General features: G+C 44.7%; 1 protein-coding gene and 1 pseudogene across 1 annotated transcript; one reads left to right on the forward strand and one right to left on the reverse strand.

Moving 5' to 3' along the window:
• Window positions 1-11,843: 11,843 nt before the first annotated feature.
• LOC147981222 (uncharacterized) lies at window positions 11,844-13,027 on the forward strand. The gene is made up of 3 exons (XM_087517057.1): window positions 11,844-11,903; window positions 12,032-12,181; window positions 12,458-13,027. The coding sequence occupies exons 1-3, from the start codon at window positions 11,844-11,846 to the stop codon at window positions 13,025-13,027; spliced, it is 780 nt and encodes a 259-aa protein (XP_087373183.1).
• A 3,516-nt stretch (window positions 13,028-16,543) lies between these two features.
• Window positions 16,544-20,635, reverse strand: LOC147981223 (uncharacterized; annotated as a pseudogene).
• Window positions 20,636-72,089: the final 51,454 nt, after the last annotated feature.

Genomic DNA, 72,089 nt, shown 5'->3' on the forward strand with positions numbered 1-72,089 from the left:
AATTTAGGTTGAATTTTCTCTATAAGCGCATCTATGCTCATTTTTTTGCTAAGTTAATCCCAAACTTGTGATTCACACAAATTTCAAACAATTCAAATTTTAACTATTCAAATTTGAAAACTAATGGCACTAACAGAAAGTTTATAATTTTTCTAAAACTAATGCCACTAACAGAAAGTTTATAATGTTGCTAACCTAAAAGCAAAAAGAATTAAAAATTAAAGCAAAAAACAAAAGAAAATAAATAATGCAAAAAACAAAACAAAAAACTGGAAAAAACTATTTTTATAGTAAAGTTAATCACAAACTTGTGATTCACACAAATTTCAAACAATTCAAATTTTGACTATTCAAATTTGAAAACTAATGGCACTAACAGAAAGTTTATAATTTTACTAAAACTAACGGCACAAACAGAAATTTTATAATTTTGCTAACCTAAAAGCAAAAAAGAATTAAAAATTAAAGCAAAAAACAAAAGAAAATAAATAATGCAAAAAACAAAACAAAAAAACTGGGAAAAAACTATTTTTATAGTAAAGTTAATCACAAACTTGTGATTCACACAAATTTCAAACAATTCAAATTTGAAAACTAATGGCACTAAAAGAAAGTTTATAATTTTTCTAAAACTAATGGCACTAACAGAAAGTTTATAATTTTGCTGACCTAAAAGCAAAAAGAATAAAAAACAAAAAAACAAAAGAAAATAAATAATGCAAAAAACAAAACAAAAAAATGGAAAAAAAACTATTTTATACTAAAGTTAATCACAAACTTGTGATTCACACAAATTTCAAAGAATTGAAATTTTAACTATTCAAATTTGAAAACTAATGGCACTAACAGAAAGTTTATAATTTTTCTGACCTAAAAGCAAAGAGAATTAAAAAATAAAGCAAGAAACAAAAGAAAATAAATAATGCAAAAAACAAAACAAAAAAACTGGAAAAAAAAATAAAAATAGCAACATTAAGTATTTTGTTGTAAGTAGAAACAAAATAAAATAAATAAAGCAACAAAGAAACAAAAAAACAAAAAAAGTGCCACCTACTGGGCCCCCACGACCTGAATACTACTAGAAACCCTAGCATGGGCCAGGATTCAGGCCCGCAGGAGGCCCAGTAGGCCCACAGGCAGATAAAGTGACTTTAGGCCTGTAAGCCTGCATTTGAGAGGAGCTCGAAGTGGTCAGCGCAGCAGCGCTTATACACCACTGTCGAAGCCTCTCGGCTAGCGAGGTGGGACTAAACATCCCACCGCACCGCGCCAGTTCTAGCATAAGGCCTTTGGTCCCGGTTGGTGCCACCAACCGGGACTAAAGGGGTGCATTGGTACCGGTTCGTGGCATCAACCGGGACCAATGCCACCCTTTAGTTCCGGTTGGTGCCACCAACCGGGACCAAAGGCCGCCGCTTCCCGCCCTTTGGGCTGCTGAAAAGAGGCCTTTGGTCCCGGTTGGTGGCACCAACCGGGACTAAAGGGGGGCATTGGTCCCAATTGATGCCACAAACCGGGACCAAAGCCTTTTCTATATAACCAAACACTTAGGAAATTTCCCCCCACCCGCCATCCTTCTCTCCAACGCCGCCAGGCTGCTGCGCTGCTCCTCGACGCCGGCCCCTGCCCCGACGTCGCCGTCGCCTCCCCTAGCCGCCCGAGGTCGCCGTCGCCGCCCGCTCGCCGTCGCCCGTGCCCTCGCCTGACGCCGTCGGCGATCGCCGCCCTGCCCCGACGCGCGTCGCGTGCCCCGGCCCGCGTGCCCCCGTCGTCGCCGTCGCCCTGCCCCGCCCCCTTCCTCGCCGGCCGTCGCCCCTGCCCCGTCGCCGTCCTCGCCGCCGAACGCGCGCCCCCTGCCCCGTCGCCGTCCTCGCCGCCGAACGCGCGCCCCCTGCTCCGTCGCCGTCCTCGCCGCCGAACCCGCTCCCCTGCCCCTCCCTTGGTCTGGCCGGCGCCGCCCCTCCCCTGTTCCTTTTTTTCATATATTATATGCTTGTTTTTTTCAGATTATATGTATATATGTGAGTATATGTATTGTGTATGTTGCTTCTTTTTAGATTTTTTTCATATATATGATGATTTGTATTTTGCTTTTTTATAAAAATGTATATATGTTTGTATGTTCTCTGTGTATATATGTTCATATATACAAAAAAGTTAGATTTATATATTTAGAAAAGGATTATCTATATATGTTCTCTGATTTAGTACATTTAGGTTAGTTTCATTTTTAGAAAAGTTTTATATATTTAGGAGAGTAAAAAGGAAAATAAGAAGAGGAAAAAGGAGAAGAAGAGGAGAGGAAGAAAAGGAAGAGGAGAAGAAGAGGAGAGGAAGAAAAGGAAGAGGAGAAGAAGAAAGGAATAGAGAAGAAGAAAAAATAGAAAAAATTTCTATTTTTTCTTCTTCTCCTCTATTCCTTTCTTCTTCTCCTCTTTTTTTCTTCTTTTTTTTCTTCAATCTTCTCCTCTATTCCTTTCTTCTTCTCCTCTTTTTATTTCTTCTTTGTCTTCTTATTTTTTATCGGGCCTGTCGTCGTCGATATACCCCGTGTCCCGATAACTTCAACACGAGGGGGTCGACCTACCCCCTCCCCGATAATATTATTTTCCCATGTATGTATGAAAAAGTTACATTTTTAGAAAAAGTTTTATATATCTAGCTAGGAAAGAAAGAAGAAGAAAAAGAATGAGAGGAAAAGGGAAAATAAGAAGAGGAGAAATAAATAAGAAGAAGAAAAAAGAAGAAAAAGAAGAGGAGAAGAAGAAAGGAATAGAGGAGAAGAAGAAGAAAGGAATAGAGGAGAAGAAGATAAAATATATTCTATTTTCTCTTCTTCTCCTCTATTTCTTTCTTCTTCTCCTCTTTTTTTTCTTCTTTTTTTCTTCAATCTTCTCCTCTATTAATATCTTCTTCTCCTCTTTTTATTTCTTCTTCGTCTTCTTATTTTTTATCGGATATGTCATTGTCGATATACCCCGTGTCCCGATAACTTCAACACGAGGGGGGGTCGACCTACCCCCTCCCCGATAACATTATTTTCCCATGTATGTATGACATCGTTGTCGATATAACCCCCTCCCGGATAACTTCGACCGTGATAACTTATACCACGGGAGCACCCCCCGGCCCTCTCGCTCGACGAAAACTCTCGAGGACACCCAAACCCTAGAAAAAACGATGTCGGTCTCCTACCCCCTCCTGCCATGCCCCTACCCTTGAAGCGTTGCCGAGGTCACCCCCAACCTGGAATAAGCTAGGTCTACGTTTGCCACTAATATATCCACATGTTGTCATGTTTGTGTAATAATTGCCATGTTGTAATATTTGCAGAAACAATGGAGTTCGGACGACACGAGGAACAAGAACAGGTGTTGGGGGACATAATCTTAGCCGGAGGTGATGTCATGTCGTATCTTAACGACAATGATGGTCTGGAAGCAGAAGAGGGTGAAGAAGAAGCAGGCTACGGTGATCGAAGAGTGGAGGAGGAAAGAAATGATTATGATGGCTCCGGTGACCCAATGCTGGTGCAAGACGGAGCCCGTGGTGACGGCTTCGGTGACCGAACAGAGTCCGGCCAGGTAAATATATTAGTTAAGCCTGTGATGACTAGCTAATTGACGCATTCATTTTTTTGGTATGTACACATATTAATTAACTCTTGACTAATTCTTTTTTTTCTAGCCCTCTAGATCGAGCACAACTTCGGTAAAGAGACGAGGCCCGAAGAAAAAGTTGCACTCAGATGAAAGGTTTGAGATCACAGAAATCGCGCGCGATGGCATGCCGATTGAACCCATCCGGACAAAGGAAGCATTTGCTGCTCAGTGCGGGGTTCTTGTTAGGGACAAGATCCCGATCAGCATCCAGCAATGGTGTAAGCCTAAGAACGAAGACCCTGAGGTGTCTTATATCAATGATATGCAGAAAGATGATCTTTGGACTGAGCTGAAGGCAAATTTCACCCTACCGCCAGAGGAGGATCCAGAGAAGCCAGTTAAAGAGCAATTAATCAAGTCTCATGCTCTTAAGAAGATGGCGGGCCTATTCAAGAGGTGGAAGAATGAGCTGAAAATGTTTGTCGACAAAGAAGAGACACCCGAATTCATCGGCAGATATGAGAAGATCAGAGATCACTGGCCCACATTTGTGGCCTACAAGACATCGGAAAAGAGTAAGAAGATGTCGGTGACAAACAAGAAAAATGCTGCAAAGAAGAAGCTTCACCATCGCACGGGGTCAGGTGGCTACCTCAAAGCCCGGCCTAAGTGGGCCAAGGCTGAGAATGATCTACTTGATAAAGGGATCGAACCAGAGACAATGAACTGTCCAGACCGTTGCCAGACTTGGTTCTTCGGGGCTGGCGGAACCTTGGACCCTGTATCAGGGAAATGCGTTTGGACGAACGAGAAAATGAACATCAGTCAAGAAGCTAAAGCACTATATCGATACAGCGCAGCAAGGGACGTTCGTTCCAGACAGAGAGAACGACGAGCTCACAATGGCCCTCGGGAATCCTGAGCACCCTAGACGGACACGAGGCACGCCAGGCTCCGTTCCATGGAAGGCTGGTTTTCCGGACGCAGGCGGTTACAAATGCCAGGAGAGGAGGAAAAAAGTGGAGCATGCCCAAATTCAGACGCTGCACGAATGGGTTCAAGCGCAAGAGGAACGAGAAGTAGCTCGCAGCAAGCGACCTGCCGAAACTACCCCCGAAGCTACCCCGCCATCTCAGTGGAGAAGCAGCGTGGCTTCCACCGAGCTGCTTCAGCCGGAGCATGTCTTGACGGCTCCTGCTAGCTACCCCTGGATGCTATCACGGAGTCTCAACATTGTCACCTTATGACGCAATGGCAGAACTTCAAAGTCAAGGCGGATGTCGGCTCTGTTCGACCTACTGAACCCGACGCAACTTTTCACTGTAGTCCGATTCCAGAAGGATATGCCAGGGTGACGGTGGACGAAATAACGGAGGGACTTGAGGACCTCCAGCTTGACTACCCTACCGGTGAAGGGGAGACCCAGTTGGGTTCTTGTCTATTGACTCCATGCCTATGGAGAAGGAGCTCATCAAGCTTCTGAACAGGACGCCTCCGCCTCCCCCTCCTCCTCCGGCGAGTCAGGGCACTCCGCCTCCTCCTCCGCCTCCTCCTCCGGCGAGTCAGGGCACTCCGCCTCCTCCTCCGCCTCCTCCTCCGGCGAGTGATCAGGGCACTCAGCCTCCTTCTCTGGCGCTGGCGGCACTCCGCCTCCTTCTTCGCCTGCGCCGTTGCGCCCGAGCAGCCAGCCTCCTCCTTCTCCGCCTCGTCAGCAAGGGCGGAAGAGACCCGACGCCGCTCCGGCTGCTCCGGCGCGTCGTAGTCCTTCTCCTCCGCCTCGTAAGCAAAGAAAGAAGACAGTCGCGGCCGCTCCGTCTGCTCTGCTGGCGTCTAGTAGTACAGCCAGAGGCGGGAGGCAATACAGATTCGGTCCTTCTCTGAAGACTCCAGAGAAGTTACCATACGAGAGGACCCCGGAGGAGCACGCCAAGATCGCGCGAGCCGAAGTGAGGAACTTCTTTGAAGGGGTGAAAGCAAAGAAAAATAAAAATCCACCTCCGAAGGAGAAGGTAGATCCGGTGAAAGCGAAACGCACTCTGGCTGCCCTGAAAAAACCAGCAAAGTCTCCGCCGAAAGGCAACTATGACCGCATTATTGCAAAGTCATTTGTCGAAGCGGAGCGGTCGGGAAGTACTGTCAGTGATCAAAGGTTGAAAGAACGACGAGCTGGGAAAAAAATTCCCCAACTCGGCGAACAAGCGAACCAATCGTGCCCCCCACTCAAGGTGCCTACTAATGATCCGAGGATGGTGCCCGGTTATAGAAATATTGGATATTACCTGCCCGACAATGTACATTATGAGTTCTTGGAGGTGGAGGAACACAAATACGAGTACGGGAAGCCTCTCGTCAAAGATGAAAGATCTCTAACAACGATGATGCGAAGATTCCATGATTGGTACATGAAAACCTGCAGAGAGTCTAGGGGAGGAATACTTTGACGCTGAGAGTTAGAGAGGAGCATGACCTCGTTGGAATTGAACTGTTGAATGTTCCATTTGAGGAGTTCTTCCAGTTTTTCAATTAAAAGGCCCTCGATAAAGCAACGTCACTTGCTACTGTCTGTAAGTAGTACTAGCAAATATGTCTGTGCCCTGCAATGGGAGAAAAGATTCGCATGCTTCCAACACAATAAGCACAACTCAAGACCCCTTCACAGGTCCAAATTATCTATTTCAACATAGCATGTTAACGGCGTTGTTGCTTATGCTCCTTCCCGCTATCACCGACCATGGTCGCGGTGTCCACATGAACGCATTGCGTCCGGACATGGTGAATCCCAATGTGATGATCTCAACCACACACACATGTCATTGAACATGCCATTGCAAGTGCGTGTTTAATACTCGTCGAGCTGGATATGACGTCAGCATTTCCTGAGCTACGACTTACATCATCCCTCATACACCTATTAAATTTTAAATTGTATACTTATTATTTTAGATGCATCAAAATTATGTTTATAATACATAAATAATTTGTAAATCACATGGACTTTAAAAAAGCATGATTTTTTATTAAGTTATGAATGTATCTTTAAGCACTTGAAAACTTTTTATAATTACATGATTTTTATTTAGAAAAGGGTGAGCATATTTTTTAATTGTATGGACATTATTCTAATACGTGAACACTTTTCTTAAAGCTGCACACACAACTGGAAATGCATGGACAATTTTTCAAAAGGAACAAAAAAACATGTGAACACTTTTCATTAGTTTGTGTATTCTATTTGAAGTGATTAGGTTACACGTACGCTCGGCCAAATATTTTTCTGGATCGGTTCAATTTTTTTTAGGGACAATTTTTTTTCTTGATATAGTGATTAGGTTAGATTTTTCCTTCCTTCTTTTTAAAAGCCCGCAATCCTTCCTCCATTATCCCACCTAATTATTAACAAATCAATACTTCCTTTTAATTAGTAGCCCCACACAATCCTTCCTTAATTATCCCACCTATTTACAACAATTCCTCCTATAAATTAGAAGCATCCGAATCGGAGCCCACAATCTTTCCTTCAATTATCCAACCTGCTTATTATAACAATCTTTTCTTTTATCCCACAATTCTTTCTTTAATTTGACCATCAATTTAATTACCTCGCCCCTATTTTCTATGCATGTTTGTTAATTCCCGAAGCCTGGTATATTAGAGAGCTCCTATGCGCCGCTCACTGCGGCGAATTGTCGAGCGGACGCACATGCGCGTCTCCAGCTGGGCCGGTCCATTCGCGCAACACAGTGAAAAAATCCCAATAAATTATGCTGGAGAGAGGGATCGAAACAGGGACCTCCATCTTTATATGCACGAGCTAACCATCGCGATAGACAAGTTTTCTTGGTTTGCTATGGCGTGCCGAGCTAAATGTAATGGAGACCCAAACATTTTCTCAAATTCCTAACGCGAAAATTATTTTGAAAAGGTGTTTCTTAAAAAGAGAACACTTTCCAAATTTTAGAAGAAAAACTAAAAGGCATGAAGAAATTTTTGATAAACTGAACACTTTTTAAAATCCCGAACATTTTTTGAATTTAGGGAACAAAATTTTGAAATCGAGAACAAAATTTGAACATGAATTATTTTTAAAGCACGAACATTTTTTTAATCTTGAGAACAAATTTTGAAACAGAGAACAAATTTGTAAGCGCGGAAATTTGAGAACAAAATTTGAACATGAACATTTTTTAAAGCACGAACATTTTTTTAATCTTGAGAAGAAAATTTGAAACAGAGAACAAATTTGGAAGCACGGATTTTTTTAAAGCATGAACATTTTTTTGAATCTTGAGAAGAAATTTTGAAACATAGAATAAATTTGGAAGCGCGAACAATTTCTTACAGCATGAACATTTTTTGAATATTGAGAACAAATTTTTAAACAGAGAACAAATTTGAAAAATCCCGAATAATTTGGAAGCGCAAACATTTTTTGAAGACCTGAACAAAAAAGTTGAAGTCTGGTACATTATATGAATTTCGAAAATTTTGCACTTTTTTGTGTAACGAGAACAATTTTTGAATTTTGAGAACAATTTTTAAAAAACTGACCATTTTACGGAAAGGCAAACAAAATTTGAATATTTTTAAAAAAGGAGAGAAAAGAAAAAGGAAATGAAATAATAAACCAAAGAAAGATAACAAACAGAAAAAACGAAAAAGAAAAAAAGGAAACAGAAAGTAATTTGAAAATCTGAAGAACAAAAAGGAAATAGAAAGAGAAGAAAAGGAATTGAAAAAATGAAATAAAGAAAGAAGAAAAAAAGAGAAAGAAAAAAAACAGAAAAAAAACCCAGTGAAAAACCGGTTCAAGAACCTTCTGGAAGGTTCCCAAAACCGGTCGGGAACCTTCCAGAAAGTACCTACTGTAGCGCGCGTAGTTGGGCCGGCCCATCTGGATCGCTAGGTCGCTCGGCTCTGTGCGTTCGCTCGACAATCTGCCGCAATGAGCGTCCGCTAGGATATTCCGGTATATTAACCAGTGCGAGTTGGTTTAGAAACGCGATGTGGGCCAATTGAAGATGAAATGTTAGTCGTTTAGTTGGTTGTGCGAGCTAGACCCTTACGCAAGGTCATCAGTTCGACTCCCAGAGCCCACTTATTTTCACGGTGTCGCTTCGTGGCCTGATTTTTTCACTTTCTAGAAAGCCCACCCATGGGCCTGTTTGGCCTAGTACAGGCTGGTTATGTGCGGGGAGGAGAAAAAATGGTCTTGAGGCCGGATGGGCTGAGGCCCAGGCGCGGAAGATGTGTTCCTTAATTGCCCGGCAAAACAACACAAAATTTTAGTACCACATAGTAAAAATTATAATATGGGTGAACGGATGAAAAAATTGAAGAAACACACCTTACTTTATTAGTAGGTATAGACTACTTCTGTCATTAAGTCACTCTATATAAGTCAGCTCTTTCATTGCATGTATTTATAAGTATCCTCACTATATTATGCAGATTAAAGATCGCCGAATTGAAGAAAAGACAAATCGGTGATATTGGGTTCATTAACACAAATCTCATAGATGCAACTGAGGTTAAATATCGTGCCGAAGATACCGAGGCCAACTTGCTACGATCGTTGATAATAAATGAAAACAAAGATATAATACTCTTTCCTTACAATTTCAAGTGAGTGTTACTGTCTTGTGCATATTCGGTTTCCCTTATTAGTCCAGGTTATAGTAATGTAATTGATGAGTTATGCATGCGTGCGCAGGTTCCACTATATTCTCCTAGAGATTAAGCTTGAGCAGGGACTAGTAACCGTCTTAGACTCGAGACGAAAAGATCGCCAGGACTATGCGGACATGACTCAAGTGCTCGAGAAGTAAGTTAAATCTATCATTATCCACCATATCAGCAACTTTGTTCATTTCCTGATATCAAGTAATTGTTTTCTTTGTCTGGCGAGGTTTGGAGAAAATTCACCAAAAAAGCTCCGGCACTGCCGAAGAAGCTGCAATTTAGACACCCGAAAGTAAGTACTATAGTAACATGTTCCGCGCATCTCCTGGTGATTCAAGCGCTAGTTTCATCAATACCATTTGGCATGCTTGCTTATCAGTTTGATTGACCTCTATTTCTTGTAAAGTGGTTGTGGCAGGAACAAGGGAATGATTTCTGTGGATACTACGTTTGCGAGTCCATCCGCCACACGACCTGTGAGCGAGGATACTCTGACGAACAATATGAAGTGCGTAAGCAATAATATTCACAATTTTATTTTATTACCATCATTTGTGTTGAGTTTCATTTATTCATATATATATATATATATATATATGTTCAAATTAGATGTTTCGGATGCGGGATGAACTCCTAGCACCAGATCATGTGCGAGCAATTCAAGAGGAATTGGCGGCATTCTTTCTTGACCACGTGATCGCTGAAGACAGAGAATACTATGTGGACCCTGTGTTCATATATAATTAGGAGATTATATTGTAAGAGATAATTATTGTATATATGTAGCCGATAGTGTCGGATAGATATATGAGAACTTGTTGTTCGACCAATCTCTCGAAGAAGGAGAGGTGGTCGATATCACTTCTCTCTGTATGCATATGTTCATGACGATCTTCTATTTCCTTTATTTGCTTACTAGCTAGCGTGTCTAGTCCTCTCTATATACACGTATATATAGCTTCGTCCAAGCACGGACATAAGAGAGGACACTTCTCTCTATTAATTAGCTAGCTAACACAATATATGAAACACCTAAATTAAATCCCCAAAAACCCCAACCCCCCCCCTTTCAAAAAAAAACAAAAACTCCAGCCCCTGAAATGCTGACGCGTGGATGCCTATTGGTCCCGGTTGGTGCCACCAACCGGGACCAAAGGCCCTCCTGCCCGGGCTCGGCGCACCGGCCACGTGGAGGCCCATCTGTCTCGGTTCGTGTAAGAACCGGGACTAAAGGGTTAGGGCATTAGTAACAACCCTTTAGTCCCGGTTCACAAACCGGGACAAAAGGCCCTTATCAACTGGGACGAATGATTTTTTTTCTACTAGTGCCAGGGCATATGCACATCTAAGTGATTCAATGAAACATAAAAAAGCAATAGAAAATAGTTGCACGAATCTCCACATAGAATCAATAACATAGGACTTGAATGTGCAATACTTAGGGCACATCTAGATTTTTTTTGCCACACACAGAACAATGTTAACCACACATGCAAAGAATATCATGAACTACTCTATCTTCTTCCTATAATTAGGTGCATTGTTGCTAAGATCATTCATTTTTTATTAGTAGGCTGATCAAGTTAAACTGTAGTCAAGAAGAACAATATCTCAATTCATGATGATCCAATGCAAATATCTGCAAAATAGAAATATCTCTTTCGAATAGTTTATATTGTGCTTATTTATTACCCTTTTTAAGCAAAAAATTATACCGAAATCAGAAGGACACAGGCACTATACCATCCAGCCACTCTCCATTTAGTACTAGATCCGCCACATGGTGAAGCTACATTTGGACTTGGGTATGCATTTATGGGCTAAGCTACGTAGGTACTTGGTTGTATAAATGTACATTTTTTTTGCAAAACTTTGGAGTACCTATGTAAGATGTGCATGTATAGAACAATATACATAAAGGCAAATAGAAACATGAGTAAAATTGTAAATCTTAGGTACCATACAATATTGTTTGTATGTTGGATCCGCTACCATTCCTATATGATGAGACTGTGGAGATCTATTGCTCGCATGTATTCTAATTTTATTCTTGATAACTTTATCACTGTAAATTCCCGGAGCAACACGCGGGATATTGTCTAGTTTCCCATACTTTTATGTCCACCAAAATACAAACCGTACAGTTGTGCCAATCTGCACATAAATCCGCCTTTTTAGGTAATAGCACCCCAGGTACCCTAACTTGCACCCAATGTGATGATCTAGTCCCAAAGTTGCAAAACTAGACCAAACCATACCTCAACTTGCATCCAATGTGATGTTTTAGTCCCAGGCCAATGAGAACTCGCCAATTGGCTGCCAAGTGGCTTGGCCGGTTAGCACGCGCATATTTTCACAAAACCCCCCTACCGTTTCCCTGAATCAACCCGCACTCACCCCCCCCCCCCACCTGAATTAAATCTGTCGGATACGAGTTCACGTCCGTTCCAGTTGCAGCACGACTCGTTCCCCATCTGCCCCCCTCAACCCCAGCAGCTTCTCCGTGCCGCCAGCAAGCTCGCCGCCGCCGTTCAGCTCACTGTCGCCCTTCAGCTCGCCCCGATGGTATCTTGGAGTGAAGGATCGAGCTCGTCGTCCGACGTCTACTCTGTGACTAGTGAGGTTAGTTGTTGACGGTGCCTATGCCAGTTAGGGATTGAGCAAAAAAGGGGAAGGAGGTAGAAGTTAGGGATGTAGTAGTTAGGTATTCGATGCCTTCCTCTTTGCTGAGCATTTTGCGCATGTTGTAGGCTCCTGCTCCTGCCACCATTTTCTGCTCTGAGTGGAGAGGCCTTGCTACAAATCTTGCAGCTAGATGTGAACATGAAGATGTCTGTGAGAAGTTTGTGTCTTTTGAATTAGTTGACAGTGGGAGGAGGTATCTTGCTTGTGCACAAAAGGTTAGTAGATCTCCAGTTAATTTTTCATACTTGCAATGTGTCATCTTACCGTGATCTGTATAAGAGTGTGGAGGAGTGCATCTTCAGTTAACAGCTTGTTGTTTTCTGAACTTAACTAAATTTAAATAAACTTAACTGAATTGAAATGAAGTTAAGTGAACCTAAATGAATTTAAATGAGTTAAGTGAACCTAACTTCATTTAAATGAATTTAACTGAATCAATAGTGCTCCAAGATTTTCATTTATCTAAAGTTGTTTTCTTTGTTATTTGGTAGGGATCACCTAAATGCAACTTTGTGGAGTGGATTGACCCTGAATGGTCTGCCACTCCGAAGATGAGTTTAGCCAGGGTTTGGGGCATGTATGATGATGAGAACAAGTTAAGGATCAGTGATAATTTACATCTTGCTGAAGAAAATCTTAGGGTTGTGAGAGAGAAAGAAAAGATGGAAAAAGATCTGAGGTTTTTTAAACTAGATTTTGCTAAGATGGTGGCTGAGAAGGAGCAGGCAATTACTGAGTTGGGCAATGCAAGACTTGCTGTTTCTGACCTAAAGCAAGAGCTTGAGAAGAAGAAGCTGTCTGATAAATCTAGCACTAGCATTCATCAGGTTGTGAGGGCTAAGGCAGAGAAAGATAGGGATGAGATGAAGCAACAGATGGACATCATGAAGGAACAGATGGACAACATGAAGGAAGAGTTGGACAAAGTTGTGTCACAGAGGGATGACCTGAAGAAGGAGATGAAGAAATTAGAGTACATGATTGGTGATTTATTCAGGCACAAGGAGGAGACCAAGAGCAAGATAAGGAGGGTGAAGGAGATCTTAGATGAATTTGAGTAATTCCTTGTTGGTGTAATGCTGCCTTAAGTTGGAGCTATTAATTAGTTGTACTTCTTTAGTGAACTTTGTTGATTTGTATGCCAGTATCATCTAAGGCACTGAATTTGTATGACTGCTTTTGGTTAACTGAATTTGTATGACTGCCCAAGTTATGTTGTTGCAAGGTGTTACTAGATAACTGAAATTTTGACAGTGTTACTGAAGATTCAGTTTCACTGAATTACCAGTTCACTGAATTTGTCTCTCTCTGTTTGCATGTCCAGTTAACTGAATTTGTAGTTAAATGGATTATGAGTTTAACTAAAGACTACTTAACTGTATCAGTTAACTATACAGTTAACTAACTGTATTTGTTTCAGTTAACATGACTTTAACTGAAGATATGTTATTTAACAGTATTTGTCTCAGTTAACATGAGTTTAACTGAAGACTAGTTAGCTGAGTTAAAATGTTCAGAACTGGAACTAAACAGAGAATAAGTAGTATAGATTTAGTAAAATACAGTAAGAGTTAACTGAAGAAAAAGCACTGACTCATACATAGATAAAGCACTGACATGCAGTGCACTCATACATAGGTAAATAAAACACTCACTCATACATAGATAAATAAAAGAGTCACTCATACATAGATAGACTTGCATTGACATGCATTCATACATAGATAGAAGATCTAGGAGCAATGGGGTGTTTCATAGCTTAATCATCTGGGTAAAGAATCCTGGCCCACCTCATCCTAGTGACCTGAAAGGGATGGAGATTAGCCCTCCTCTCCTTGCCCAGTAGATGATCTCATCATCACTAGGGTTTGATCCAGGTGGGAATGCCTCTAGGAACTGCTAAACATCCTTGCGGTTGCGTGCTGCAAGGATTCTCTCAGCCAGTTGCCTTCTCTGCATCCTTCTTGCCTCTCTACGCCTAGCTACATTGGGTACCTCTTCTGCATCTACTACCTCTCCAGGATCCATGTCCTCCTAGGGTTCTCTCTGGCATCTGGGGGAGGAGAAGAGAGGAATTGTCCTTTGACTGCTGGTTGTGCCATTTGGGTTTGGGTGTGCTTTATATAGCAGTAAGAGGGTGGGTGGTAGGTAAATCTTGGTGGTGGGTGGCTGGTATGTCATTATTCTGGGCTAATATTAGGCAGTAAATTAAAAACAAGCCAATTTTTACAGGCTAATATTAGGCACAAAAGTCAAAAACCCATACCATTGTCCTAGGCTAATATTAGTCAAAAACCCAACCTAACCCATTATTGTGGGCCAGCTAATTTGTATTCAGTAAACTCCTTTTAACTGAATTTGTATTTGTATTCACTAAGTTTAACTGTAGTTGCTTAACTGAATTTGTATTTGTATTCAGTAAGTTTAACTGAATTTGTATTCAAGTTAATGGCCAGCTAATTTGTATTCAGTAAGTTTAACTAAATTTGTATTTGTATTCAGTAAGTTTCATTGAATTTGAATTTGTTTTAGTAAACTCACTTTAACTAAACAACAGCATTTTGTAGCAGCATATACAACTAACAACAGCAGCAACAACATATGAAAGCAACATATACCAAAAGCAGCATATACAACTAACAACAGGAACAACAACATATGAAAGCAACATACATATAACTTAGGTAGTTGCAGCATAAGTTCAACCCACATGCAGTTGTAGCGGTAGTTCAACACAGACCAAAAGTAGCTCAAACTAAGATCTCCTTCACCCTCCACATGCAGCAAAAGTTGCCCATTCGAAACTACAGATAACTTATGTGCTCAGAACTAAGTGAAGCACACCTAAATACTAACTGATATGCTAACTTATATGCTACTGAGCGTACCTAACTACATTCAGCAGTCTTCAGTTCTTCAGCCGCTTCAGGCGCTGGGAGCGGCGCACCTCCCCTGAAACTTGAATCTTCGTCGACTTCTTCCTCTTCTTTGATCCTTCCCGTGCTTGCCCGTCCACCACCTTCGCTAGCACCTCCTCCACCACCTCTTGCTTCACAATGTCAGAGACCTCTGGCAGCAGGTCCACGTCAATGGGGAGCTCCCTGTCGCCCTCGTTGCCGGCGATGACGGGAGCCAGCATCACGACGTCGTCCGGCTCGTCGTCAGATAGCACGACCACCTCTATGTACTCCTCGCCTGAAGACTCGCTATCCGGCATGTAGCCAGAGTCAGAGTCGGAGTCGTCGGAGTAGGATTCATCGTCGGAGGAGGATTGGATGTCGGAGACGTCGTCGTGGACGAGCAAGTCGGGGTTGAAGCGGTTCCAGTAGGCTGTGTTGACTGGCGCGGGGAGGGCGAGGACGACGTCGTCGACACGCTGCATCCTAGAGGCAACGCAGAACGGATCCGGGTGCGGTAATGGCGTGGTGGCGGAGCGGTACATCCACCACCACGCGCGCTGCCTCGGATCATCCGACCGCGTCTCGGCCATTGCGAAGCGCAAGACCAGGACCGGAGAGATGCCAGGTGCGGGCATGGCGCGACGCTTCTCGTCGTCAGTCATGACCTTTACGAGGCCGCGCGCGTGGTGGAGGAGCATCTCGCCAGAGGGGAACCATCTTGCTATCTCTTTCAGGTCCGCGCGGAGCGCGTCGTTGTCGCCGGCCAGATCCTCGATGGCCCTCTGCCATGCGGGGGTGTTGTCCATGGCGCCGACGGCGGCGTGGAGCTCGGCGGTGGGGGTTTTCTTGGTGGAGCGGGGTAGCGGGGAGACCGAGGAGCGAGGTGCGACGTGGGTGGACTGGGAGCGAGGTGGAGTTGAGCTAGTGGAGTGAGGTGGTTGGCTTTAAAGGCCTAGGAAACCGAATCGGCGGAGCGACCGAGCTAGTGGAACGGTGGGTCTACTTAACTATAGTGCGTGGCATTACCTAAACAAATCACTACTACTATCACACTGGCAATGCAGTTAGGTTTGCTATCCACAGGTCCTGGGTTCGATGCCCAGGACAAACATTTAAAAAAAAATTCTTTTTAATTAACAAGAGCAGTATTCACTCCAGAATAGATAAGTATTAAGTTAACATAAGCAGTATTCACTCGAAAACAATTTATAAAGTTTATTTTCAGTCAAAAGCAGCAAAATTCACTTCTGTTAACACAACAAAATTCAGCTAAATTCGGAACTCGTGGCTCTGCTTATCTACAGTGCATGGCACCATCTAAACAAATCACTATTACTATCACACTGGCAATGCAGTTAGGTTAGCTATCCACAGGTCCTGGGTACGATGCCCAGGACAAACAATTGTTTTCTAAAATTCTTTTTAATTAATAGCAGCAATATTCACTCCAAAACAGATAAGTATTCACTCCAAAACAATTTTTCAAGTTTTTTTCAGTCAATAGCAACAAAATTCACTTCAGCAAAATTCAATGAACAACAACATTCAAATATGCCACATTTTGCCACCAAAAATGAGGCAACTTATGCCACAGTTTGACATAACAAAAAAGGCCAGTTTATGAGTTACATAAGTATAGGCCTTGTCAAAAAATGGTGGCTGACAACTGCCACTAGATCAGGCAGCAGGAAAATCATCAGGAGGAGCATTTAGGTCAGGAATATGACTGGCAATGTCATCTCCAAACATCAGCCACCATGCCCTCTCACCTGCTTGGCCTCCTCTTCCTCTCCCAGCTTCTGGATTTGCTCCTCTCCCTCTCCCAGCTTCTGGATTTGCTCCTCTCCCTCTCCCAGCACCTGCATTTGCTCCTCTCCCTCTCCCAGCACCTGCACTTGCTCCCTCTCCTGACCCTGCATCTGCCCTTGCACCTCTTCCTGGAGCTGAGACTGCACTTGCTCCCCTTCCTCTTCTTGCATTTGGATGTACCTCTCCTCTGCCTCTCCTTTTCTTTCCTCTTGCAATGTCAGCTACAGTTCTTGCCCTTGTCTGCCTAGCAATATTCATTTCTGTAGTCACCCTGGGTTGTGGTATTTCAGCCCCAGCAGCAGCAACAAATGAAGAGAGCTCAAGCAGTGGGCCATGGACCCTTTGAGGAGGTCTTCTTGCTCTTTCCCTGGTGGCCATGTTAAAAACCATACTAGTTGGTGACTCAGTAGGATCCAACCTAGGATCTGGCCTGTTTGGAAAGATGTTCTGCAAAGAAAGATGTTCAAATAAGCTCATTTTAGGGAGTTCATGCATTAGAGCCAACTGTGCAAAATGATATGCAACAGAAGCATACCTGAAGAAATGTTGGATCATCATAGTTATCATCAACAAGCTCTACTCCTTCTGCAATTAGTGCTTCCTGCCACCTGTAGTGCCCTTTCCTGTTGTGGTCAGCTCTGCCACAAATTGAGCAGTGCATTGTCACACCTTTTTTGTTCAGATATCTAACACCATTCCTGCTTCTCTTCTCTTCTGATGTTTTCTTCCTGTTTTTCTTTGGCCTTCCCAACTGTTTAGTGAAAACTGGTGGATATACTTTGTCTCCATTATGTTTCTCCCAATGTTTTGGATCTCTAAGTGGAACCAGAGTGTATCCATATGCTTTCAGATAATTCTCCACACTGTAGCAGTCATGAACCATTGTATCTGGGTCAATTCTCTCCTCCCTGCAGCATGCTATACTATGGCCACATGGTACTCCAGAGAGCTGCCATCTCCTGCAGTCACAAGTGTGCAAGCACAAGTCAACTGTATAACTAGAGTTACCAGACTGAACTCTGAACAATTGTTGGCCAGCTTCAGAGACATGGCAATTAGTAGCAAACTCAGTGTTCTTGTCTAGTCTCTTCTTGATCTTTGGGCATATTCTCCGCCCTGCCCACTTCTCTATGGCCTCTCTCTGTTTACTCACTAGCCTTTGCATGATCTTATAAAAGATGTATTCCAGCATGGACAACACTGGCATCTCTCTGCCCTCCAGAATGTAGTTGTTAAATACTTCAGAATTATTGTTCAGCAGAATATCACACTTGGGAAAGACACTAAAAATGATTTACACCATGTCTTTGGATCAAGTCTTTCAGTCCAGTGGAAAGCAGCTGCACTGTGTCCATCCATTTTCTCACAGTTTTGGCTCCACTTAACCCTATTTGGTGCTCTTGCAATGGCCCACAGATCTTGATTCAGTTGCTCTCCTTTGTGCTTCTCATTGAAATTCTGATAAATATGCCTAACACAAAACCTATGCTCAGCATCTGGCTAGATTTTTTGCACAACATTGATCAAACCTTTCTGCTTGTCACTCATAATAGTGAAAGGAGCAGTATTTGTGATGTTAAGGTCATCTCTCAATGTAGTGAGAAACCACTCCCAAGAACTAGTGCACTCTACTTCTACCCAACCCATTGCAATGGGGAAAATGCAGTCATTAGGATCAATACCCACTGCACTAAGCAACACTCCTTTAACCTATTTTTCATGTGACAGCCATCAATGAAAATAATGGGCCTGCATCCCTTGAGCCAACCCCTTTTGCATGCATCATAAGACCAATATAGAGTTTTCAGACATTTCCTGCCCTGTGGGAAGTCTTTGTCTCTAACAACCTCAGTTGACAGAAGAAATGTAGACCCAGGGTTGGTATTCCTCAATTCATGACCATAGTCCCTAAGCCTACTGAACTGCTCTACTTCATCACCATGGATCTCCTTAAGTGCTGCAGTTCTTACCCTAGCTAGCTTCCATCTGTTAGGGGTGGCATGAAATTGATTGGTGATTTTTCTTGAAAATGTACCTAGTGACATCTTCTGGTCATCTCTGAACTCATTTATGAAATACTTGCACAGGAATTTTGTTGTCAGTGACCTTATCTTCCATTTCTTCTGACACATATGTTCTCCATAGTAAGTCTTGATGACAAAACCCCCTGTCGTGTTGTCATTGCGAGCATACAGATACCATGGGCAACCATCTTCACAAACTGCTTCAAGTCTCCTCTTATCATTCTTTATCTTCTTGATCTACACTCTGTTTCTAACTGAATATGCAGCCAGTGCATGTCTTAGATCAACCACATCAGCAAATACCATCCCTACTTTAAACACAGGGGAAATCATGTCCACCTTTGCATTGAAAGCTTTAAACTTGTACCTAAGTTCATCTTCTTGCTTAGTTGATAGGTTGAGATCTTCATCCTCAAGCAAGTATTCAGGCTCCACATCATCCTCATCCTGATCAGCTTCTTCATCAACATCAAAGTCAATGTTGTCATCATAAAGATCATCATCACCATCATCTATGTCATAGTCACTGTCACTGAAATCAGAATCTGAAACAACTACATCTTCAATAACTGTTTCTCCATCTTCAGTTAGCATATTGTGCTCAGCACCCTCAATAAGCAAACTCTGTGGGTCTGTTCCAATTGGTGCAATCTCTAACAAGGGATCTTCAGTTAGCAAGTTCTGCTCAGCACCATCAATAAGCAAAATCTCTGGGCCTGTTCCATTTGCTGCAATATCTGACAAAGGATCTTCTACAAAGACTGAAACTAGGCTATGGGAAGGGGATGCATTTGCTGTTGCAGAACTTGTTGTTGATGTTATGAAAGATAGGGGCAATGTGCACATCAAGTCAGACCTGAAGTTGCTGATGAAATCTGTATGGTCAACCATGACTACAAGCATCTTATGCTCAGCACTAGCTCTTATCATATGCTGCACATCCTCATCACTGCTAATTCTGATCAAACCATCTGAGATTGGTTTATTTGGTTTGCTCAAGTAAATGATGTGCTCACTCAAAGGATATCCCAACCAAACCAAGTGTTGTTCAAGCAATGAATAAGAGAAAGTGCCACAGTCAACAAAGTCTAGCACCTCAACAGAAGGGTTCCAGTACTCCAGGTTTCTGATTGGGCCACAGAAAATTCCACCATGCTCAAGTTCCAGTGTAAAAAATGGACTGTCCATATTTTCTCCATTTGCTGCATCACACACTGTATTCAAAACAAAGATGCATCAGTTGAAAAACAAATATTCAGTTAACTGAATAAACAAAGATTTAACATACTTGAACAATAGCTTAAGGTTCAGTTAACTGAACCTTTCAGTTACCTACAGTAAGCTGAAAAAAATTCTGATAACTGCAGTACTTGACAAAATTCTGATAACTACAGTAACTGCAAATATTTAGTTAACTATAGTAACTAAACATATTCAGTTAAATACAGTAACTGAACATATTCACTATACTACAGATAACTGAACATGTTCAACAGCAAAAACTAGTTAAGTTTCACAACACGAACAAATGCTTGAGTAGAGTACAGGCTAAAGCAGAACAAAAAGGCGACTACAAAGACATTAACATCTAATTTGCCCCCCATAAACCCTAGCTATCGTGTCGAACCCAAACCTAATTTCATCGGCCGAAAACCTAGCTCCACTTCGCCATACATGACCCTACTCAAAAAACACAACTAGACGACCCCGATTCAAGCACAAATGGACGCGATTCGAGCTGCAAACGGCGGGGCGACGAGCTCAGAGGAGCAAAGCAGAGGAGAGGAGAGGGAGGAAAAGAAAGCAGAGACGGGGCACCGAGCTCACAGTAATCAGGAGGGAATGCGCCCAACGGCCGGACGAGATGAGCAGATGCCGGCGTCTCCACGCCGCCGGCGAACGGCGGCGACGACGCCTCAGTCGCTGACGTCACCATCGCCTCGCCAGCCCGTGAGCTCTGTCGCCCCGACAGCGACCAACCTCTCCCTCTCGAACGGACGTGAACTCGTATCCGACATATTTAATTCAGGTGGGAGGGGGTGAGTGCGGGTTGATTCATGAAAACGGTAGGGGGTTTTGTGCAAATATGCACGTGCTGACCGGCCCAGCCACTTGGCAGCCAATTGGCGAGTTCTCATTGGCCTAGGACTAAAACATCACATTGGATGCAAGTTGAGGTATGGTTTGGTCTAGTTTTGCAACTTTAGGACTAGATCATCACATTGGGTGCAAGTTAGGGTACCTGGGGTGCTATTACCTCTTTTTTTCAAATTTCTGCACCTTGGGTTTGGAGCGACACAGCAGAGTCCTCCTTTTTTTTGAGAAATGTTTCATTCAAATCACGAATCAGTACAAAGTAGTTGATCCCTACAAGCACACTGAAACGCAAACACAAAGGACCATGAACACCTAGAGTACCCTAAGACAACCATAACACAAGATCTCCGAAGCCTGGTGTCATCATCCCTGAATCTTGAGAGAAGACCCCTGCAGCAGAAGGATCTGCAACCAGTCACAAACAGGTCATCATCTTCGAGCACGGTACAATTGCCGCCACGCTGCTTCCTCCTTTCTTGACACCAGCGCTGAGAGGGCATGGACATCAATCCAACACACCTGCAACAGTCGTCGCCATCTTTGGCTTTGAGTACCGCGAAAAGTATCCCTTCCGAAGGAAGAGAACTCGAGTCATCCGACTGGTGTAGCACCGCGGCCGGGCCATCCGCCCGGACAAAGCAGGATCTCCCACCAACATCAGCGCAGAGGAAGGAGAAGAACAGCAGCAGCAAATCATACCAACAAGGAAGAAGAAAGGTCTTCGTCTCCCTGCCTCCATCGCCCATCTGAGGATCCAAAAGGCAAGTGCCGATGGACCTCCAACCACCATAGCCCGCGGCCTCGACGAGATCCGGGGATCCCCAACACCGCTGGCTCCTAGACGAATGCAAAAGCCTCGCCTGACCGCGAACGGAGCCTGGAGAAACTTATTCCAACGCGACACCACCACAACGGCCTCGGCAGCGTCTCCCTCAACCCTAACCCTGCCACACAGCCACCTAGCGAACAGACCCGAGGTTCCCCCTCCCTCCTGCCGCCGGAGCAGCCGACGGAGAGAGAGGGAACCGGCGGCGTCGCTGGCGGCGCGCAAGGGATCCCTCGCCTCCTTGATCGCCTAGATCCTACTTTTCTGGGCGCGAGCCGGTAGTTTGTTTTGGATTCCACAGCAGAGTCCTCCTAGCGTACGTGACTTGATACAATCCCTTGCACGCACGCGTGACCTCAAAGTCTGATATAATCTACGATCTCCCTTTTTTCCTTCTTTTTTTGATACTTTCCGTTTTTTGTCAATCTGATCCGATCCCTTGCCAAACGCGCGGCCGGAACTCAGATAGTAACAAGATCCGCGTCTCGCCCTCGAGGCAGAAGCATTTTGTTTTTGTATGATGTGGACCAAACCGATCTGATTCCAATCAGGACTCGATAATGTCCTCCACCTTCCTTGTAAACTCGTCGAGATCGACGGAAATCAACGATTTGTGTCTTCCCTTTCCTTCTACCAACTCGCGGTCGCGCCCACCACTAGATTACATCCAATCGAAGCAAAGTCAATTTCCTATTAGGTAATATTTGGATATACCTGTCTATTTTTAATGAAGAAGTTGGTAGAGGTACTCCGGTTTTATTTTCGTCTAGTTTTAATCCTCCCATCTTCCACCACCCGGTAACATTGGTTATTTTATCCATTGGTTTATCTTTCATTCAAAAAAAAAATCAGCACTTTCCTAACGTGCCAATGATCACGGATCTAGCTTTCCTAACTTATTCGAATCAATTGATCTTTTTTATTAATAAAGTTTGCTTTAGGAAACAAATAATATATTTTCAGAAAAGAAATAACGAATTTTAAGAAAACTAACAAGTAAACCATGACAAACAAATCGTATTGTAAGATTATTATATCTTTGCTCCTAAAACGGGAGCCGTTCGTTTGTACCCAAGCTCGTCGATCAAAGGAATCCATCGATTTTTTTCACGATCAAACCCCACGTCCACACCTTTCATTCTGTTTTTTTGTCTCCCGTCACGGTTCCTCTTCCGGTCTCCTGAAGGCAAACATGCTCCCACGAGGCCACGACCACACATGGTCCTTGATCCTTTCACCACCACAATCAACGTACGGACAGAGTGGCGGTGCCCGCTCGGCTCCGCCGCAGCGACCGCACCCGGCGCGAGGCATCGCTCTAGGTGGCGTGGCGGTGACGTAACACTCGCGACCGCGGCCACCCGCGGTGTAGCTGCTGATGGCGACGGCGGTGCACGCTTCCTCGCAGCCACCGGTGGTTGCTCCCCATCTCCGGATGGTCCCGGCATAGTCGCAAGCGGCACGGCGACACCCTTCACTACTACCCCTTCGAGCGTCCGCAGCTGCAGCGGGTGGTCCTCCGACGAATAGCAGCGGCGACGCCGGCGGTTACTTTTCTTCTCATCTTGGCGTCCTCCGGATCCGCCATCACCGATGCCGCGCGCTTCCCATTCGCGACCTCTCGGTGTTATCTGATCCTTGATGTTGTCTCCGTCCATGAAACCTCCTCCTCGACCCCTTGTGCTGCCCTCTCGCACGACTTCTTCTCACGCCCTTCTTTTGTGCCATAAAGGCCCTCGGTTAAATCTGCGACTCAATTGCAAATCGAAATTGCCGACCCAGCCAATCTCACCGAAACGACGCCTAGCTCGCCATGCTGCACTGACTGTAAGTACCTTGACCTCTACTTCCTATATACACTTGCAGTATTTGAGGGTTCATGAATGGAATGGCGAGAAGCCTTTTTGGATGCTTAGATTCTTGATGTGTGTTCTATAGTTTCCTTGACGCATGATCTGGGAGCAGGAAGGCAAGGAGCCAATTTGTGCTTTATTACTTTATAAGAGACAGTCTGGTGCAAAAAGACGCCAGTGCGGAGCGAAGGTTCTATTTTCACAGGCTTGCTTGGCTACTGAGGAGATGGGCATTTATTCAGTGGCGTTGTCGATTGGCTGAATATGCTTCGAGTTGGACACTTTCAGTATGTACAGGATACAATTAGGTAAGAGAGCAACCTTGGTTTTTGGCTTCGGTGTAACTAGCCATTATGTCATATCTTATTCGGGTTCAGGTTATGGAAATGATGTAACAAAAAAGTAAATAGCTATATATTGACTTAACTGGCAGAGTACAATGTGGTAGATTCATGCTTTAGGGATTTGGTTAGGAGATAATTACGAATTTGATTAGGAATGGTCTAAGATTTGGGTAGGAAGTGGTGACGTTTTTGTGTGTTTTTTTTTGAATGAAAGAGGTTTCCCTCCGATTTCATTAACGAAACCAAAAGTAGAGTTTAGTAGTCTCAAACAACGCACCCCAGGAACACCACACAGTTTCATCGATTACATTTTTTGTCCCTACCCGCCCCTATAACCAGGGCAAGGGGCCGATCCTAACATCCATCACCAACAACTAACCGAGTCACCAGACATGAAGAAGCACAAATCGACAAAAAGGGAAAAGAAGCTGGTCTTCATTGGAACTCCAAGCGACGAACCCCCAGCCTCCATCCTTGCGTCGCCTTGTAGATTTCATTTCCCACCCGCTCGATTAGTCTTGCTCCCAGCTGCATTATTCTTTCCTCCGGCTTTTTTTCTGCAAAATTGACCAATCCACAATCCAGTTACACATCAACCGGACAAAAATCATTGGATCATATATCTTTTTCGACCTGAAGATTATATCATTTCTACACTTCCAAAGAGCCCAGAAAATAGCTGCGCTCCCCACTAAAACCATTCCTTTTTCTGGGTTTTTAAAGGATTTTAACCATCTCCCCAGAAAATCATCCAGGTCAGCGGGGCATCGCCTGAGATCGAAGGCGCATTTGATCAAATTCCAAACTAGTCTAGCCGCAAAGCAGTCAAAGAATAAGTGGTCGATAGTTTCTATTTTACCACAATATACACATTCCTTCGCACCTTTCCACCCTTTTCTAAGTAGATTATCTTTTGTCAATATACTTTTTTTGGTTATCAACCAAAGAAACATTTTGATTTTCGACGGCACCTTAGTTTTCCACAGAAATTTATGTGGAAACCCCACACCATGATTTATCAGAAAGGAATATAAAGATTTAACTGAGAATTGTCTATTTCTAGTCAGCATCCACATAGGTCGATCTGTTCCTCCATACATCCTGACAGATTCTCATCTTTGCTTAAGGCTAGTCCAGAGTTCATTAGCTTCTGTATTTAGATTCCTTCTGAAGCTAAAAGCCTGCCACCCTTTGTCTATTGCTTCTGCCACAGAGATATTGTGGTCGAAGCTAATGTTATATAGTCTGGGGTATAGGTCTTTCAAAGGTCTAGCCCCAACCCACCAGTCCTCCCAAAACCCGGTTTCTTTTCCCTCACCAAGTCTTTTTTTACATGTTGAAAATATATTCTCTTAACATCCATTAGACTGCACCAAAATTGGGAGTCTCCTGGTTTTTTTCCAGCCCCGCCAAGCATTTGTTTTGGATATATTTAGATTTCAAAATGTTTACCCAGGTTCCAGATTCAGTTTCAATTTTCCATAACCACTTAGCCAAGAGGGATTTGTTCATAATATCCAAATTAATGATACCCAGCCCCCCCAAATCTTTTGGCATACAGCAGGTCTTCCATTTAACCAGGTGATATTTCTTTTTATTATCATCTTCCTGCCACACTAATCTGGCTCTGAAAAAGTCAGCTTTCTTCCTCACTCCTATAGGTAAAGGATAGAAAGACATCATGAATAAAGGTATATTGGTCAGGCAAGCCTGCACTAGGGTTACTCTCCCAGCCATGTTGAGAAGTCTCCCCTGCCAGCATGCACATCTTTTCTCAATTTTTTTAGTAACCCCTTCCAAAATTTGTTACCCAACCTGACATCTGCTACTGGTAAGCCTAGATATTTTATAGGCATCCCCCAACTTCACATGTGAAAATGTCTTGGTATATTCTGGTTTTTTTAGTTGCTTCCCCAAATAGGAAAATCTCACTCTTGTGGAAGTTTATAGTCAATCCTGACATCTGCTCAAAAGCAATTAAAATGGATTTCAAGTTTCTTGCACTGTTCTCATCATCTTGTAATAGAAAAATTGTATCATCTGCATATTGGAGCATGTTTATCTCACAATCATTTAATTCAGAAAGGACTCCCTTCACAAACCCTCCTCTTTTTGCATTTTCTAAGATAATAGCTAAGGCATCCGCAGCAATATCAAATAGTAATGGTGACAGGGAATCCCCTTGTCTCAACCCTTTAAATGTTTTAAAGTAAGGTCCTATTTCATCATTGACCTTTACTCCCACATGTCCCCCCACCATGGTTTGCATAACCATATCACACCATTTATCAGGGAATCCCTTAAGTTTCAGGATTTTGTATACAAAGGGCCATTTTATCTTATCATATACTTTTTCCAAATCTACTTTGAACAAGAGACCAGTCTGTTTCTTTTTGTGAACGAATTTAAGTGCTTCATGCAGCACCACAACTCCTTCCATAATATATCTTCCTTTTATAAAGGCTGTTTGATTTGGGGAGATAATTGGTCTGATCACTTTGCTCAATCTGTTCATCAGCACTTTAGTAATAATTTTAAAGCTCACATTTAGCAAGCAAATAGGTCTAAATTTTTGGATTTGTCTAGCATCTTTTATTTTTGGCACCAAAGTTATAATACCATAATTCAGCCTAGAGATGTCTAGATTGCCAGAGTGGAATTCATCTAATAATTCTTTTAACTCCCACTTCACCAGGTCCCAAAATTCTTGATAAAATTCCATTGGCAGGCCATCAGGTCCAGGACTTTTGTTTCTCTCCATGGCAAAAACCACCTCATGAATTTCTTGCATACTAAAAGGTTCAATCAGAGTTTTACTTTGTTCCCCTGTAATGCCGGGGGCCTCTTGTATGTTTAAGTTCACATTAGAAATCTCAGGCTGGCCAAACAATTCTTTGTAAAAATTAGTAATGTATTTGGTCAGTTCATCATCTCCCTCAATCACCCCTTCTTCCTGGTTTAAGGAAAAAATTCTATTTTTTCTTCTTCTTCCATTTACCTTGGCATGATAATACCTAGAGTTATTATCTCCATCTTTAATTTCCTTGTCTTTATATCTCTGTAACCATTTAATTTCCTCCTGTTTCAGCAACCTCCCCAGTTGTTTCCTTAGTTCCTTCTGTTCAATCCTGTCTGTAGCTGATAAACCCATAATCTCTACCTTTTTGTCTATATCATCCAATCTACTCATTATATCTTTTTTGATTTTTCTATCTACTGCATCTGAGTTTAGTATCCATCCTCTCACTTTTTGTCTAAAAACTCTTAGTTTCTTTTGCCATCTATCCAATATACTCCCCCAACCTGCATATTCCATACCTTATGGACATAATCCTTAAATCCATCTTTGAGCATCCAAGCATTTTCAAATCTAAAAATGGCATTACTATTCTTTTTGTCACCAGAGTCCACAATCAGTGGTGTATGATCTGACAGCTCCCTTTCTAAAGCTTGAACAGTGGTTAAAGGATACTTCTCTTCCCAATCAGGATAGATGAGCACCCTATCTAGTTTTTCATAAGTGGGGTCTTCTTGGTTATTGGCCCAAGTATATTTTCTCCCCCCTAAAGGTATTTCCCTCAATCCAGCCTGCTCAATAATAGCATTAAACACAAAACTCCAATGGTCAGTGCCAGTGGGTTTGTTTTTTTCAGTGCTGTTTCTGATAATATTAAAATCTCCCCCAATCATCATGGGGACTGAGGAACAACCCTGATATAGTCTGGACATCTCTGCCAAATAGGCAGTTTTGCCAGCAGGCTATGCATACCCATATACTACTATAAGGTTCCATTCAAATTTACTTTTTTTTGTCAAAAACCAATATCCTAATAAAATAAGTCCCCATTTCTGTGTTAATAATATCAAAATTGTCACAATTAACACCTACTAGGATCCCTCCAGATTTTCCCCTTGGTTTGGACCATTTCCATTCAAAGTTTCTCCCCCCACACAAATTGTGTAGTTCATTCTTTGAAAAGTCCCTTTAATAGTTTCCTGGATCCCCACAAAATCCAGTCTCTTGTTAATAATGCTCTCCTTAATAAAAATTTTCTTGCTGTCCTTTCCAATTCCCCTAACATTCCAAAACATCCCTATCATTGTTACCCTATTCTAAACTATTTTATGTTTCTTCTTCCCTTTTCCAAATCTACTAGCTGTCTTCCCACAGGAAAATCCTGGTGAGTTCAAGCTATTTCTTTTTGTTTTAGCAAAGAATTTTTTGAGATGAGTGAAATGATCCATTTCTAGCTCAGCATCAGAATTGTCCTCATTAGAACATATTTCTACTATGTCTGTATCTCCAATATCAATAAGGTTAGGTTCATCAGAATGACCTTCCTTTTTTTCTGTTTGCAAATATGCTGTAAGTAGAAATCTCTTCTACATTGTTCCATTTTATCTATCATATCCAGATTGGATTCAATCATGTTAATGGAGCACCCCAGATCAATCCCAATCTGGTCTGCCATATCCAGCAATGATGTTTTGTGACAATTTAAATTCTGATACTTACCATAGTTGTCCTTAGCAGCAGCTCTTTCTTTGGCCAACTCTTCAATCTTGGCATCTTGTTTGCCAGCTAGTCTCCCACATCTCCTTAGATGTTCTTCTTCTGTCTCATTGTTGTCTGTGTCTTTATCCCCTGTCTTCACACCCACCTTAGTGCCAAAGGACACAGATTCCTGACTAGCATTGTAATCCACTGGCTCATTGTAGTTGTTGTGATCATCTTCTCCCTTTTTTTCTGAGTCCAAAATCCTCAGATCAGCATCAGTGATCTCCTCCATTTCTTTTTCTCTAGCTTCCCACATTTCTATTCTATCCACACACTTATCAATCACTCCCTGTTGTTTGTTAATAAGATCCATAAGAGTTTTTTTGTCCTGTTCTAATTCCATAATCTTCTTCTCCTATTTCATTCTAAGAGCTTTTTGTCTTGCCTTGTCTTCTTCTAGGTCAACCACCTTTTTCATGATTATTTCCATGCAGTTTTCCACTTTCTTTCTTGCCTCCATCTCCAGCATTTGTTCTTTTTGAATCCTTACAATCTCCTCATTCTTCTTTTTCATCTCCTCAAACTGATCTAATCCCAAGCTTCCCAAAGATATCATCTCCTTATTTCCAAGTCCTTCCTCATCTCCTCCCTTGTGTCTTTTTCTCAGAGTCTCCTCATCATTGTCTCCATCTGAACTCTCCTTCCCCTGTCTTTTATGTTCTCCATACCATCCCATTTCCACCACACTCTCCAGCTCAGGAACAATCTTGTATATCATCAAATCTTTGTCAGTGATTTCGGTGAATGCTGGTATTTTGTCATAGTCTCTTATTCCAACCTTAGCTCTGATCTTCTCCTTGGCAATAGTGTTCATATCAATTTCTAGCACCGGCCCCAGGGTTGCAGCCACTTCACACATCCCAAAGAAGTGCCTAAAGCATTCTGGGACCTTCCCAAACAAAGCCCATATGGTGTGAAGCTTACCTACTGCCTGAGAATCAAAGCTCCATCCCTTCACATTTATAACTGCTCCAGAGCCTAACAATGTGAAATCATTGCACTTACTCAGCTCCACCAATCTTCCTTTATTTGGGAATCTGACCAAGAAGGCATTTTCTCCTTGTTTCTTGCACCTCCACTGCCAATTCCAGTTAAACATATAATGCAGTCTGTCAACCAACTGTGTTTCATTGATTGTCCCCGAAACCACTGTGATTATGGCCATAGGGTTGGGGTTTTCCATTACCAAGACTTCCTTAGCGCTCTGAACCAGTAGCACGCCCAGCCCCCTTGCAGCATATCCAACAAATTTGGGTACAGGTTTGATTTGTTTCAACCAGTTGCACTCGTCTGTGACATGGTTTTTCTTGCCACATATCACACAGTGTCCCAGAGGGCAATCTTTAGTCAAGTGATTGATTTCCTTGCATTTGTTGCAAAACATTTTGTTCTGCCCCCCTATTCCTGTCCTTCCTCCATCCCGCTGGCTTCTGTTAGTGTAGGTATCTCCATCCCCAGCACCAAAGTTCCTCTGCCTTTGAGTCCCACCTGTGTTGTAGCTCATCAGGGCTTCTCTTCCTTGAATCCCTACGCTCCTGGGGTCAGGCACCCCTCTGTTCATCCCACTGTCTCTGATTTCACTTCCCCCGCTGCCTTGAGCAGTACCACCACCAGATCTGATATTTGCCTCACCACCAGCAAGATTTTTCCCTTGCGATATTTGCGCTAGAAGGGCATTGAGCAGTACCTGTTGTTGTTGAAGTAGCTCTTGTCCACCTTTCTCCAAAGCTCCAGACATGGTCCCCTGCTCAATCCTCTGCCCTTCCTCTTTCCTTTTGTCCTTATTCTTCACACTTTCCTCATCTTCGCCTCTCCCTCCTGATGCTACTTCTTGCCGGACCTCTTGTCTCTCTTGGCTCCGTCCTGACTCTCTTCCTCTAGCAGGATCTCTTCTTTCCTCCCAAGGTGGCAGGTTCCTGTAGTGATTTTCACCCTCTTCTTTCCTTTTGCACTTCCATCCCTCTCTCTCCCCTCTATTTAATCTCCCTCTTCCTCCATCAAATCTTCCCCCAAACCTATTCATCTCCACTCTCCCTTTGTTCTGCGGCGGCCCGATGAACCCTAATTTCAGGTCTCCCCCTTCCCCGTCTTTTATACAAGTCGTGGGGTAGAGATAAGAAAAGGACCCTGAAAGCGTATTCTCATAGTCCGCTTTCACTTGAATTGGGCCGGGCTGACCATCATCCCAGTCTAGATCCGCGGCCCAGCTTTCTAGTTGGGCATTAACTTCAATTTTTCTACTTCGACACTTTTTCCCTGTGTTTCTACTGTAATGATCAGTTTTAATTCCACAGGTAGATATAACCATAATATCTTCCTCTAATCCTATCTCAGACCAGAAATCTGGTATATCTCTTTTTTGTTTCATCTTATTCATAACTGAAATTCCATCCATATTGTTTCGCTGCTTATTAGCAGCTTCTATATTCAGATTCACCCTCCCATCTATCTCTCTGACCTTACTAGAGTCACAATGAACTTCTATCTTTTCTGTTTTACTTTTCACTTTTTTACTTGTCTTCCCAATGCCTTTACTATGACAAAAAGTCATTTTGTTTTGACATTTATCTAACAGATATCTCTGGTATCCTAAAATCTCACCTTGGCTGTCTGATGAGTCGCCGCCTTCCTCACCAGACTCCTCCCCAGCCAGCAACCAAAAGCGGTTGCCGGCGGGGGAGAAGCCTAGCCCTCCGCCGTGAATCTGGCCGCCTCCCGGAGTCTTGGTGAGCGGCGCAGGAAGCGTGGAGATCGGCGCGGAGTGACATTCTTCTCCTTCGTCTTCTTTCTCTCTTCCTTCTCCTTCATCAGCTGGCTCGTCCCCTCTCCCAGATCTGGTTCCTCCTCCTCCGTCTCTGTCTCGCTGTCTTCGATCTGGATGGGTACCCAGCGAGTTCCAGGAGTGGGCATGGCCATCACAGCCCCCATCACGAACTCCTCTGGGCCAACGGGGAAGCGGCGTCGAGATCTGAACGCCCACCACTTCCTCCTCTACGCCTGATTTTCTCCCTCCGTTTCCACCATGGCCCACACCAGCGCCGCCAGCGAGCTCACCAGCGCACCAGTCGGAGTGGTCATCCCATTCGGGGTGAGCCGCTCGTCCTCCTCCACTGTCAGATTTCTGAAGACTCTCTTGGCCGCTCTCCTCATCTCCTCCCAGGTGGCGAACCAGGACACCACCTCTCTCGCCCTCTCCAACTTCGCTTTGTGTCCACTTGCAAGCTCCATCATCGCTCTCTCCATCTTCATCCGCCAGTCGGCCATGGTCTCCGAGGTCACCTCTCTCACCCTCTGGATCTGGATATGACGAGTCAGTGGTGTTGGGGATTTTTTGGTTCGGGTGGGTCGTCTCGCCTCCGGGGGTGGGGGATTTATTTCCCACCTTCCCCCCACATTCATGGCGTCCGCCTCCCTCGGAATCCCCCCCGCCGCTCTTAATCCCCAATTTAGCCTCCTCGCTCATCCGAGCCACGTGGCATGGGAACCAAATCTCCGACCTCCATGAAAATTTCTCCCGATCTCTCATACCCCGGCTATCGATGATTCTCCCCTCCTCATCAATTAACAAAATTCGTCGAATCATACCTTGAACGAGCACGATTCCTCTCTTGTATCTCAAAAGCTCCGCATGAAGCAGGTTAGGGATGTACTGAACTCGCCAAGCTTCGTCCTCGACTGCGTCGCCACCCCGTGGAGCGGAAACGCGGTCGTCGTAGACATGGCCGTCGTCGGAGCGGACGTCATCCAGTTGAAGGTCGTTGCTGTCCCCTCGAGATACGCCGCCGAATTGGAGATCTCCTCTCCCCTTGCTTCGAATATCTTCGGCACGAGATTTGTCTCCCGCTTGAGGCTCGTCGTCGATGAGATTTGTTTGAAAGAAGAGAGCGGGTTCTCAACTACAACAAGATTTCTGGGAGATGTTGGTTGGTTTAGGTAACGCGCAGTCCGCGTGTAGTATCAGAACTGAATAGATGAGATGAGCTCTTGTCTGATTATAAACATCAATGTTACACATTTGTTTCTCCGAGTGCTATTAAAATAACACATGTACATTTCGATTTACCTTGAGCTACCTCTGCGCATTGTATATGTTCACCAGTGCGAATTTTGGCATCGGCCAAATCATCAAAAAAATGGTATTGCCTTTCCAGAAGCCTACTGCACCCTGTACAAAAGGTTTAGTTACCTTAACATCCTGGAATACAATCGTAGCAGGTAGTTAAGTGTAATCTGGCAAAAGATGAGTGTCTGGAAACAGATTTGGTACACGTTTTAAATTTGAATCCGCAAAAACAGAGAGGAGTCAGGTGCGTGCCTGCTACATATTTAGATATTTGCGTAGCCAAGAAATCAGATGCACTATGCACACTTTAGTGATGGGTTAGTTATTCTACTTCTTTTGGCTAAATGTCCATTAGTAATACTTTCATTGCTCATGTGCTTTCCCCAATAATATTAGTATTACTATTGGAATAGTTTCTTGGTTGAATATCCCATATCTTTCTTTATGGTAGTTAATTCATTATACTACTGTTATATATGTCCATAATCATATGTGTGATTGCATCAGGCGGGAAGAAACTCAAATTTGGAAGTCAGTGTTGTGTTTGTATGCAGGATTCACTTAGCAAATTCAGAAGTCCTCCCACTTCATGCTTTTGAGTTATGGTGGAGACATGTGGAGTGGTCTCAGAAGACGAGGTTGGCGGCGCAGCTACACTAACATTGTTACACGCGAACAAGATGTGTTCTTTAGCCCTCCACTTCTTCCTTCGAGGCGCCAGGCCCAGATTGGCTGGCCTAACCTTCTGGTCAGCTCCTTCCTCCACCTAGGTTCCACTAGCTCATTTCCACTAAATATTCCTTATTATGTTTTACTTTTTTATGCTTTCGTTGATCCTGCTTTCTCAGGCTGATTTGGTAATCCCGTCATCGCTTATCTTCTAATTTCTCTTTACTTATCTATAACCATTGCCCTAATCACAAGGACTTATTTATTGTTATGCACCAATTTGGATTGTACCAGATTGATTGATTAGGAAATTCATATATTAGCATAGTTATTTCTCTTCATCAAGTACCATTCGTTATGATGCCTACACATGCATTCAATTTTTCTGCAGATCCATTGAATGAATTATTAATTATAATAAAGGAATTCGTTCTTGTTAGTACTTCAAGCTTCTCCATTAATTTTTTTGTATTGTATAGACAACAGGACATGGGCTTCTTTCAGAGTCAGCAAAAGAACAACTTTACGTTCAGAGCAATTTTCAACGGACTATGTGTGACTTTTGATGTTTGGGTCAAGGATTTCAAGATTTCTTGCTTATTATTGATTATGAAAAATGGAGAAAATGTATTCATATTCCAAACCATTTATTCTCTGTTTGGGTTGTAATTTGTAAGTTGCACTCTTAGTGAAGAACTGAATAAAACTTTGTTGTTGATGACTATTTTCTTGGGTAAGATTATATTCTTTAGACGTCGAGCTGATCTATTTGTTACCTCAGCTGGCCGGATATCTCATAACTGAAGCCATGAACAAGAAGTGCTTCAGTTCTGCTGGTGGCAGTCCATTGCTTGAGGTGACATTGCTACCTCTTGAGCATGCGTTGGTTTTCCCTTAAAGAGGAAAGGGTGATGCAGCAAAGTAGCGTAAGTGTTTCCCTCGGTTTTTGAGAACCAAGGTATCAATCCAATAGGAGACTACACGCAAGTCCCTTGTACCTGCACAAACAATCAAGAACCTTGCAACCAACGCGATAAAGGGTTGTCAATCCCTTCACGGCCACTTGCAAAAGTAAGATCTGATAAAGATAATAAGATAAATATTTTTTGTATTTTTGTTGTATAGATTGAAAAGTAAAGATTGCAAAATAAACGGCGACAGAAATGGCTAGTTGTCGTGAAAATAATATAATGGAGAATAGACCCCGGGGGGCATAGGTTTCACTAGTGGATTCTCTCAAGATAGCGTAATGTACGGTGGGTGAACAAATTGCTATCGAGCAATTGATAGAAAAGTTCATAGTTATGAGAATATCTAGGCATGATCATGTATATAGGCATCACGTCTGTGACAAGTAGACCGAAACGATTCTACATCTACTACTATTACTCCACACATCGACCGCTATCCAGCATGCATCTAGAGTATTAAGTTCATAAGAATAGAGTAACACATTAGGCAAGATGACATGATGTAGAGGGATAAACTCAAGCAACATGATATAAACCCCATCTTTTTATCCTCGATGGCAACAATACAATATGTGCCTTGTTGCCCCTGCTGTCACTGGGAAAGGACACCGCAAGATTGAACCCAAAGCTAAGCACTTCTCCCATTGCAAGAAAGATCAATCTAGTAGGCCAAACCAAAATGATAATTCGAAGAGACTAGTAAAGATATTTAAATCATGCATATAAGAATTCAGAGAAGAATCAAATATTGTTCATAGATAATCTTGATCATAAACCCACAATTCATCGGATCTTAACAAATACACCGCAAAAAGAATTACATCGAATAGATCTCCAAGAGAATCGAGGAGAACTTTGTATTGAGATCCAAAGAGAGAGAACAAGCCATCTAGCTAATAACTGTGGACCCGAAGGTCTGTCGTAAACTACTCACATATCATCGGAGAGGCTATGGTGTTGATGTAGAAGCCCTCCGTGATCGATTCCACCTCCGGTGGAGCGCCGGAAAAGGCCCCAAGATGGGATCTCACGGGTACAAAAGGTTGCGGCGGTGGAAATAGGGTCTTGTGGTGCTCCTGGTTGTTTTCAGGGTATATGAGTATATATAGGCGAAAGAAGTAGGTCGGTGGAGCTGTGAGGGGCCCACGGGGGTGGGGGCGCGCCCTCCTGCCTCGTGGCTTCCTCGTTGCTTCCTTGACGTCCACTCCAAGTCTCCTGGATTGCGTTTGTTCCAAAAACGATCCCCGCGAAGGTTTTATTCCGTTTGGATTCCGTTTGGATATTCCTTTTCTGCGAAACACTGAAATAGGCAAAAAACAACAATTTGCACTGGGCCTTCGATTAATAGATTAGTCCCAAAAATAATATAAAAGTGCATAATAAAGCCCATTAAACATCCAAAACAGATAATATAATAGCATGGAACAATAAAAAATTATAGATACGTTGGAGACGTATCTAGCATCCCCAAGCTTAATTCCTGCTCGTCCTCGAGTAGGTAAATGATAAAAACAGAATTTTTGATGTGGAATGCTACCTAACATAATTTTCAAAGTAATTCTCTTTATTGTGGCATGAATGTTCAGATTTGAAAGATTCAAGATAAAAGTTTAACATTGACATAAAATAATAATACTTCAATCATACTAACTAAGCAATTATGTCTTTTCAAAATAACATGGCCAAAGAAAGCTTATCCCTACAAAATCATATAGTTTGACTATGCTTCATTTTCGTCACACAAAAATGCTCTCATCATGCACAACCCCGATGACAAGCCAAGCAATTGTTTCACACTTTAGTAATCTCAATTTTTTTCAACTTTCACGCAATACATGAGCGTGAGCCATGGACATAGCACTATGGGTGGAATAGAATATAATGATGAGGGTTGTGTGGAGAAGAAAAAAAAAGGAGAAAGTCTCACATTGACGCGGCTAATCAACGGGCTAGGGAGATGCCCATCAATTGATGTCAATGCAAGGAGTAGGAATTGCCATACAACGGATGCACTAGAGCTATAAATGTATGAAAGCTTAACAAAAGAAACTAAGTGGGTGTGCATCCAACTTGCTTGCTCACGAAGACATAGGGCATTTGAGAAAGCCAATTGTTGGAATATACAAGCCAAGTTCTATAATGAAAAATTCCCACTAGTATATGAAAGTGACAAAATATACTCACTAATATACTCTCTATCATAAAGATCATGGTGCTACTTTGAAGCACAAGTGTGGAAAAAAAGGATAGTAGCATTGTCCCTTCTATTTCTTTTTTTCTTCTTTTTGTTGGGACAATGCTCTACTAATGATGACCATCACACTTCTATTTATTTACAACTCAATGATTACAACTCGATAATAGAACAAAATATGAATCTATATGAGTGCCTCCAGCGGTGTACCGAGATGGGCAATGAATCAAGAGTGACATGTATGATAAATTATGCATGGTGGCTTTGCCACAAATACGATGTCAACTATATGATCATGCAAGGCAATATGACAATGATGAAGCATGTCATAATAAATGAAACGCTGGAAAGTTGCATGGCAATATATCTCGGAATGGCTATGAAAATGCCATAATAGGTAGGTATGGTGGCTGTTTTGAGGAAGATATAAGGAGGTTTATGTGTGATAGAGCATATCATATCACGGGGGTTGGATGCACCGGCGAAGTTTGCACCAACTCTCAAGGTGAGAAAGGGCAATGCACGGTACCGAAGAGGCTAGCAATGATGGAAAGGTGAGAGTGCGTATAATCCATGGACTCAACATTAGTCATAAAGAACTCACATACTTATTGCCAAAATCTACAAGTCATCAAAAACCAAGCATTACGCGCATGCTCCTAGGGGGATGGATTAGTAGGAAAAGACCATCACTCATCCCCGACTGCCACTCATAAGGATGACAATCAAAGAACACATCATGTTTCAAATTTGTCACACAATGGTCACCATACGTGCATTCTATGAGACTTGCAAACTTCAATACAAGTATTTCTCAAATTCAGAACTGCTCAACTAGCACGACTCTAATATTCCCATCTTCATATCTCAAAACAATCATCAAGTATCAAACTTCTCGTAGTATTCAATGCACTTTTTATGAAAGTTTTTATTATATTCGTCTTGGATGCCTATCATATTGGGACTAATTTTATAGCCAAAGCAAGCTACCATCCTGTTCTAAGAGACTCTCAAAATGATATAAGTGAAGCATGAGAGACCAATAACTTCTATAAAATGAAACCACCACCGTGCTCTAAAAGATATAAATGAAGCGCTAGAGCAAAATTATCTAGCTCAAAAGATATAAGTGAAGCACATAGAGTATTCTAATAAATTCCGATTCATGTGTGTCTCTTCAAAGGTGTGTACAGAAAGGATGATTGTGGTAAACTAATAAGAAAAGACTCAAATCATAAAAGACGCTCCAAGCAAAACACATATCATGTGGTGAATAAAAATATAACCTCAAGTAAAGTTACCGATGGACGAAGACGAAAGAGGGGACGCCTTCCGGGGCATCCCCAATCTTAGGCTTTTGGTTGTCCTTAAATTTTACCTTGGGGTGCCATGGGCATCCCTAAGATTAGGCTCTTGCCACTCCTTATTCCAAAATCCATCAAATCTTTACCCAAAACTTGAAAACTTCACAACACAAAACTCAAAGAAAATCTCATGAGCTCCGTTAGTATAAGAAAACAAATCACCAATTTAAGGTACTGTAATGAACTCATTCTTTATTTATATTGGTGTTAAACCTACTGTATTCCAACTTCTCTATGGTTCATACCCCCCGATATTAGCCATAGATTCATCAAAATAAGCAAACAACACACGAAAAACAGAATCTGTCAAAAACAGAACAGTCTGTAGCAATATGTATCAAATGTATACTTATGTAACCCCAAAAATTCTGAACTAAATTGGTGTACGTGAGGAATTTGTCTATTAATCATCTGCAAAAAGAATCAACCTAATCACACTCTCCAGTAAAAAATGGCAGCTAATCTCGTGAGCGCTAAAGTTTCTGTTTTTTACAGCAAGATCGCAAAGACTGTCCCCAAGTCTTCCCAAAGGTTCTACTTGGCACAAACACTAATTAAAAACATAAACCACATATAAACAGAATCTAGATGAATTATTTATTAATAAACAGAAACAATAAACAATAAACAAAAATAAAATTGGGTTGCCTCCCAACAAGCGCTATCGTTTAACGCCCTTAGCTAGGCATTGAGATTTTGATGATGCTCACATGAAAGACAAGAATTGAAGCACAAAGAGAGCATCATAAAACACGTGACAAACACATCTAAGTCTAACATACTTCCTATGCATAGGCATCCTATAGGAAAACAAATTATCAAGGCAAGCCAAAACTAGCATATGCAAGGAAGCGGAAAGAAACAATAGCAATCTCAACATAACGAGAGGTAATTTAGTAACACGAAAATTTCTACAACCATATTTTCCTCTCTCATAATAATTACATGTAGGATCATAAGAAAATTCAACAATATAGCTATCACAAAACATATTCTTATCATGATCCACATGTATGCAAAGTTGACACTCTTCCAAAATAGTGGGATTAACATTAACTAAAGTCATGACCTCTCCAAACCCACTTTTATCAAAAACTTCATAAGATTGAACATTCTCCAAATATCTGGGATCTAAAGTTGAAACTTGAGCAACAAGTATAGGGGATCTATCGTAGTCCTTTCGATAAGTAAGAGTGTCTAACCCAACGAGGAGCAGAAGGAAATGACAAGCGGTTCTCAGTAAGGTATTCTCTGCAAGCACTGAAATTATCGGTAATAGATAGTTTTGTGATAAGGTAATTTTTAACGGGTAACAAGTAACAAAAGTAAATAAGGTGCAGCAAGATGGCCCAATCCTTTTTGTAGCAAAGGACAAGCCTACACAAACTCTTATATGAGGAAAAACACTCCCGAGGACACATGGGAATTATCGTCAAGCTATCTTTCATCACGCTCATATGATTCACGTTCGTTACTTTGATAATTTGATATGTGGGTGGACCGGTGCTTGGGTGCTGCCCTTCCTTGGACAAGCATCCAACTTATGATTAACCACTCTTGCAAGCATCTGCAACTACAAAAGAAGTATTAAGGTAAACCTAACCATAGCATGAAACATATGGATCTAAATCAGCCCCTTACGAAGCAACACATAAAATAGGGTTTAAGCTTCTGTCACTCTAGCAACCCATCATGTACTTATTACTTCACAATGCCTTCCTCTAGGCCCAAACAATGGTGAAGTGTCATGTAGTCGACGTTCACATAACAGCACTAGAGGAAAGACAACATACATCTCATCAAAATATCGAACGAATACCAAATTCACATGACTACTTATAGCAAGACTTCTCCCATGTCCTCAGGAACAAATGTAACTACTCACAAATCATATTCATGTTCATAATCAGAGGGGTATTAACATGCATAAAGGATCTGAACATATGATCTTCCACCAAATAAACCAACTAGCATCAACTACAAAGAGTAATAAACACTACTAGCAATCCACAGGTACCAAACTGAGGTTCTAGGACAAAGATTGGATACAAGAGATGAACTAGGGTTTGAGAGGAGATGGTGCTGGTGAAGATGTTGATGGAGATTGACCCCCTCCCGCTGAGAGGATCGATGGTGATAACGATGGTGATGATTTCCCCCTCCCGGAGGGATGTTTGCAAGGCAGAACAGCTCCGCCGGAGCCCTAGATTAATTCTGCCAAGGTTCCGCCTCGTGGCGGCGGTGTTTCGTCCCGAAAGCTTGCTTATGATTTTTTTTCTCGGACGAAAGACTTCATATAGCAGAAGATGGGCACCGGAGGCCTGCCAGGGGGCCCACGAGACAGGGGGCGCGCCCAGGAGGGTAGGGCGCGCCCCCACCCTCGTGGCCAGGGTGTGGGCTCCCTCTGGTTAATTCTTTCGCCAGTATTTTTTATATATTCCAAAACGTGCTCCCGTGAAGTTTCAGGACTTTTGGAGTTGTGTAGAATAGGTCACTAATATTTGCTCCTTTTCCAGCCCAGAATTCCAGCTGCCGACATTCTCTCTCTTCGTGTAAACCTTGTAAAATAAGAGAGAAAGGCATAAGTATTGTGACATAATGTGTAGTAACAGCCCATAATGCAATAAATATCGATATAAAAGCATGATGCAAAATGGACGTATCAACTCCCCCAAGCTTAGACCTGGCTTGTCCTTGCTACCTCTTGAGCACTGCGTTGGTTTTTCCTTGAAGAGGAAAGGGTGATGCAGCAGAGCAGCGTAAGTATTTCCCTCAGTTTTTGAGAACCAAGGTATCAATCCAGTAGGAGGCCACGCACGAGTCACTCGCACCTACACAAACAAATAAACTCCTCGCAACCAATGCGATAAAGGGGTTATCAATCCCTTCACGGTCACCTACGAGAGTGAGATCTGATAGATATGATAAGATAATATTTTTGGTATTTTTATGATAAAGAGAAATAAAGATGCAAGTAAAATAAATGGCAAAGGAAATAACTAAGTATTGGAAGATTAATATGATGGAAAATAGACCCGGGGGCCATAGGTTTCACTAGAGGCTTCTCTTGAGAGCATAAGTATTACGGTGGGTGAACAAATTACTGTTGAGCAATTGACAGAATTGAGCATAGTTATGAGAATATCTAGGTATGATCATGTATACAGGCATCACTTCCAAGACAAGTAGACCAACTCCTTCCTGCATCTACTACTATTACTCCACACATCGACCGCTATCAAGCATGCTTCTAGAGTATTAAGTTCAAGAGAACAGAGTAATGCTTTAAGCAAGATGACATGATATAGAGGGATAAACTCATGCAATATGATATAAACCCCATCTTGTTATACTCGATGGCAACAATACAATACGTGCCTTGCTGCCCCTACTGTCACTGGGAAAGGACACCGCAAGATTGAACCCAAAGCTAAGCACTTCTCCCATTGCAAAAAAGATCAATCTAGTAGTCCAAACCAAACTGATAATTCGAAGAGACTTGAAAAGATAACCAATCATACATAAAAGAATTCAGAGAAGATTCAAATATTGTTCATAGATAAACTTGATCATAAACCCACAATTCATCGATCTCAACAAACACACCGCAAAATAAGATTACATCGAATAGATCTCCACAAGAGAGGGGGATAACTTTGTATTGAGATCCAAAAAGAGAGAAGAAGCCATCTAGCTAATAACTATGGACCCGTAGGTCTGAAGTAAACTACTCACACTTCATCGGAGAGGCTATGGTGTTGATGTAGAAGCCCTCCGTGATCGATACCCCCTCCGGCGGAGCTCCGAAAAAGGCCCCAAGATGGGATCTCGTGGATACAGAAAGTTACGACGGTGGAATTAGGGTTTTGGCTCCGTATCTGGTAGTTTGGGGGTATGTAGGTATATATAGGAGGAAGGAGTATGTAGGTGGAGCAACATGGCCCCCACGAGGGTGGAGGGCGCGCCTGGGGGTAGGCACGCCTCCTACCTCGTGCCTTCCTCGTTGATTGCTTGACGTAGGGTCCAAGTCCTCTGGATCATGTCCGTTCCTAAAATCACGTTTCCGAATGTTTCATTCCGTTTGGACTCCGTTTGATATTCTTTTTCTGTGAAACCCTAAAAAAGGCAAAAAAATAGCAATTCTGGGCGCGGCCTCCGGTTAATAGGTTAGTCCCAAAAATAATATAAAAGTGTATAATAAAGCCCAATAATGTTCAAAACAGGATATAATATAGCATGGAACAATAAAAAATTATAGATACGTTGGAGACGTATCAAGCATCCTCAAGCTTAATACCTGCTCGTCCTCGAGTAGGTAAATGATAAAAACAGAATTTTTGATGTGGAATGCTACTTGGCATAATTTCAATGTAATTCTCTTAATTGTGGTATGAATATTCAGATCCGAAAGATTCAAGACAAAAGTTTAATATTGACATAGAAATAATAATACTTCAAGCATACTAACTAAGCAATTATGTCTCTTCAAAATAACATGGCCAAAGAAAGTTATCCCTACAAAATCATATAGTATGACTATTCTCCATCTTCACCACACAAAGTATTCAAATCATGCACAACCCCGATGACAAGCCAAGCAATTGTTTCATACTTTTGGTGTTCTCAAACTTTGTCAATCTTCACACAATATATGAGCGTGAGCCATGGACTTAGCACTATAGGTGGAATAGAATGGTGGTTATGGAGAAGACAAAAAGGGCGAAGATAGTCTCACATCAACTAGGTGTATCAACGGGCTATGGAGATGCCCATCAATAGATATCAATGTGAGTGAGTAGGGATTGCCATGCAACGGATGCACTAGAGCTATAAGTATATAAAAGCTCAAAAAAAAGAAACTAAGTGGGTGTGCATCCAACTTGCTTGCTCATGAAGACCTAGGGCATTTGAGGAAGTCCATCGTTGGAATATACAAGCCAAGTTCTATAATGAAAAATTCCACTAGTATATGAAAGTGATAGCATAGGAGACTCTCTATCATGAACATCACGGTGCTACTTTGAAGCACAGGTGTGGAAAAAAGGATAGTAGTATTGCCCCTTTTTATTTATTTTTTTATTTTTGGGCCTTCTTTTTTTGCCTTTTTTCTTTTTTATTGGGACAATACTCTATGAATGATGATCATCACACTTCTATTTTGTCGGGGATATACCCCGCGGTATGAGACGGCCGATATATGACCCGGCCGGACTTGGCGTTTCATTGGCAACCCCCAGAAGATTGGCGATTCATGTGTCTGGCGGTTCACTAGTGTGACGACTCACGAGCCTGAAGACTCATTGGTGACCCGGCGGGTGTTTCAGATGGATGACAAGGCCCAAGGCTCAGAAGGCCGGCTCATGCTATGGTGGGCCGGCTTAAGAAGAAGACATAAGGAATATTCTCCTACAAAGAAAGCAAGACTAGGAATCCACTTGTAATAGAGTAATCCTAATCCTACTAGGACTAGTCATGTAACCCGCCCCTTCAACTTATATAAGGAGGGGCAAGGCTCCCCAAAAGAGGGGAGCAGCAAGAAGAAACAATCGATAAGCATAGACACAACTAGGAGAGCCAGCTTACGGCGACTCCCTCATGATCATAATGAGACCTAGCCACAAACAGCATGTAGGACTATTATCGGATGATGTTTCCCGGGGCCCAAAGCTGTCTAAATCCTCGTCCTGTGTGTTTCGTCTCTCGATTCCGCTTAACCCCTCTCAAGCTACCACATAGATGCGTTGGCCTCGCGACTAAGTCCTCACACTAGGACATCTGCCGTGACAATTCCACAACAGTTGGCGCCCACCGTGGGGCTCACGCACGGTGGTGTTGAGTTCTTGGAGGGATCTCTCACAGGGATCGAGAAGTTTACAATTTTTCTGAGGAAGGAAAACATATTTTTGAAGGATCTACTATATTAAATGCAAGTACATCAGTCAAGATTGACGAAGTTTTTCAGCAACAGTATATACCAAATTGAGGTGGAGAATATTTAAGGCTTCATCTATGCATCACTAGGTCCTACAGCTTGCCGAAAACCGGCATGAGATGCTTTCGACTGTGCGCTGCCGCGTCGCAGAGCCGTCGAGACTGGCAAGAGATCAGTTTCACCGAGGCAAGCCGCCACTTCACATGATCTGCCAAAACTAGCAGGTTCCATCGACCAAAGCAGGCCGAATCGATCTAAAACAGGGTAATCAGCGAGTCGCCGTCGTTAATTTAGAAACAACCGTACAGATCCGAGTTAATCTGGAGACCTCGCAAGGCAGCCGCAGCGCGTGACGCGAGTTCCAATGTATATCAGCCGTTCTGCCGAGTTTTTGTTTGCTTTTCCCGAGAAGATCAGACATAGCTACTGCTAGTATAGTACTCTATTTGCAAGTATGACTGCTACTACTGGTCAACCAAAAGTAAAGGCGGGAGGATGTGATCACAAAAGAAATTGAAGATCAAGGATCAGATCTAGCACTAGCCCACGTCGTCACATAAAAGGACAAGAGGATCTGTACTTCTCACGTGGTTGGAGTGCTAGTTCAATTTTTAAATTGGTACTCCCTCCGTAAACTAATATAAGAGCATTTAGAATATTAAAATAGTGATCTAAACGCTCTTATATTAGTTTACAGAGGGAGTATTTATGATGGAGGCAGGCTGTATGGGGAGACACGAGCTGCAGGGTCGGGATATTTACGCCAACGTATAGTCAAACTTGTTGGGGGGGGGGAGATGCAGAAGCAAAGCGGACTACGACCCGGACTCCACTGTCTGTGTCCGCGACCCATCCATCGGACCGGCTCGCTGCTACCGTCGAGTCAGGGGGGGGGGCGCAAGATGCAGAAGCAAAGCGGACTACGACCCGGACTCCATTGTCTGTGTCCGCAACCCATCCATCAGACCGGCTCGCTGCTACCATCAAGTCATGCCCTGCCTGCGAATCGCCGTCAGCCGCCTTCCAATCGCCTCCGGGTCGTTTTCCCCTGGCGAAATCCTGTACAGAATCATCACTCGTATAAAATCAGGTGATATTCATCCTATATATTTTTAAGTACATGTTAATTTACTTCGACAAACAACTATTCTGCTCTGCTGTATCTTTTGTACGCAGACTAATTGTTCACGACGTTCGTCCGTGTCACGTTACCCGGTAAATGGACGCGTGCAAACTGAAGCCCTTGCGGCCCGGTATACATCAGCTTGCCAGGATCACGCTTGATTGTTACTCAATGGACGTGCGCAAGACGCCGCCCCTATAGCCCGGTCTACATCGACTCATCGGGACCGCGTCTGTGATCGACTCGCCCGTCTGCACCGACTTACAATGCCGCGGCTGACTCATCTCTCCGAGCCGTCTCTGATATTGCGGTCGTTTTATTGTTTGCCCTGTGGTCCGGCCTATTCAAAGTGCCGGGTTAACTAATGGACTTTACGCACAGATCATCTGTCGTTCACAAACATCATGTGATATCCATCTAAATTTATCTTATTAACATGTATTGTTTTTTGTTAGAGAACAATTACTCTGCCCTGTAATATTTTTACACAGGGCAACTTTTTATGCTACTATAGCACGGATACGGAGTGCATGCACTAGCATTCGTCCATGCCACGCTGCTCGACCGACATGCATGCAAGCCGCCGTTCCCGCGGTCCAGTCCACATCAACTCGCCAGGACCGTGCGAATTGCCCAATAAAGCGCGCACAGACCGCCGTCCCCCGCAGTGCGGTCTACATCAACATACGGCCAACTCCCCCGTCTGTACCGGCTTACAACGCCAGTGCCGACTCTCCCTGTCCACACCGGCTTACAACACCGTGACTGATTCATCTGTATACTTGCATGGCCGACTCGCCCATGATTGATGGCATTGGGTTCATCTTGTTATTGACCATCCCTTTTCAACACATATCTTTTAGTATACGTCTTTTTTAGTTGCTTAAAGATTTCAGATATTGCTTTTTTCTATTATAGGAAGTGTTGCGTTCCCCTTTGGTGTTCATCGACTCCGCGGTGGATATTTTCTGGCCTAACATATCAGGGATTATTATATCACTGAGCTATTGGATAACTCATGTCGGTTTATATCACGGTTAAATATGGAGAATATCAAGCCAACTCCTCGAGTCGTCTTGAGACTCGGGGGCTACAATGACATGCCTCGGGAACTCCGGGTCATTGGAGGCCACCGCCATATTGATGAAAATTTAAAGGCTGTCAGGAAATTGCCGGTTCAAATTAAAGATTCCGGTTTAAAATCCGGCTCAAGAGACATCTTTCTCCCGCAAAGCTTTGAAGCTCTCAAATCCGGTTCAACATCCGGCTCAAGGTAAATTTGTCGCTTACAAAGCTTTGAAGCTCTCAAATCTGGTTTAAAGTTCCGGTTCAAAAAGAATTAACCTTTCGCAAGTTCGAGTTCTCAAAAAAATTAAGGGTTGCCAAAAGAGAACTTGCTGCCATGGTGCGCGGTTCAAACATGGGTATCCTGTCTTACGGCTTATCTTGTTATTGTCACTTGGGGGCTTCCTGTTCAAACATAGGTCGTATTCGAACCAAAGAGAACATAGCTGTCGGTATCCTTTTGATCGGCACACTGCCAAACTCACTAGGGGGCTTCTTGATCGTATTCGAATCATAGCTCAACCCCTTTTGGGTCCGACGTGGATCGTATTCGAATCAACATCGTTAAACAACTCTCAAGGTCATTTGGAGGCTTCCTATTCAAACATAGGTCGTATTCGAACCAAAGAGAACATAGTTGTCGGTACCCTCTTGATCGGCAACGCCAAAGCCACTGGGGGCTACATGATCGTATTCGAATCCTAGCTTAATCCCTTTGGAATGGTTTACTGATCGTATTCGAATCGGAAACCTTGATTTTCTTTTTGTCTGAATTAAATTTTTTGAACACAATCTTTTGGGTTTTGAGACTTTTTGCTCATATCTGAAGCATATATATGTGATTTCTATTTACCCGCCCTGGCTTTGGATGAACAAGTCACTAGCATATGACAATATTAATACTTGGAAGGTTTGAGTTCTAAGTTTTGGGTTATCACCCTTACTGCACGGGTATCATAAGTCAGCAGTACGATTCAATATCACATGTATGATATTGTTTATACATGATTATGTTTAAACCGGCCCTGGCTATGGACTTTAAGCTGCCGGTATATTTTGAATTACGCCATTGGAATCATGCGCGTATCAAAGATTGGGTTATCACCCTTATTGTGCAGGTCACATAGACTAACAGTGTGGATTCAATATCACATGATAAGACTACATTTGGGAGGTTACCCGCCCTGACTTTTGACATTAAGTCGCCAGGGCGTATGTTATTTACATTTTGTGCAGGATTTGTAGAACTATGACTTATATAAATGCTTAAGTCCAAGCTCATCTTTAAAATTGATGCTTCAGAATGATCATCTATGCTGGATTTACTCAAAGGCTGTAAATAGCCGGGTTATAAAAATTCCGGCTTACAATGGAGGCGTATTAAATCGCCATCGGCCAAGAGCCGCCGGATATTTAAAACTCCGGATTTACTTGTCAACAGATAAGATACTTGAATCTTTAAATAGCCAAACTTGGCTGGATTTTTCATTATGATATTGAATGATTGACGTTTTCAAACCGGGTTATTCAAATCTTAAATAGCCAAACTTGGCTGGATTTTTCATTATGATATTAAATGATTGAGGTTTTCAAACCGGGTTATTCAAATCTTAAATAGCCAAACTTGGCTAGATTTTTCATTATGATATTGAATGATTGAGGTTTTCAAACCGGGTTATTCAAATCTTAAATAGCCAAACTTGGCTGGATTTTTCATTATGATATTGAATAATTGAGGTTTTTAAACCTGGTTATTCAAATCTTTAATAGCCAACATGGATGGATTTTTATTATGTTTATCAGTAACTAATATTATGATTGAGGTTTTCAAAGTTGCTTCAACGCAATGGCTAGTACTTTATCAATGGATATGATTTATTCTACAATGAAAGGAATAGTCCCGACTCGCTGCAAGCTTACGATCCGACACTTGGGGGCTACATTATTCAAATTGAGACTACATTGAATATGCAAAGTCCCATGTCACTGCCAGCATGCACCATGGAACTTGGGGGCTAATGCAAAGTAATTTTTTGCTCAACTTATTGAAGAACCGACTCATCACATTCTAAATGAGCCGGCCCTTGGGGGCTACCAATTGCTCCAGTCAAAAATTCAAGGTACACAAGGCTCAGTCCATTACATTGAAAGATCCACTACTCAGTTGGTAGAGTACAAAGCTCTTAACCTTATGGATGTGGGTTCAAGCCCCATGGTGGAGATTACATCATATGATGTTGTTATCAATGAATTATATACAAGGTCCTAGCTCAGTAATATCTTACTGAGCCGGCCCTTGGGGGCTACACGTTGCTGCTCCAGTTTACATGATCATATTTACAAAGTCCCTGCTCATTATTGCATAATGACCCGGCCCTTGGGGGCTACACTGGTTGAAGTTTTATGAGCACACTACAAGAAACCTATTAATCCATGATGGATTTCCGGTGACGTCTTCAGAAACTGTCATGGACGTCCTGCTACAGCCCTAGAAGCCCGCACAAGCCCGTGTAACTGTTCTCGGTATAAAAAGCTAACCCTAGAACCCTCCTCCTCATCCCACTTCTCTCTGCCCCTCCGTCACATCCCCTCTCCATTCTCCTAGCCGCCACCCACCACCCACCACCTATTTTCCGGCAAATTTGATAATTTGCCACCCCTTACCTCCGCCTTTCATAATTTGCCCCCCTGAGAATGACAGGTGGGGCCCGGGCCCGCCCGTCATTGAGACAATGGGTGGCAAATTGTGAAAGGGGGAAGTAAGGGGTGGCAAATTATCAAATCGCCCCTCTTTTCCTACCTCCTCCCACAGATCGCCGCCGGCCCTCCCCCTCCCCTCCTCTCACCTTGCATCTCCGGCAACTGCCAGATCCGCCGCACCCGCACCCATCCATCCCTCTGGCAACATCTCTCTCTCTCTCTCTCTCTCTCTCTCTCTCTCTCTCTCTCTCTCTCTCTCTCTCTCTCTCTCTCTCGTGAGACCACTCACGCCGTGGCCAGCGCCCGCAGATTCCAGTGACGTCCACCACCGCGCACCACGCTCATGGGCTGGTCTACGGCCTGTCCAACCTCCGGTCCGTCTGGATCCGTCACTCCTGGTATCGCACACGAACCCAATCCTGTGGATAGGGTTTCGTCTGTGGCTTTGCATCCATCGTCGATGCGTCTCTGGCGGCTCCTCTCCGTCGCACACCGCGCAACTTTGCTCCCTATTCACCTCGTGGATGGTGCCCCCTAGCTCGATGCGCTCACACCCATTAGGCTGGACTGCGGCGACCATCGTGTTAGAGGCAGAGCAACGTGGTCACCAAGGTCAAGGACCAGGGCAGCTACGCTACATGTGCACGACGGCAGATACGCAGGGTGAGTTTCATTCCCTTCCGTGCCCTACTTGTCATTCTCAATTTCCTATGGCTGATGTTCTATACGGACACTAGATCTGAATTAGATCATGTTGCTTCTGATTTTTTTCACGCATGGTTACTACTAGTTTAACACAAAACGTTCCCCAGTTTTTATGGTAACATGCATTGTTAATTGATGTGCCCAGAAACTTCTCGTGAGTGGATAGTATTTCACTCATCTTTCCCTATCTTCTGACTTTAGCGACTGAAGTAATGACACATCCCATCATATTTCAAGTAGCTGCTAGCCTGCAGTTAGAAACAAGGCTGCTCTATGCCTCCTACGACTTTATAGCTTGTACCCAGATGTTGTGAATATTGATGGACTGTAGTCAGAAACGTAATTAGCTGCATGTTTCTTTCTGTGATTTTTTATCATAAACGTCTGAATCTCTGTATTGCATTATGCAAATGTGATGTAAATTATGAAGCATCTACCTGGGGTTTTGCCAAGAAAAATTATAATGCTAAGCCGCATTTCACAAGCCACAAATGCATATTACATAATCTTTGATGTGAATACTAAGTAATAAACAAAATCATATTATTTTCTAAACTAAAAGCTGGTGGAGCTGAGTTGCTATGGTTGGAACATTAAGTTTTCTTTTTATTTTGTGTGACAAAACAAAACAGGTACTCTAGGTGGTAGTTTTACTCAACGCTTGTGTGGCCCTGACAGAAAACATTATTGTCATTATCTTGTTTATTAAACTGAATTATGTCACATCCATCATCGAGTTTCCTGTGTTGTTCAAAGAAATATGTATACCTGCTGTTCAACTTGGATGCAATTTTTCTGCACATTCATTTATTTTTAAAATAAATTTGGTTATTATTCCAGGTTAAGGCAAGTAGAGCTCTTCAATACGTCTTTACCGTTAATGATCCTAGTGCAAGGCAAGCTTTGTTTGAGGTACTACTCTTTTTACTACTGTACTACACAGTCAACATAGACAAATAGTTCATGGATTATAATGTTTCTTGTCATTCTGCAGGTTTTACAGAGTATTCTGATGTTCACTGATGTTGTTAAAAACACCAGCAAGAATAATGCCTCACTTGTTGTTCTTGTTGAAGCTCTTGCTTTGGTGGGTTTGTACTATCTTCTTTGTAATTTTGTGCAGACTCTTATTTTGTGGAAAGAATACACTGACAGTTGCTATGAGTTACTTTATACTAGCTAGATTGATTTAGTGGTTTGACTAAAGTACACCAATTATTGAACAAATAAAATTTCCTTTTAGTGTAACAAATTATTTTTAAAACATAGGCTGATTTACTGATTTCTATCCCATCTTATTGATCAATCATTCAGACTGCATGGCAAGGTAGCAAAGGGAATATAAGAACTGCATCTGTTTTTCCTCGTGTAGTTTTGATTTTTTATTGCAAGTCAAATAAACTTGTAGCATATGATTTAAAAATTCTGCCAGCAAGTTATCACTAGATCTACTATGCTAATAATTTTTATTTCCTGAATCTCATGATCAATAGGGTAGATGTTGGTGGCTGGTTTGTTCCTTTGGTCAGGTTCAGTCATGCTGCCAAGAGAAACAAATGTCTAATGTTTGTTCCAACTTTGGAGAGATCATATTTGTATTTGATGCTGCCTATCACATCCTCTTTGACATGACAGCTGGAATCAAGATGGTTGACGCAGAGAAACTGAATAAGAACTTGTATGTTTTGTTGACGCAAACTGGATTGTGCTGGTTCCTGACCTTGCAATGTTTTGTACTTTGTCAACTGATGTTGTAATTCATGATTTCAAGGAGGATTCTGTAAACTTCTATGTTGTATATACTGGTGGCTATAGCTCCATTAATACTACACGTCTGTGCATTGTATGACAAATTGTCGGTGGGAACGACACCTATGGGATCACAAGAATCCCTACTACGGTTAGCGGGGCGCAGGGTCATGAGAAGAGTGGATCTAACAGGTAGCACACAGTTCGTTTATCCAGGTTCGGGCCGCGAGGATGCGTAAAACCCTACTCCTGCTTTGGTGGATTGTATATCTGTGTTCTTGAGCTAGCTATGGGGTGTGAGGAGCTCCAAAAAGCCGAATCCTTCTCCTGGTCGCCTCGGGCCTCCTTTTATAGAAAAAGGGGTTGCCACAATGGCACACAGGAGGCGGAAAGGGTACAGTGATGCAAGGTTATCCCTCGCATTACATGACAAGGCACATTTAATGCGTCATGCTTAGGTGTCCTTGCTTTATCGGGGACGGGGGAGAGATCTGTCTCGTCCGTCGCCGCTCCTTCTTGTGTCGACACGCGCCCTGGCCAGCGATGCCTGAGATGCCACGTAGGTAGGCAGGCAGCTGAGGTGGCGCAGTGGTGGGTCTTCACGAAGATCTGCATGCCGCCATGCAGGTGCCTGCCCAACTGGTTGGGTCGGCAGCTGCATGCATGCGGTGGTGGAGGTTTAGTCGGCGTGGGCCTGATGGTGGCCCCGCGGGTGTCCTCGGCAAGGGCCTTGCCGGGGCCCCAACAAGGGTCTTGCCGAGGCGCCTGCTGTCATCCCCGGCAAGGCGCTTGCCGGGGGCCTTGTGGTCTTCCTCGGCTGGGATCCCGCCAAGGGTTGTCGTCTCCTTAGTGCGTATCTGATCTTGGATGTCTTCACGAAGATCTGCATGCCGCCACGGGGATGTCTCCCGAATCCTTGCCCTTTGGGGGCAGTGGACTGAAGGGTGATTTGCTTCGTAGGCACGGGACGAGTCGCCGCGGCAAGGGTCTTGCCGGGCCTGCTAGAACTGTCTCCCGGCAAGGATCTTGCCGGGGGAGTTCGCTTCGTCCCCTTTGCTCTTCGTGGTCTTGGCCTTGGCGTCGTTTTAGTTCTCTTGAGCTTCGGTCTTACCCTGGCTCACCTCCCTTACCTTGCTTGGTGTGGTGGTGCCCGTGGCTCAGACTGCCCGTGCACAGTTATAGGGGCACAAAAAGTGTACCCCTCTTTTTGTACACCGACAGGAGCCCCCGGGCCTGGGCCACACTTAAGCGCAGCGCGTTGTTGGGCTAGGCCCAAAAACGGTGCGCGAGCAGGCGGGGTGGTTTTTACCGCGGTAAGGTTCTTCGCGCGCTGCGCTTCCCATGACTCCCGCGTGTGGCGCGGCATGGGGAGGTGCGTGTGACGTGGGTAGCATGCGTGGGGTTGGGCTCTGCACGCATGCGTCACGTCGTAGTAAAGGGGCGGTTCGCGCTCTCCCCATAAACGGAGGGAGGCGTGGAGGCGCGGCCCATTTACTGAATGGGGCCGAGGCGCGGTCCTCGAGGCGTCCACTCCCCACGGTCATGGGGTGGGGAGAGGTCGCCTCACCCGTCCCCTCGGTTCTGCACGTCCCCCACGTGTCTCCCATGCGCTTGGGGTGGCAAACGGTGGAGGCGGGAAACCGGGCCGTCGCTGGTTGGGGTAGCGGGTCGGCCCTGGCTCCCTGCGCCTCCCGTGTCTTGATTGGCCGAGCGGGGCGGCCGATCCCCAACCCCGATCCTTTATAAAAAGCGGGAGGGGGGATGGCGTCCCGCATTCTTTCATCTTCTTCTTCCTTCAGCTTCTGCTCCTCCCTTCCAGCCGTCATGGAGAGAGGGAATCCCGGTCCTTCAACAGTGGCGGTGAGGGTCGCCGCTCGACAGTGCACCCCTCCTTCCCCTGCGCCTGCGGTGGCAGAGCCAGCCGTGAGGGGAAGGGGGAGGCGGCGAGGCCGTGGGCGAGGCCGGGGCGCTCGGGGAAGAGGAGGACGGGGCGGCGCGTCGGCCTCGCCTCCGCCAGCAGCTCCTCCTCCAATGGAGGGCCATGTTGGGGATGACCCTTGTGAGTTCTTCGTCAGGCTGCGCCGGCCGCCGATCCATCGCCTTCGTCTCCCGACTCCATTTGCGTGGGAGATGGAGCTGGATCCGCCGGAGTCGTTGCGGCTGCACATGAGGGGCTGCGGGATCAGTGGCACGCGGGTCCGCGTCGTCTTCCCCGCCCCTCACGTGATGTATCTTTGTCGGGGATGGAATACGTTTGCTCATATCCACCACTTGATGGAGGGGCTCACTCTCCATTTTAAGCTGATGGAGGGTGGCCTTCTCTCCATCAAGGTCTTCGGGTGCTTTGGGACCCGTGTAAGGTGCTGCGTGGAGAGCTCTTCCGATAGTGAAGACTCCTCCTCGGGCGGGAGTGACGAGGAGGACAGCGGCAGCGACGACGAGGGTAGTAGGCGGCAGGATGACGGGTCCGATTAGGTGTCGGGTGCCGCTCCGTGCGGCACCGGTGACCCCATCATCCGCGCCGCCAGCTCCCTGAACTTCTCGGGGTCGTCTCCTTGGGCGGCTGGCATTGGGAGGCTGCGGAAGAGGAAGAGGGCGGGCGGCAAGGCCGTCAAGTCGGAGTACGCGGGCACCGATGCCTTCGACGCGTGCTGACGTCCTGCCGCCTCATCTTCGAGCTCTGCTTCCGGCGCCGCCATCACCATCCACCCTTTGGACGGCCACCAAGATGTTCTCTTGGTGTCTTCTGCCACCCGTAGCTCGCCTAGGCGTTCCTTTTGTCCTTTTCGCCTCCTTGACCTGCCTCCTGAGGAGAGGGACAAGAAAGGGATTATGGGCACCTTATCTCTTTTTAGTTTGTAAGCCTTCGGGCCTTTGTTGAATTTAAAACTTGTAATCCCATCATTCATGTTTTTCATTCCCTATGGACTGTACCTGAGTGGAATGTTTTTAATGAAAAAGGGATGCTTGCCGGGTCATTTGTTTGTGGGTGAAACCCACGGCAGGGAATAACTCCTTGATATCTTTAAGATAAACATTTCCTTGCCCGGCAGCAGGCCTTGCCGTCTCCCCACTTCGCTCGACCTTCCTCACACCTTTGGCGGAGGCAGGGATGAGGCGGGTTCCGGCCCCTTGTTTCATTCTTTTGCTGCCACTACTATGACCAAACTTGGCCCCAGGAACGAGCCCTAGGGCCTAGAGTTAGGGGAGCACGGTAGCTTGGGGGAAAACGAGGTTTCAATTACCTCAGTCCGTAATGGAATGCATGATAAGGGATGAAGAACTTATCTGAAGCTACAGTCCCCGGCAACCCTGGTTCGCCGTGGGTGAATCTTTGCTCTTGCAGCCCCCGGCGATACTGGCTTGCCGGGGGCTAGATGCTGGTCTGTTGCTCTTTTTTTTCTCCCCAAGTGGTTCAGCACGAATATCTGTGTGTCCTCTGAACCAAAGAAGACAAAAGAAAGACAAAGAGACGCACACTCGACCTCTAAGCTAGGGGTTAGTCGCCGCTAAGCACTATCAACCCTAACCAAGGACGAGACTCGACCTAGCATGCATGCTATAACTTAGGGCGCCAGGGCTTCATTTACTTATGCTCAGGGTCTGCGCCTGGCTTTGTACAAAGGGTTACATGCGTCATCGGCAATTCTCATACAAAAGGTGTCTTGTCGGGGGGCCCGGCAAGCCGCGCCTCACGAGTAAAACTTGCGAAGATGCTCAATGTTCCAGGAGTTACTCACCGGAACGACATCTTCGGTCTCCAGGCGGACTGCGCCGGGCCTGGTGACTCGTATTACCCGATAAGGGCCTTCCCACTTCGGCGTCAACTTGTTGGAATTTTTGGCCGATTGAACGCGCCGAAGAACAAGGTCGCCTTCCTCAATGCTTCGGGCATGAACCTTGCGGCTATGGTAGCGGCGCAAGGCTTGCTGGTAGCGCGCTGCTCTCACAGCCGCCCAAAGATGATCTTCCTCAAGGAGCGTTGCGTCATCTTGGCGCAGTTGCTCTTTCTCAAACTCATCATAAGCGAGTACTCGAGGTGACCCGTATATGAGTTCAGTGGGGAGAACTGCTTCTGCCCCGTATACCAGGGCAAAGGGTGTCTGGCTGGTGGCTCGATTTGTTGTCGTTCTGATTGACCAAAGAACCGCCGGCAATTCATCAATCCAGCGCCTTCCACTCTTGCGCAGCCTGTCAAAGGTCTTTGTCCTTAAGCCTCGCAGTACTTCAGCGTCTTCCCTCTCAGCTTGACCATTGCTTCGTGGGTGAGCAACGGAAGCGAAACAGACTTTGCTGCCGAGATCTTGGGTATATTGCGTGAAGGTGCGGCTTGTGAACTGTGTACCGTTGTCGGTGATGACCCTGCTGGGTACACCAAAATGGTACACTAGTCCCTTGAAGTATTTGATGGCTGACTGAGCTGTGACCTTCCTCACTGCTTCCACCTCTAGCCACTTTGTGAACTTGTCGATTGCGACGTACAGGTACTCAAAGCCCCCGACAGCGCGGGGGAAAGGGCCCAGTATGTCGAGCGCCCAGACCGAGAAGGGCCAGGAGAGAGGAATGGTTTGAAGGGCTTGAGCTGGCTGATGAAGTTTCTTTGAATGCAACTGACACGCTTCACACCTGGTGACTAGTGTCGTCGCATCCTGGAGGGCAGTGGGCCAGAAGAAGCCTTGCCAAAATGCCTTGCCGGCAAGGTGAAAGTGCAACTATCCCTAGGTGGTTTTGGTAATTCATAACAACATATAGGTCATTGAGCTAATGCTATTCCAAGATGATTATTTCAGGAAAGCTCAATGATTGGCATGGCATGGATGGTGAAAGTGGAACCCTCAAAATGCTAAGGACAAAGGATTGGCTCAAGCTCAAAAGCTCAAGACTCTTCATTTTATATTTTAGTGATCCAAGATCACATTGAGTCTTTAGGAAAAGCCAATACTATCAAGGAGGGATGAGGTGTTGCTTAATGAGCCTCTTGCTTCATGTGCTTAATTAGTGATATGCTCCAAAACCCTCAGCTACTTTCCCATATCCACATTTGACCTAAACCCTAAGCCAAACTCGGCCCTACCGATTCTTTCAACCCGGCGCCACCGAGTTTCACTTGTCATAGCCATTGCCAAACCCTAGCAAATCGGTTCTACTAATAGGGATCTCGGTCTCACCGAGATGGGATTGCAAACTCTCTGTTTCCTTTTCGTAACTTTTCGATCTCACCGAAAGAGCGGATCGGTCCCACCGAGATTGCAATGTAAACTCTCTGTTTCCTTTTTGTAACTTTTCGGTCTCACCGAAAGAGCAAATCGGTCCCACCGAGTTCGCCTGACCAACTCTCTGGTTAGCTAATTACCAAAATCTGTCTCACCGAGTTTGTGTAATTGGTCTCACCGAGATTACGTTATGCCCTAACCCTAACAAAATCGGTCCTACCGAGTTGCATGTCAGTCCCACCGAAAATCTCTAACGGTCACTAGGTTTACTATTTCGGTCTGACCGAGTTTGTTGATTCAGTCCCACCGAGATTGGTAAATTGTGTGTAACGGTTAGATTTTGTGTGGAGGCTATATATACCCCTCCACCTCCTCTTCATTCGTGGAGAGAGCCATCAGAACACATCTACACTTCCAACTCTTATGTTCTGAGAGAGAACCACCTACTCATGTGTTGAGACCAAGATATTCCATTCCTACCATATGAATCTTGATCTCTAGCCTTCCCCAAGTTGCTTTCCACTCAAATCTTCTTTCCACCAAATTCAAATCCTGTGAGAGAGAGTTGAGTGTTGGGGAGACTATCATTTGAAGCACAAGAGCAAGGAGTTCATCATCAACACACCATTTGTTACTTCTTGGAGAGTGGTGTCTCCTAGATTGGCTAGGTGTCACTTGGGAGCCTCCGACAAGATTGTGGAGTTGAACCAAGGAGTTTGTAAGGGCAAGGAGATCGCCTACTTCGTGAAGATCTATCGCTAGTGAGGCAAGTCCTTCGTGGGCGATGGCCATGGTGGGATAGACAAGGTTGCTTCTTCGTGGACCCTTCGTGGGTGGAGCCCTCCGTGGACTCGCGCAACCGTTACCCTTCGTGGGTTGAAGTCTCCATCAACGTGGATGTAGGATAGCACCACCTATCCGAACCACGGGAAAAACATCCGTGTCTCCAATTGCATTTGAATTCTCCAAACCCTTCCCTTTACATTCTTGCAAGTTGCATGCTTTACTTTCCGCTGCCAATATACTCTTTGCATGCTTGCTTGAATTGTGTGATGATTGCTTGACTTGTCCTAAAATAGCTAAAATCTGCCAAGAACTAAAATTGGGAAAAGGTTAAGTTTTTATTTGGTCAAGTAGTCTAATCACCCCCCTCTAGACATACTTTCGATCCTACACAAGGGCTCTTGACCCTATGTGGGATCCACATATGCCTCCATGTATCTCTGCCAACAGCCCCAGTCCTTCCTCTTGAGGGGTACACTTCAATTTCACACCGTTCGACCTCTTTCTGTATAGGACGTCATCGACGAACTGGTACATAGCAGATCGACGGGCTACTTTTTCCGCTTCTTCCTGCTCTTCAGGAAGTTCCCCAGTTTGGAGGAATCGGACGGTATGCTGCGCCCATGCTGGAGCCTGGGGCTCGACGGCGAGGACTAAAGGCGTTTCCTCTGCTACAGGAGCGGCTGTCTCGACGGCAAGAGCTTGATGCTCCACCGGAGCTAGCCGTCCCGTGGCGGGCTTAGTATCTCCGGCAACATCCTTGCCGGCGGCTCCGGGGAGCTCGGTGGGAAAGTATTTGCCGGGCCCTGATTTCCTTCTCTTGTTTTGCCCTGTTGATGGATCAACGGATGGCTGAGTTAGCTGAAGCACAAAGGTACCTGGTTCCACAGGTAGCTTGAGGGCAGCGCGTTTTGACAGGTAATCGGCGATATCATTCTCCGCTTGGGGAACGTATTCTGCCTGTATACCATCAAAATGCTCTTCCAGCTTTCTCACTTCATCGACGTAGGCCTTCATCAACGGGCTCTGGTAATCCTTGTTGACTTGCTTGACGACAAGTTGCGAGTCGCCTCTGACGACGAGTTTCTTGATTCCGAGGTCCGCCGCGATCCTAAGACCGGCAAGCAACCCTTCGTACTCAGTCGTATTGTTTGTTGACACCTCCCTGGGGAAGTGCATCTGGATCACGTACTTGAGGTGCTCTCCGGTGGGCGCGATAAGCAGTACGCCAGCCCCGGCGCCATGTAAGGAGAAAGCTCCATCAAAGTACTTGATCCAGTCGCAACTTGCCTCCTTGCCGGGGAGAGCAGTCTCTTGGGTTTCTTCATCAGGCGTCGCGGTCCATTCTGCAACGAACTCCGCCAGGACTCGGCTTTGAATCATCGAGGTACTCTCAACCTTGAGGCCAAAGCTGGACAGTTCCAGTGCCCGCTCTACGATCCTTCCCGTTGCGTCTGGATTGTGCAATATCCGTTGCAGAGGGAGGCGAGTGACGACAGTGATTTCGTGCGCCTGGAAGTAGTGACGCAGCTTCCTCGAGGCCATAAGAAGGCTGAAGAGCAGTTTCTGCACACCGAAGTACCTTGATCTAGCCCCCTGCAGAAGGGAGCTAACAAAGTAGACCGGGTGCTGCATCATCTTCTTCCTTGGCGGCACTCCAACCGGCTGCGTCGTCTCGGCATCGGTGGCATCGAGCTCCGTCGCTGCTATTACCTCATCATCAATTTCTCTCTGCGCCACTAGTGCGGCGCTAACCACCTGGTTCGTTGCCGCCAGGTACAGCAGCAACGGTTCATGTGGCCTAGGCGCAACCAGTATTGGCGCGGAGGAGAGGTACCTCTTCAAATCTTGCAGTGCTGCTTCGGCTTCTGGCGTCCACTCCATCGGGCCCGCCTTTTTCAAAATCTTGAAAAAGGGAAGGGCGCGCTCGGCAGACCTGGAAATGAACCTGCTCATGGCGGCAACGCAACCAGCAAGCCGACGCACATCCTTGACTCGCTTGGGCGCTTCAACCTACTCTATAGCTTTGATCTTGTCCGGATTGGCCTCTATCCCACGCTGTGACACAAAGAACCCGAGAAGCTTGCCAGACGGGACGCCGAAGACGCACTTCTCAGGGTTCATCTTGAGATTGATCTTGCGTAGGTTTGCAAATGTTTCTTGTAAAATCTAATATGAGGGTTGCCCTGTTCTTGGTTTTGACCACTATATTATCCATATAAGCTTCCATATTTCTATGGAGCTGGGGTTCAAAACCAATCTGGACCGCCCTTGCAAACGTTGAACCAGCACTCTTCAACCCGAAAGGCATCCGTATAAAGCAATACGTACCACATGGGGTGATGAATGCCGTTTTCTCTTCATCTTCCCTTGTCATGAAGATCTGGTGGTACCCAGAGTAGGCATCGAGGAATGACAACAGATCACACCCAGCTGAGGAGTCAACAATCTGGTCAATGCGCGGCAACGGGAAGGGGTCTTTAGGACAAGCCTTATTAATATTTGTGTAATCAATACACATCCTCCACTTCCCATTTGCCTTGCGCAATACCATCGGATTGGCCAACCACGTTGGATGGAGCACTCCTCTTACCAAACGCTGCTTTCAGTTTCTGGATCTCCTCTGTGATGAACTCTTGTCATTCCAAAGCTTGCTTTCTGACCTTCTGCTTGACGGGTCGCGCATGAGGACAGACAGCAAGGTGGTGCTCAATCACCTCCCTGGGAACGCCGGGGATGTTGGATGCTTGCCATGCAAACACATCGACATTCGCCCGCGGGAAGGTGACGAGCGTGTCTTCCTATTTGTCGTCCAGGGTGGAGCTTATGGTAAAAGCTCCTCCCGTGCCGTCCTCCTTGACAGAAACCTTCTTGGTTCCCGGCGGTGTGGCCCTGGACTTCTTGTTTCTGTCGGCGGAGCTCTCTGGCACGTCCTCGACGGGAGCGCTACACTCCGAAGAGGTGCGCTTGCCAGAGTGGGTGCCTCAGGTCTCACCGGTCTTCTTCTTTTGCCTTCCCGGGGCTCCAACGGCAGGAGCAAGCGCCTTAGCAGTGGTGGCTGCTGCAACTGCTTGTTGGTAGAGTTGGCCGCGCATCCTTCTTGTCTTATAGGACGGTGATGATCATCACAGGCCCCGGCATCTTGAGGGTGTTGTAGGCGTAGTGTGACGCCGCCATGAACTTGGCCAGCGCTGGGCGGCCAAGGATCCCATTGTAAGGCAAGGGGATCTTGGCAACGTCGAACACAATCCTTTCTTTCCTGTAGTTCAGATCATTCCAAAAAGTCACAGGCAACGTGACCTTTCCCTTTGGTTGACTTCTTCCCGGGTTGACCCCCTGAAACGTGCCCGTCTCTTCGAGGTCTTCATCCGGAATCTGCAATTTCTCAATCACGGCAGGCGAGATTAAGTTCAGACCGGCCCCACCATCGACTAGCATCTTTGTCACCTTGAGGTTGTGTATTGTTGGTGAAACCAACAATGGCAAGCACCCGACTGCAGTAGTGCAATCAGGGTGATCCTCAGCGTAAAAAAATGATTGGTGTGCTGGACCACTTCAGCGGCCTTTGGGCATCAAACGACGGTTCCGCCGCTGTAACCTCACGCGCCCACTGTTTAAGCTGGCGGTGAGAGGTATGCAGCGAGGCGCCGCCATCGACGCACATGGCCTCTGTAGCTTTATGAAATTCTTGGTCACCAGACTCATCGTCCTCTTCGTGATCATCGTCTTCTGGCTTTTTGTCACGGCCCCGGGCGGGCCTCTCCTGCTGTTTATCTTTGCCGCGACGGCCCGCCTGGCCGTCATGCTTCTTGCCAGACCCCTCAACACCGTCCCGGCCTTTCTCCTTGTCCCGCCTCTCATATTCAGCCCTCTGCTTCTCAGCAAGGAGCTCAACCTGTCGGCAGTTCTGGAGATCATGGCCCTTGGTGCGATGGATCCTGCAGTATCGCTTGTCGGAGTTTCCTGGCTTCTCGGCAGCCGCCAAGGCCCAGCAGGCGACACATCCGGCAATTTCCTTGCTGGGGTCATCTGCCTTGGTTTTCTTGGCGGAGCCGGAGTCGCCAGATCCCTCGACGGCAAGCACAGCTTTACCTTTGCGCTTCTTGTTGCGGCACCGGCCTTTCTTCGCCGGGGCCGCAGTATCCTCATCTGAGGAGTCAGTTTCCACGCCGGCATCTTCGCCGGGGTACTTCCTTCCCTCTTCAGCTCGGGCACATTTGTCAGCAAGAACATAGAGTTCTGCCACATCTTTCACCTTGTTCATTGCCAGTTCTTCGCGCATCTTGCGGTTACGCACGTTCTGATGGAATGCGCTGATGATGGCGACAGGGTGAACATCAGGGATATTGTACTGTACTCGGCTGAACCTCTGTATATACTTGCGCAGACTCTCGCCTCCCTTCTTAGGAATGACATGCAGGTCGCTTACTTGGCCATGGGCTTGGTGACCTCCAGTAAAGGCGCCCACAAACTCATGGCACAAATCCGACCAGGAGGAAATAGAGTCTACCGGCAAGTGCATCAACCACGACATGGCATTGGGTTTAAGAACCAATGGAAAGTAATTCGCAATCACCTTATCGTCGTGGGCTCTGGCGGCTTGCATCGCAATGGTGTAGATGCTGAGGAACTCAGACGGGTGAGTCTTGCCGCTGTACTTTTCGCCAACGTCTGGTTTGAAGGTGCGGTGAGTGGGCCACTGGAACTGCCGTAGCTCACGGGTAAAAGCTGGACAGCCTATCTCGTAAGGTAGGCCTCCAGGGCTCTCCGGGGCCGGGTGGTTCACAACAGGCCCTGCTCGCCTGTCTGACTGGTGGCGCGCTCCGCGCCGTCGCTTGATAGTGGTTCGAGCGTCTTCATGGGCTCGTTCCCGAAGAACTTGGCGCTGGTCATAGTGGGTCCGCGGGTCAGACGATGTTATGGAGATGGCGTCGCCCGCGACGTCGCGACGAGCCTGCGTCTGCGGTACCGGGTGGGGAAGAGGTGAATGCACCGTGGTCGCGGCGCCGCCGGCTTTTCCGCCACTGGTCCGCGGGACTCCATCGGAGCGTCGACCCAGGGGCCCCACAGGACTTGGTTCATCTTTGTTGGCCACTGCAACAAGGCTTCGGATAGTGGCTCTCCATTCGTTGAGTTTCCCCGTGGTGGGAGGAAAGTCGAGGAGCAACTGCGCGCGCCAGGGCCTATGCTGGCGTTGGTGGCAGCGAAACCTGCACGGATCGCAACGCGCTTCGACTTCTGACCATGTCAGAAGGAGCTCTATCACGACCCCGCGGTCGCATGCCGTTTTCACCAGCGCCTTGGCGAGTGGGCAGGTCTTCTATGTCCCGGGAGTGGCGCTCGGGGCTCTTCCCGCGGCGACGCTCGGGATCTTCGGCGTGATTACGCTGTTCGTCGCGCGCTTCCCGGGAGGAGCGCGCTGTTGACGCCGCCATGGGAGTCTTGGAGGCCCTCGCGTCGCCTTCGGGCGGGGCGGCAATGTCCTTGGAAGGCCCCGCTCCACCCGCGAAGGACTTGGCTCCGCCTTTGGATTTGGCGACGTGTGGCCCGTTACCAGGTGCACAAACATCGCCGCCTTCCAAACTCCGGCTGCTGGGATGGTGTTGGTGTTCGCGAGCAGCGCCCCGGGTTCTCTCTACGACTGGTCCGCTGCTCGCCCGCGTCAGGATGGGCTGTCCGGCTTCTGACTGGCCAACCGCCACCGTCGTCTTCTTCGTGGGCGCCATGATGATGAAGAAGCACCGAACTAACTGCTAAAGCTGATTCTCACGACTGCGCCCCCTACCTGGCGCGCTAGAGATGTCGGTGGGAACCCTATGGGATCACAAGAATCCCTACTACGGTTAGTGGGGCGCGGGGTCGTGAGAAGAGCGGATCTAACAGGTAGCACACGGTTCGTTTATCCAGGTTCGGGGCGCGAGGATGCGTAAAACCCTACTCCTGCTTTGGTGGATTGTATATCTGTGTTCTTGAGCTAGCTATGGGGCGTGAGGAGCTCCAAAAAGCCGAATCCTTCTCCTGGTCGCCTCAGGCCTCCTTTTATAGAAAAAGGGGTTGCCACAGTGGCACACAGGAGGCGGAAAGGGTATAGTGATGCGAGGTTATCCCTCGCATTACATGACAAGGCGCATTTAATGCGTCTTGCTTAGGTGTCCTTGCTTTATCAGGGACGGGGGAGAGATCTGTCTCGTCCGTCGCTGCTCCTTCTTGTGTCGACACGCGCCCTGGCCAGCGATGCCTGAGATGCCACGTAGGTAGGCAGGCAGCTGAGGTAGCGCAGTGGTGGGTCTTCATGAAGATCTGCATGCCGCCACACAGGTGCCTGCCCAACTGGTTGGGTCGGCAGCTGCATGCATGCGGTGGTGGAGGTTTAGTCAGCGTGGGCCTGATGGTGGCCCCGTGGGTGTCCTCGGCAAGGGCCTTGCCGGGGCCCCGGCAAGGGTCTTGCCAAGGCGCCTGCTGTCATCCCCGGCAAGGCGCTTGCCGGGGGCCTCGTGGTCTTCCTCGGCTGGGATCCCGCCAAGGGTTGTCGTCTCCTTAGTGCGTATCTGATCTTGGATGTCTTCACGAAGATCTGCATGCCGCCACGGGGATGTCTCCCGAATGCTTGCCCTTTGGGGGCAGTGGACTCAACGGTGATTTGCTCCGTAGGCGCGGGACGAGTCGCCGCGGCAAGGGTCTTGCTGGGCCTGCTAGAATTGTCTCCCGGCAAGGATCTTGCCGGGGGAGTTCGCTTCGTCCCCTTTGCTCTTCGTGGTCTTGGCCTTGGCGTCGTTCTAGTTCTCTTGAGCTTCGGTCTTACCCTGGCTCACCTCCCTTGCCTTGCTTGGTGTGGTGGTGCCCGTGGCTCAGACTGCCCGTGCACAGTTATAGGGGTACAAAAAGTGTACCCCTCTTTTTGTACACCGACACAAATATCTTGTGGTGGGCCAAGTTGGCATTATGTTCCATGTAATCCTTTACGATAAAAAATTGTACATGCTCAAAATTGTACCAAAGGAAATGGGATAATTGGATGGACTAAATTTGAATTATACCAAAAGCATGACGGTTTCCATGACGAAATATAGGATCCACGTAGGCAGCCACGTCAGTGCAAATTGTCAATCCAAAATCCTACGTTGCGCTTGTCCATGACGGTTTGTTCTGTCATGAAGGCTCGGGCCTAGTTTGGGCTGGGCGGGCTTGGATGCAGACCCGTGACGGTTAAGATCCGTCATGGATGGTACAATGTAAAATTATGACGCGATATACATGACGGATTTCTACTCCGTCATGGATGAACATCCACGACGATTTTTCATTTGTCCATGACGGATTGTTACTATCATGGATTAACATATTTCTTGTAGTGGCATAAGGTAGTTACAAGTCCCAGGTTGCTGCAAGCATGACAACCCGGCACTTGGGGGCTACAGGTGATATACATATAAGGGGGGATCTTCAAATTCTCAGTTTTGAGCAGATCAAGTTGACCCGGTGTTTGCAACAATCATGATCCGGTGTCACCAATAATTATGACCGGGCATCGTCAACAGTTATGACCCGGTGTTATCAATATTTACAAGCCGGCAATTTTGGTTATGATAAACCGGCAAGTTTTACCTCTTTAAGCCGGCTGAAAGTCATATGAGTATTTCAAGACCAATATGTTTTAAGCCGGTGCTTTGGAAGCCGATTCAAGTGGATTATTTCTTACAATATTTCTCTACAAGAGACCAATGCCAGCAAATTGACTCTGAAGCTGGCCTATTGACCCGAATTTCTCAACAGAAGTATTTGGATTTTTTGCATTCACCAAGTTTGAACATATCTACTAAAATAAATTTGCTATGAGTTCATGGGCATGTATTAAGAAGGAAATGACAAGGACTTACAATAATATTTAACCCGGAGCACAACCTGTCAAATTTGTTCTGTTTATATTGCAGATTAGTTTAACATGGATAAATCCAAATTAAACTGGGGGCTAATGTCAGGGATATACCCTGCGGTATGACCCGGCCGATATATGACCCGGCCGGACTTGGCGTTTCATTGGCAACCCCCAGAAGATTGGCGATTCATGTGTCTGGCGGTTCACTAGTGTGACGACTCACGAGCCTGAAGACTCATTGGTGACCCGGCGGGTGTTTCAGATGGATGACAAGGCCCATGGCCCAGAAGGCCGGTTCATGCTATGGTGGACTGGCTTAAGAAGAAGACATAAGGAATATTCTCCTACAAAGGAAGCAAGACTAGGACTCGACTTGTAATAGAGTAATCCTAATCCTACTAGGACTAGTCATGTAAACCGCCCCTTCAACTTATATAAGGAGGGGCAAGGCTCCCCAAAAGAGGGGAGAAGCAAGAAGAAACAATCGATAAGGCTAGACACAACTAGGATAGCTGGCTTACGGCGACTCCCTCATGATCATAATGAGACCTAGCCACAAACAGCATGTAGGGCTATTACCAGATGATGTTTCCCGGGGCCCGAAGCTATCTAAATCCTCGTCCTGTGTATTGCGTCTCTCGATTATGCTTAACCCCTCTCAAGCTACCACATAGATGCGTTGGCCTCGCGACTAAGTCCTCATACTAGGACATCTGCTGTGACAATTCCACGACATATTTATTTACAACTCAATGATTACAACTCGATAATAGAACAAAGTATGACTCTATATGAATGCCTCCGGTGGTGTACGGGATAGCAATGATGCATGAGTGACTTATATGAAAGAATTATGAACGGTGGCTTTGCCACAACTAAAATGTCAAGTACATGATCATGCGAAGCAATATGACAATGATGGAGCGTGTCATAGTAAACGGAACGGTGGAAAGTCGCATGCAATATATCTCGGAATGGCTATGGAAATGCCATGATAGGTAGGTATGGTGGCTGTTTTGAGGAAGGTATATGGTGGGTTTATGATACCGGCGAAAGGTGCACGGTATTAGAGAGGCTAGCAATGGTGGAAGGGTGAGAGTGCGTATAATTCATGGACTCAACATTAGTCATAAAGAAATCACATAATTATTGCAAAAATCTATTAGTTATCGAAGCAAAGTACAACGCCCATGCTCCTAGGGGGATAGATTGGTAGGAAAAGACCATCGCTCGTCCCCGACCGCCACTCATAAGGAAGACAATCAATAAATACATCATGCTCCGACTTCTTAACATAACGGCTCACCATACGTGCATGCTACGGGAATCACAAACTTCAACACAAGCATTTCTCAAATTCACAACTACTCAACTAGCACGACTCTGATATCACCATCTCCATATATCAAAACAATTATCAAGTTTCAAACTTCTCAAAGTATTCAACACACTCATAAGAAAATTTTATTATTAATCCTGAATGCCTAACATAATTAAAGCAAATTACCATGCTGTTTTGTAGGACTCTCAAAATAATCTAAGTGAAGCATGAGAGAACAATGGTTTCTATAAAACAAATCTACCAACATGCTCTAAAAGATATAAGTGAAGCAATAGAGCAAAAACTATATAACTCAAAAGATATAAGTGAAGCACATAGAGTATTCTAACAATTTCCGAATCATGAGTGTCTCTCTCAAAAAGGTGTGTGCAGCAATGATGATTGTAGAAAACTAATAGATAAATACTAAAATTATACAAGACGCTCCAAGCAAAACACATATCATATGGTAAATAAAAATATAGCTCCAAGTAAAGTTACCGATAGAAGTAGACGAAAGAGGGGATGCCTTCCGGGGCATCCCCAAGCTTTGGCTTTTAGGTATCCTTAGATTATCTTGGGGTTCCATGGGCATCCCCAAGCTTAGTTTCTTGCCACTCCTTGTTCCATAATCCATCAAATCTTTACCCAAAACTTGAAAACTTCACAACACAAAACTTAAAGTAGAAAATCTAGTGAGTTCCGTTAACGAAAGAAAACAAAACACCACTTCAGGTTACTGTAATGAAATCATTCTTTATTTATATTGGTGTCAAACCTACTGTATTCCAACTTCTCTATGGTTTATAAACTATTTTCCTAGCCATAGATTCATCAAAATAAGCAAACAACACACGGAAAACAGAATCTTTCAAAACAGAATAGTCTGTAGTAATCTGTTGCTAACGCAAGATCTGGAACCCCAAAAATTCTAAAATAAATTTCTGGACGTGAGGAATTTATCTATTAATCATCTACAAAAAGAATTAACTAAATATCACTTTCCACATAAAAATGGCAGCAGTTCTCGTGAGCGCTAAAGTTTCTGTTTTTTACAGCAAGATTAAAAAGACTTTCCCCAAGTCTTCCCAACGGTTCTACTTGGCACAAACACTAATTTAAACACAAAAAACACAACCAAAACATAGGCTAGATAAATTATTTATTACTAAACAGTATAAAAAAGCAAGGAATAATAATAAAATTGGGTTGCCTCCCGACAAGCACTATCGTTTAACGCCCCTAGCTAGGCATAAAAGCGAAGATAGATCTAGGTATTGCCATCTTTGGAAGGAAATCCATAAGTGGCTCTCATAATATATTCATATGGTAATTTAATTATCTTTCTAGGGAAGTGTTCCATGCCTTTCCTTAACGGAAATTTTAATCTAATATTCCCTTCCTTCATATCAATAATTGCACCAATCGTTCTAAGGAAAGGTCTACCAAGAATAATAGGACATGAAGGATTGCAATCTATGTCAAGAACAATAAAATTCACGGGCACATAATTCCTATTTGCAACAATAAGGACATCATTAATTCTTCCTATATGTTTCTTAATAGTGGAATCCGCAAGGTGCAAGTTTAAAGAGCAATCATCAAAATCACGGAAACCTAGCAAATCACACAAAGTCTTTGGAATCGTGGAAACACTAGCACCCAAATCACACAAAGCATAGCACTCATGATCTTTAATTCTAATTTTAATAGTAGGTTCCCACTCATCATAAAGTTTTCTAGGTATAGAAGCTTCCAACTCAAGTTTTTCTTCATAAGACTGCATCAAAGCATCAGCGATATGTTTGGTAAAGGCTTTATTTTGACTATAAGCATGAGGAGAATTTAGCACGGATTGCAACAAGGAAATACAATCTATCAAAGAGCAATTATCATAATTAAATTCCTTGAAATCAAAAACACTGGGTTCATTAATATTTAAAGTTTTGACTTGTTCAATCCCACTTTTCACAATTTTAGCATCAAGATCTAAAGACTCCGAATTTTTGGAACGTCTTCTAGGTAAAGGTGGATCATATTCAGTCCCATCATTATCAAGATTCATATTGCAAAACAAAGATTTAATAGGGGACACATCAATAACTTTTAGATCTTCATCTTTATTATCATGGAAACTAGAAGAACACGCTTTTATAAAGCAATCTTTCTTAGCACGCGTCCTAGCGGTTCTTTCTTTGCACTCATCAATGGAAATTCTCATAGATTTGAGAGACTCATTGATATCATGCTTAGGAGGAGTAGATATAAGCTTCAAAGAATCAACATCAAGAGAAATTCTATCAACGTTCCTAGCCATCTCATCAATCTTAAGCAATTTTTCTTCAATCAAAGCATTGAAATTCTTTTGCGAGGTAATAAATTCTTTAATATTAGATTTAAAATCAGAGGGTATCTTATTAAAATTTCCATAATAATTTTTGTAGGAATTACCATAAGTATTAGAGGAATTACTAGGATACGACCTAGGAATAAAGTTTCCTCTATACGCGTTGTTACCAAAATTATTCCTACCAACAAAATTCACATCCAAAGATTCATTATTATTCTCAATCAAAGTAGACAAAGGCATATCATTAGGATCAGAAGAAACACTTTTATGAGCAAATAATTTCATAAGTTCATCCATCTTACCACTCAAAACAATAATTTCTTCTATCGCATGCACTTTCTTATTAGTAGATCTTTCAGTGTGCCATTGAGAATAATTCACCATAGTATTATCTAGGAGTTTAGTAGCTTCTCCTAAAGTGATTTCCATAAAAGTGCCTCCCGCGGCCGAATCTCAAAGATTTCTAGAAGCAAAATTCAATCCAGCATAGAAGTTTTGTATAATCATCCACAAATTCAAACCATGTGTAGGGCAATTACGTATCATTAATTTCATCCTCTCCCAAGCTTGTGCAACATGTTCATGATCAAGTTGCTTAAAATTCATAATATCATTTCTAAGAGAGATGATCTTAGTGGGAGGAAAATACTTAGAGATAAAAGCATCTTTGCACTTATTCCACGAATCAATACTATTTTTAGGCAAAGACGAAAACCAAGCTTTAGCACGATCTCTAAGCGAAAAAGGAAATAGCTTCAGTTTAACAATATCATTGTCCACATCTTTCTTATTTTGCATATCACACAAATCAATGAAATTGTTTAGATGGGTAACGACATCTTCACTAGGAAGGCCGAAAAACGGATCTTTCATGACAAGATTCAGCAAACCAGCATTAATTTCACAAGATTCAGCATCGGTAAGAGGAGCAATCGGAGTGCTAATAAAATCATTGTTGTTGGTATTGGTAAAGTCACACAATTTGGTATTATCTTGAGCCATTGTGACAAGCAAGCAATCCGACACACAAGCAAACAAGGAACGAGCAAAAAGAGGTGAATAGAGAAAGAGAGGGAGGATGGAGAGAGAGGGAAAATAAAACGGCAAGGGCGAAGTGGGGGAGAGGAAAACGAGAGGCAAATGGCAAATAATGTAATGTGGGAGATAAAGGTTTGTGATGGGTACTTGGTATGTTGACTTTTGCGTAGACTCCCCGGCAATGGCGCCAGAAATCCTTCTTGCTACCTCTTGAGCACTGCGTTGGTTTTCCCTTGAAGAGGAACGGGTGATGCAGTAGAGCAGCGTAAGTATTTCCCTTAGTTTTTGAGAACCAAGGTATCAATCCAGTAGGAGGCCATGCATGAGTCCCTCGCACCTACACAAACAAATAAACTCCTCGCAACCAACACGATAAAGGGGTTGTCAATCCCTTCACGGTCACCTAGGAGAGTGAGATCTGATAGATATGATAAGATAATATTTTTGGTATTTTTACGATAAAGAGAAATAAAGATGCAAGTAAAATAAATGGCAAAGGAAATAACTAAGTATTGGTAGATTAATATGATAGAAAATAGACCTGGGGGCCATAGGTTTCACTAGAGGCTTCTCTTGAGAGCATAAGTATTACGGTGGGTGAACAAATTATTGTTGAGCAATTGACAGAATTGAGCATAGTTATGAGAATATCTAGGTATGATCATGTATATAGGCATCACGTCCAAGACAAGTAGACCGACTCCTGCCTACATCTACTACTATTAATCCACACATCGACCGCTATCCAGCATGCATCTAGAGTATTATGTTCAAGAGAACAGAGTAACGCAATTTGTTGTGGGTGTAGATGTTGTCAACTTTCTTGCCGCTACTAGTCTTATTTTGCTTTAGCAGTATTGTGGGATGAAGAGGCCCGGACCAACCTTACACGTACGCTTACGTGAGACCGGTTCCACCGACTAACATGCACTAGTTGTATAAGGTGGCTGGCGGGTGTCTGTCTCTCCCACTTTAGTTGGAGCGGATTCGATGAAAAGGGTCCTTATGAAGGGTAAATAGAAGTTGACAAATCACGTTGTGGCTTTCACGTAGGTAAGAAAACGTTCTTGCTAGAACCCTATTGTAGCCACGTAAAACTTGCAACAACAATTAGAGGACGTCTAACTTGTTTTTGCAGCAAGTGTTTTGTGATGTGATATGGCCAAAGTTGTGATGAATGATGAATGATATATATGTGATGTATGAGATGTTCATGCTATTGTAATAGGAATCACGACTTGCATGTCGATGAGTATGACAACCGGCAGGAGCCATAGGAGTTGTCTTTATTTTTGTATGACCTGCGTGTCATTAAGAAACGCCATGTAAATTACTTTACTTTATTGCTAAACGCGTTAGCCATAGTAGTAGAAGTAATAGTTGGCGAGCAACTTCCTGGAGACACGATGATGGAGATCATGGTGTCATGCCGGTGACTAGATGATCATGGAGCCCCAAGATGGAGATCAAAGGAGCTATGTGATATTGGCCATATCATGTCACTATTATTATTTAATTGCATGTGATGTTTATCATGTTTTTGCATCTTGTTTACTTAGAACGACGGTAGTAAATAAGATGATCCCTCATAATAATTTCAAGAAAGTGTTCCCCCTAACTATGCACCGTTGCGACAGTTCGTTGTTTCGAAGCACCACGTGATGATCGGGTGTGATAGATTCTAACGTTCACATACAACGGGTGTAAGACAGATTTACACAGGCAAACACTTAGGTTGACTTGACGAGCCTAACTTGTTGGAATTTTTGGCCGATTGAACGCGCCGAAGAACAAGGTCGCCTTCCTCAAAGCTTCGGGCATGAACCTTGCGGCTATGGTAGCGGCGCAAGGCTTGCTGGTAGCGCGCTGCTCTCACAGCCGCCCAAAGACGATCTTCCTCAAGGAGCATTGCATCATCTTGGCGCAGTTGCTCTTTCTCAAGCTCATCATAAGCGAGTACTCGAGGTGACCCGTATATGAGTTCAGTGGGGAGAACTGCTTCTACCCCGTATACCAGGGCAAAGGGTGTCTGGCTGGTGGCTCGATTTGTTGTCGTTCTGATTGACCAAAGAACCGCCGACAATTCATCAATCCAGCGCCTTCCACTCTTGCGCAGCCTGTCAAAGGTCTTTGTCCTTAAGCCTCGCAGTACTTCAGTGTTTGCCCTCTCAGCTTGACCATTGCTTCGTGGGTGAGCAACGGAAGCGAAACAGACTTTGCTGCCGAGATCTTGGGTATATTGCGTGAAGGTGCGGCTTGTGAACTGTGTACCGTTGTCGGTGATGACCCTGTTGGGTACACCAAAACGGTACACTAGTCCCTTGAAGAATTTGACGGCTGACTGAGCTGTGACCTTCCTCACTGCTTCCACCTCTGGCCACTTTGTGAACTTGTCGATTGCGACGTACAGGTACTCAAAGCCCCCGACAGCGCGGGGGAAAGGGCCCAGTATGTCGAGCCCCCAGACCGAGAAGGGCCGGGAGAGAGGAATGGTTTGAAGGGCTTGAGCTGGCTGATGAAGTTTCTTTGAATGTAACTGACACGCTTCACACCTGGTGACTAGTGTCGTCGCATCCAGGAGGGCAGTGGGCCAGAA

This window comes from Triticum urartu, chromosome 3A, assembly GCF_056163025.1.
Source record: "Triticum urartu cultivar PI428250 chromosome 3A, HENAU_Tu73, whole genome shotgun sequence".
In the NCBI taxonomy this organism is placed as follows: Eukaryota; Viridiplantae; Streptophyta; class Magnoliopsida; order Poales; family Poaceae; genus Triticum; species Triticum urartu.

Coding starts and splice junctions, on each gene's coding strand:
- LOC147981222 (XM_087517057.1), top strand. CDS start 11,844: ATGGTATCTTGGAGTGAAGGATCGAGCTCGTCGTCCGACGTCTACTCT. Junction 11,904..12,031: donor TCTACTCTGTGACTAGTGAG/GTTAGTTGTTGA, acceptor CGCATGTTGTAG/GCTCCTGCTCCTGCCACCAT. Junction 12,182..12,457: donor ATCTTGCTTGTGCACAAAAG/GTTAGTAGATCT, acceptor GTTATTTGGTAG/GGATCACCTAAATGCAACTT.